The 72089-nt window shown below is 42.6% G+C and overlaps 1 protein-coding gene and 1 non-coding gene across 2 annotated transcripts in view; both read right to left on the bottom strand.

The window, feature by feature from the left end:
- Positions 1–3429, bottom strand: part of Sulf1 (sulfatase 1) — a 161189-nt gene extending 157760 nt beyond the window's left edge. The window contains exon 1 of the mRNA XM_032906745.1: positions 3239–3429. The gene's annotated coding sequence lies outside the window, so the exon portion shown is untranslated. The remainder of the gene's footprint in view (positions 1–3238) is intronic.
- A 52150-nt stretch (positions 3430–55579) lies between these two features.
- LOC116890301 lies at positions 55580–55726 on the bottom strand. Its single transcript, XR_004386536.1, has one exon. It is a non-coding gene; the product is annotated as a U4 spliceosomal RNA (small nuclear RNA).
- Between the last annotated feature and the right edge of the window lie 16363 nt (positions 55727–72089).

Raw genomic sequence — 72089 nt, 5'->3', positions numbered from 1 at the left:
ATATATTAAAGGAAGGACTCTTAGGATTTGATGACAGATTGGCTGTAGGGAGGAGGGAAATGTTGGGGTAGAGGGAAGAGGCTGAGAGGGAAGTTCACAGGCTTTCCCCTTCCTCCCCAACACTGTGAGCATGAATTGAAAATAGTTTTAAACAGGAATCATTTTCCGGCATTTTTTCCTGCAAGATACCTTCTTTCCACTTTTTTTCCCATGGATCTTACATAAAGGTGAGTTAATCGTATGGTCTCATACTTCATTTCAGACAAGAGCCTCTTTGTCCCAATGTCAATAATGACAAAAATAGGAATATTTAGAGCAGCTTATAAAGCTGAAATCCCCTTAAATTCATTCTGGCTATGCCTGGTTTCGCATGCAGAAAAAAAAAAAGACCAGATGTCCTGACTGGACCCATTAGGTGGCCTGATTCACATGGCGAAGGTTGGGGCTATCCAATACTATACAGGACTCAGCACAGGAAATTCTCCTTTGGACGGGAAAGAGCAGAACTTTCAAATCCCAAACCTTATTCTATGCACAGGGAGTTAGGAAAAGAGAAGTGTCACACTTACCACTTGGCTGAACCAATAGAAAGGCTACAACAATCTGTCTCATGGCCCATTAAGTTCTCCAGACGGAAACAGAATACAGACACTCATTTTAGTATCTCGATGGAGGTCCCCATCCAATCCACAAAGACCCTAATTAATGAATTCCAGCAAGCCCCTCCATCATAAAAAGTGAATTCTGTAACTTTCATGAATCAAGCTTTCCATCCATCTCTCAGAAATGTCAACTTAATTCAAATCTGGGTAGAAGGGCGCAGCTACACAACACGCAGAACCTCACCCCACTCAGGTTATTGCCCTAAGGGACCCCTGTGTGTCCTACAGCTGTGATAATACTAATAGGAATTCCTCGTGTTAGCATATAGTGCTGTCAGGAAGAGACCAAATGTCACACTGAGGGATGTAGAAGTCACCACAAATAAGTCAATGTTTGCCATCTGGACTGGGTAGATCCAGATTTTGACAAGAAATGGAGATTGCCCACAGGGCATTGTCCTTTAAGTTAGCACTTTCTGTTCAGTGAGTTATTTTACATTGCTTTGTTAGGGAGCCGGAGCCTAAGTTTGTGTCTTCCAGGTGTGAACTTCCTATGTTCCAGCACTGTGTCTTGTTAACGCCCTGCTGCCTTGGACAGGTGGTTCTTTGGGGTGGGAAAAGAGAAGTCTTCCATATTATCTACTTCCCGACCAGCCAGCTTGATGATCAGTCTCCAGGCAGAGGCTCATGGGGCCCCTGTGAGACTTTGGATTCATAAGCAGAACCTCGTCCTTGCCCTTGTTAGAATACCATTGTGGGACCTCTCCTTGGGTGAAAGCCAGCCCAACAGCCGGGCTCTACCTTGTCATGAAATAATGCTACACGGGTACCAAAATGGCCTGGTCAGTAAGCTCTGAACCTGCTCCATGCTGTAAGGAGCGCTGATGCTGATACGATGGGAAGTATTTGTCTCCCTTTCCCTATTCACATTTGAAACCTCAGTTCCATAGCAAAACTAATATGGAATGAATGGAATTCCAAACGGCTTCAGCTCATGAACTAGGTCCTATTACCCTTTGGTTATGTAATATTGGGGCTCAGATAGAGCTCAGAATCACTGTGGGGCAATGCTCTTCACTGAAGATGTTCAGACTTTGACTGCAGGACATCCGGACAACAAACACCTCAGTACTGTACTGGGATACTGGTTTTGTCTTAACTTTTGTTTTTAAGATGATTTTTTTAAAAAATCAACTCTATGATTACAAAAATATGAGACTGAAACCAAACGTTAGAGACCTTAAGTCAAATCACAGCGTCCCAGGCGTCTCTGCCTATCACATAGCTCCTACCTGCAGTGCTCTGTACAAAAATCTGTCACCTGCATGTGTAAGGACCAGGTTGCATTGCTCTACCCAATTTCCCAATCCCTATAGGACAAGAGTAGGTTTCTCAGGGAGCAAGTCAGTCTCTGAGTGCAGTGAAAATAGTAGCCCAGACTCACCCATCCTGCTCAAACACTTGAAAAAATAAAAATACCCTTTCAATCCCTCAGAAAATAAGGCACCAATTTGAAAGGCTCTTTTTTTTTTTTAATGACACAAGATGTAGCATGTAATGTCCCTTGTTATATTCCATTCAATTAAATCCTGGTGGGTGATTTTGGCAGAGCAGTTAGCCGCACATCAGATGACAACTCACTTACTGTTGCTGGGCACCCGGATGACCATTAATTTCCAATGACTAATTTGTAATTAAAATCTTTTTGTTTATTTGTTTATAGGCAGAGCTGAACATCTATTTACATTTAATTAACGTTGTTTAAAGCCTATAAACGCATCGACTTCAATGGTCCATCCCAGATAGGCTACTTCAGTTTTTCCTCACTTGTAAAACTCACACACAGATCTGCAAGTGAATTACATCCATCTGCTCCCTCTGCAGCTGCACTGGGCTACGTTAGAGAGCGACTTCCTCCTACCTCCCCTGTTTGCTTTGCTTCCAGTTCTGAGCATTTGGGTTTCAGAGCCGACCCAAAGGCTGCACCGACGGTAGCCAGTCTCAACCAGACTTAGTTTCCAAAAATGATTAAAAACCCATTTGGGCTCCAGCCCAAATCGACCCAATCTACCTTGCACAAATTCGGTTAACAAAGCGTTTCCGACTCTGTCGGCTGACCATAGACCCTTAGAATCTTTCCTTATTGAGAAGGGGAACGCAACAGCTTCAAAGTGAACTCTTTAATGGTGAGAGCTAAAATAAACGCTTTCTTGGCCTTGCCCATCCTTGATGAGCAATCCGCACCTACTTTTTTGCGACTATAACGGGGACCTCAAGGCACCCAGGCTCCCAAAGACAGTTTCTTCGTTACACCTTCCAAAACAACGTCCGAGAAGCATTTGCGCTACAAAGACAGCCGAGCCGGAGCTATGAGCACTGTTATCTGTCAGCCGTACAATAGCAGCATTGATGGAACGGCGAGGACCGGCTTTGACAAGTGTGCTGGGCTAGCATTACATTCCAAACTACGGCGAGAGAGAGGGAGAGAGCGAGAAAGAGAGAGAGGAGAGAGGAGGATAGGAGAGAGAGAGAGAGGAGAGAGAGAGAGAGAGAGAGAGAGAGAGAGAGAGAGAGAGAGAGAGAGAGAGAGAGAGAGAGAGAGAGAGAGAGAATTGATTTGGCGTCTTTTACTTTACCTGAAAACACAGCGTTTCTTGTGGCTGCTGCAAATGAATTCCTCCTCCTCTTCCCCAAAGCCAAGTACTTGGATTTTGCCTGCAACTCTCACTTGGAGAAGACCACACAGCTCCAGCAGGGCAGCCTTCCTTCTCTTAATCCCCACTCGAATGTGATGACACACGCTAACCCCAACCATCTGTTGAAACACGTCCTCAAGCACTCAGCACAGTGCTGTGTCAAGACAGGCTGCCCAATCCAATTGCTGGGACTGAGAGTCTCGCACCGATTGGAGGCGGAGGGCTGGGCAGGGACGGGGAGGTCGGAGAACTCCCCAGCCAAGTAACCTGAGATTTTCGGAGAGAAAGGACTGCTACAAAAAGAGGAGTGGGAGGTGCAGCGGGGAAGGTAGAGCGGATGAATTATTCTGGTGGCCAGTGTGCCTTACTTTTCACAAGTCTCTGAGCTCCTCGGTGGGTGGAGGGGGTTCTCGGTGGGATGCCCAGGAACACTAAAAATCTTTTACAGCCCATCTATTGAGGGCAATGTCCTCAGCCAGCCGCTCCCCCCACCACTCCACGGGAGATAAAAGATTCTTCTTGTCATGCTGATAAAGTGTTAAATGTGGGAGTAGTTTGCACTGAAATGTGACATCTACATTTTGAAATCTAAACTCCTACCTCCCTTTGATTGGGGGCGGCAGCCTCCAACATTCCTGGAAGGGCTTGGGGGGTGGTGTCGCAGCTTTGAGCCGAAACTTCTTTTTCTCCCTGGGCTCTTCACGTGTCTCTCCAGCTAAGCAGAGATGGTCAATGAAAACCATTTCGCTCTACTTCTCCAAAGCAGCTCACGCTTTCCCAGATAAAGCTGGCTTTTAATCACTTCCTACATCCACAGCCACCTCTGGACCACAGCTCCTGGAACTAGAAGGCTGCACTCTGCCAGCAATTGTTTTTATTGGTTTCTAGTTAATTGTGCTTATAACATCCACGTAGCCCGAACATCTCATTAACTATTTTGCCTTGAAATGTTTTCAATTTGGGGGTGTTTAATACATCCTTCTTGTGTACTTTTTTTTTCTCAAAAGGTAGTTTCTCTGAAAATTGTTCTTATAAAAGTAATTACATTGATAACCTGACTCAGAAAAGTGTTACATTTGTTACAGATAAGACGATTTTGAGAAATAAATTCCTTACTTAAAAAAAAATCTTATCCTTTCAAAAATTCCATCAGACATTCAAGGAATTTGGATAATCTTAAAGAGTAAAGAGGAATTTTAAATACCACCTACTGCCTAACTGTGACTGTTGGAGGCTAACATTTAAATATTACACCTTTTGAGGTTTGTGGTGAGAAAACCGATCACTTATGGGGGTGGGGGAGGGGATGGGAGGGAGGTTTAGAAGTCCAGATTACAAATAGGTAGCTGATATTTGGCGTATCCATGTCATAAAAAGATTTTTTTTTTCCAGTAACAAGCCACATTGGCTGATTGGCTCTCTCTGCTTCACCTGTTTCTGTGATGTTATATATCACTTTCTCCCGATGCAAGTTTCCAAAGCACAGAGAGGAGGTAAGGAGAGCTTGGTGGAGTGATATCTCCCCTACTGTGTCCTCAGGAAGAAGGAAGGGGAGCCGGGTGGGGAGGTGGGAGTTCTGACTTCATTTGCTTATTATCTTCCCAGAGTGATTATAAGGTGTCTGCTTTACAATGTATCACAAACTCACTAAACTACCCAGGACTCCCGGCACCCACATCCACATACATAAGCAACACAGACATTGTCAACAGTGCAATTGGCAGGACAGGCCCAAAGCTTCCCTGGGGCACCGTAAAATTTTAATAGTGCCAATTACTGTCGGGCAATTTTATTCCGTCTTGTTTTTGGAGGAGTGGGTGATAGTTAATCCAGCCAGACCTCAGGCTGGAAATCTGGACTGCCTCAACGGCATAGAAGCAAAGACCCGGGAGACATTATTAAGTCAGTTTGCAATCTCTTAAACTGTAAGTTGAGTTACAAAAGTAAAACTTAAGAAACCGTCAAGGTGTTAAATCAATGTGTTTCATCCATCCTGGGCTTGCAACCTCCCTCCCAGGAGACATTTCCCAAGGGGTCCTGTCTCTGACTTATGTTATTGTTTGAGACGCTTTTCAATGCGAACTTTTCATTCTACATTCCACTATAGAGCTTTTCATTAGATTTTGGCGATTACGTCTCTTTTCTTGATTTTTTTTTTCAGCTATTTATCCCATTTAATACTTGTTTTAAGTAAAAAGTTCAAGGCTGCTGTAGATGCTGGCCCATGCTTGTTCTGTGTCCCTTTGCAGTGGCGGGCTGTGATACCTTTCAGGTGGACAGTAAAACTAATCACAAGGATGCATTTTTTCTTGTTTTGAAATGTTTTTGTTAGGGGAAATCAGCTCAGCCCCAACCCTGAGTCTGGGCTGCAGGCTGAGGTCCCGGTTCCCTTCTCTCTGCAGCCTGCCTCCCTGCCCCGCGCAGTGCCTGTTTAGAAGAATTTTCCATTACTTCCCTCGCTTTCTCCTTGCCATCTGCAAACAGTTTATTTTTTTTTAAGGGGAAAAAAAAGTGAAATTGATTCTGCCTTGAAAGATCTAAACTTAAAATACATTGTGTTTTAAGATGATATCGAGCACTGTAAAGTCAGAAGGAAGAGGATGGGGGAGCTCCGTGCAGAATGAATTGCTTCATCCTGGAAACTGAGGCAGGACGCTCCTAAAATGGAAGATTAATAGGTAACGGTGATATTGAGGAACAGCCTCTCCTATTCTGTTCCCACAGTTAAAACGTCCCTTTACTTATTAGCTCCAATTAGTTTCCATGGTAACCGACCAGCCCTTGTAAACCCGGCACTCCAAGCTTCACTCATCTTTGTCTAGACCGGCTCTCCACCCTCTTCCTCCACAGATGGTAGTTTAGACGAGTCTGTATCTATAGCCATATCACACACACACACACACACACACACACACACACACACACACACACACACACACACACACACAACTGGCATGAGGACCCACACTCACGTTTTTGCTAACACAATGGTGGCCAAGGGAGAAGGGAAGTGGCTTTTAATCCCCCAGCTCCAGCGAGCGCATCTGCTGCTGCATTAATGTTGGCCTCTCTTGGTTATTGTTTCTTCCCCTTCTTGTTCCATTATCAGCTGTTTGCTGCTCATAATTTCCTTTCAGGGAAGCCAATACAGTAAAATAAAAACCTCATTAAACAGAAACACCTATCAGAAAGCCCTACGCCACCCCGTTTTGTTGAAAGAACCATTAAAGTGAACAAGAAAAACCACTTGTTTGTCCTGCTTGAGAAAAAGAGAACAAAGCCAGCATCAAAGTTTACCAATGGGAGGGGAGGGACGGGAGGGGGAGGGAGGGGAGGGGAAGGAGGAGAGGGAGGGGGAGAGGAAGGAGGAGAGGGAAGGGAGGGGAGGGAGAGATGGGAGGGGGGGCCTGCTATGAGGATTTGGGTCACACAGAGCATCCTGTGTCTTTTCCCCTGATGATGGCAACTTGGCCAAGAACACCAACCCAGTGATCAGGGAGGCTGAGAGAGACCCCGGGTGTGGAGGAAGGTGACATCGGCAGAGCAGCTCAGCTCTGAGAGAGTGCTACAGGTGAGCTATGCAGCTAAAAGACCCGGATGTGCGATGGACCTGGGCGGGTGGGTGTCAGACAAGGAGAAGGAAAAGACCTCCCAACAGTGCTTCCGATTGTGAGAACTCAGCAAGCCACAACATTCCTAGTTTATGCTTGCTTATCTTCTTTAGACGCAGCTCAGTTAAAAATGAACTTAACTTTGTATTAAGGGATATGGAGAGATGGCTCAGCAGTTAGGAGCACTTGCTGCTCTCACAGTACCCCTACAGTGGTTTTCAACCTCACAAAGCTCTAGTTTCAGGGGCTATGATTCCTCCTTCTGACCCCCACCAGCACCAGACACATATGTGGCACACTTACATAGACACAGGCAAATCATTCATGGACATAAAATTGTATGAATAAAATAATTAGTAGACTAAAAAATAATTTTTAAAAACATTATTTTATGATTTGTCTTTCTGTGTGTGTGTGTGTGTGTGTGTGTGTGTGTGAAAGAGAGAGAGAGGAAGAGAGAGAGAGAGAGAGAGAGAGAGAGAGAGAGAGAGAGAGAGAGAGAGAGAGAGAGAGAGAGAGAGAGAGAGTATTTGTGCTTGAGTGCCTAAGAGTATGAAAGTCAGAGGACAACTTTGCAGAGTACATTCTATACTTCCTTTTCCAGGAGTCAGACTCAGGTCATCAGCTTACGTAGCAAGTACCTTACTTGTTCTTGCCAGCTTCAAGCTCAATTTTAATTTAGTGTTTTTCTATGGATAATCATTTTTCTAGAGTTAGAGAAACAGTTTAGCAGCCTGGCTTTTGTATTGACCATGTTTAATATTGTGACGACCAGAATGGAAGCTTTATATTTCTCCCTGTCCCACCATTTTTTCTGACACTGGTTTTGACATAAAAAGAATAATTAGGAATGTGAAGTGGGGAGATGTCTTAGTGAGCAAAGTGCTTGGTATGCAAACATGGGAACCTGGTATGGTAGTTTGAATGACATGGCCCCCAAACGCTCATATCCTTGAATATTTGCTAGAACTGTTTGGGAAGGATTAGGAGGTGTGGCCTTGTCAAAGATTGGTGTGTCGCTAGGGGACATCTATGAGGTTTTAAAAGACTCATGCCACTCCTAGTGTTTCTCTCTGCCTCCCACTTGTGGGTCAAGATGAAAGCTCGCAGTTGTTCTTGCCTTGACTATGCTCTGCCGTCATTGCTTCTAACTCTCTGAAACCCTAAGCCACGAATTACACCCATCTTTTTAAAAGTTGCCTTGGTTATGGTGTTTTATCACAGTACTAGAAAAGTAACTAAAACACCTGGGTTTGATCTTCCAGAACCCATATAAAAACAGTTGGACCCTGTAGAAAACACTTGTAATCCCAGCACTGGGAAGGGACTGCAGGGGACTCTCTGGGGTTCCCTGGTCTGTCAGTCTAGCAAAATTAGTGAGCTTTGGTTGCAGCGAGAGTCCTATCTTTAAAAAAGAATGAGAGAAAGGAAGAAAGAGAGAAAGAAAAAGAAAGAGAAAGAAAGAAAGAAAGAAAGAAAGAAAGAAAGAAAGGAAGAAAGAGAGAAAGAGAAAAACATCTGCGGAAGATACCCAGTGTCAATGTCTGGCCTCCATACGTACATAAATACACACGAATAATCAGAAATAAAATGTTCCCAAATCTAATGTAATCTCTTCTCTTTCTCTTCTAGACCCTCCCGCTACTTCTGTATTTCTGGACATCAAATCCAGGCTTCAGCATTCTGGGAGCATGGTCTAACAGTGAGCTACACCCCAAATATGGCATCTGAGAGCCAGGACAAGATAAGTGTGATTGGAGGCTAGCCTGGAATACATACAAATATCAGGACAGTCTGGGAGATATATATCAATCCTGTTTCAAAATAAGAACCAAACAGAGCATGGGGTTGGCTTCTAAGAGCCCCTGTAATTTGAGTGTCAGAAGCAGAAACACAGTGCGTACCTGAGTTGCTCCTTACACTGAGGAAATCTTTGCTTTGCTGAAAGCACTCCTGAAAATGTGTGTGTTAAGCAAATGGCAGAGACACATAAAGTCTCATGCCACTAGAAACATGTATAACGACTAGCCCATTGTCATTGATATCATAATGTGTCCACAGACACACTTTAAGTCCTGCAACTAGAATAGCCTACGGTTCTAAATCACACAAGACTGCACAACCCTGGCACTTCCTGCATCCACTTCAGCTTAATTTTACTGCCCTTTCCACAGTATGAGGAGAGGACATGGTTGCTTACCATATGAATACATGTGCTGCGAGACCAGCATTGGACTCAGATTTGCAGCAGCTGTAAGGTTTACTCTTGCTAGATCATCCTCAAGCCAGGGGGAGCTGTCACATCAAACAGTGAGGTTTCTGTCTTTGTTTTCCAAGGCAGGATCTTTCTATGTAGCCTTGACTGGCTTGGAACTTGCTCTGTAGACCAAGCTGGTCTAGATCTCACAGATCCCTCTGTCTCTGCTGGGATTAAAGGCATATACTACCATGTCTGGATACAGAGAAGGGTTTTATCAATGAAGCAAAGCTTCTCCGCCAGCACAACCTTAAATAGACTGAAAAGTGAGTGTAGATAAACTTTAAATTATTGGACGAGGATGAGGTGGAGGTGGAGAACAACTCAGGGAAGAGTGACCCACATATGGGATAATTTAGTCCAAAATGGTGGATTTCATAGAATTATGACAATACAACCCTAAATGTCTTAGAAATCAATTCAAAATCCATTTCACAGAAAGTGGTTATCTTAGGGTTTTACTGTTTTGAACAGACACTATGACCAAGGCAAGTCTTATAAAGGACATTTAATTGGGGATGGCTTATCGGTTCAGAGGATCAGTCCATTACCATCAAGGTGGGAACATGGGAGCATTCAGGCAGGCATGGTGCAGAAGGAGTTGAGAGGTCTACATCTTCATCTGAAGGCTGCTAGCAGAATACTGCCTTATGGGCAGCTAGGATGAGAGTATTTAAGCCCAATTCCACTGTGACACACCCGCTACCAAAAGGCCACACCTCTTAGTAGCGCTACTCCCTGGGCCAAGCATATACAAACCGTCACAGTGGTGTTGGGGCCCTGGGCTTCAGTTCCCATTAAAGCAGAGTATTAAATGTGTGACAGGAAAGAAATGGGACTTTAGCAATAGGATTCCGAGGTTTGATTGCATTGACTTGCAGGTATAGTTGTGGGTAAATGGAACGGAACATACCCTAAGTCTGGAAAGTCGAGTTGTCATCTTAATATATTTATTTCCTAATCAATGCCAGTAATGTGGATGAAAGCAGACAAATGGGCCATGGGTTTGACCTAGTATCAGAGGCCAACCATTGTGAGCTGCCACATTCCATCTCAGCAGAGTGGGACAGGGAGAAACCTGGGTGCAGCCGTGGGCATTGGTCGATGTCTAGAATACGTAGTAGGAGCTTTTTGGAAGGGAAGGGACAGTAGACAAAAACACACCCCAGAACGGCGTAAAGGCAGTCTCTGAGCCTAGATAGAACACTAATGATCTTCAAGAATTAATCTATTAACTCACACATTTTTCTCTAAAAAGCAAGGCACAAAATTCAAAACTGCAAATATTCCCTTGCAATAATTATGTTTTACTGTGGCTGTATTACATTACTGAAGGAGTCAATGTGAATTCAAATGCACAGAGTATTTTCAGTTATGTGGTATTTCTTCTGTAAGCTATCAGCGTGTCGGAGTGATTCAGATGTATGGGTTATGTAGGTGAGGACAAGAGAGCTTTGTTTCACGATTACTGGACAAAGTGGTATTTTCTTATGGCCAGCCATGCTTTACCATAAAAAGTGGGGCAGAGCCCAAGAGACCTCATCTTGCCTTACTTTCATGTGCACTTTTCATATATGGGTTTAGAGGTTTGGGGCTATATCAGGGAGATAGATGTTACACAGAAGGTTTTGAAGCAATAGGCATCTGATCCTGGGCTACACCGTTTCCTTCTCTGGGTCACACGGCAACTCGAATGTAGGGCAAGAATATGCCCCAGTTTCTTGCTTAATGGCTGAGAAATTTAAGAAGGTTTGCAGCTTTTCATCCAGGGACACATACACAAAAATGAAGAGTTCACAGCTTGCCTGAAAGATTTAAAATATGGAGCTGAGCTTCATATGAGGAGAAAAATAGACAACGATGGTCCAGCCAATAACCATTCAAGCAATACAGTCGAGGGGACAGAGAACCGGACACACAGGGCAAGAAGAGTAAAACAGGACATGCCTGCGATCCTACCACAGGAGGGTCTGGAATTTGAGAACTGACTATGGAATGCCCTTTTCATAGGCCTCCGAACCAATTGACGTCCAGGTCGTATCAGTGTGCAGAAGAGACACTAATTTGTCCTCTGCATCTCTTTTTTTCAGACAAAGCACACGTGTGTTACGTGGTAAGTCATTGTGTGTGTGTGGGGGGGAGACAGGGGAGGGAGGGAGGCAGAGGGAAGAGAGGGGGGTGTAGGGAGAGGGAGAGAGGGAGGAAGAGAGAGGGGTGGGGAAGGAGGGGAGAATGGAGGGAGGGTAGGAAAGAGAGAGAGAGTTTTGAGGGAGTTTGAGGCAGTATCTCCTGTAACCTGCAAGTCTCTATGTACCAGAGGATAGCCTTGAACTCATCCTCTACATCCCAAGTGCTGGCATGACTGGAAGGTGCTACCACTGGGGCAACTAATTAAGTCACATAAGAATTTTCAGTACCTGCCTTATAGAACATGTAGACTCTATTTCTAGCGCCACAGCAGGGCCCCTTCTGCCTGAGATTAGATAGCATTCATTGGAAATCACTTACCTGCTGAGAACACAGCCCGTGGACAGTGGACTTGGTAGTTCGGTCTACCTGATCTTCTCACCCCAAGAGTGGAAGTTTGGGAGTTGGGATGTAGGATTCAGTTGGTGGAGTGTTTGCCGTTGTCTAGAACAGAGCCTGTTTTTTAAAACCTGAAACTTAAAAAATACATAGAAAAGGAAAATAATGTGTCTCGCACTCACCAGTATTGGAAAGTGAACATTCCAGAAGTTTGTGAGAAGCGGATGGAAAACCGCTGTCCACACAAACTTGCTAATTATGATGGTCTTCACGATGAACACAGAGCTTACAGACGCAAAAAATTGCCCTTGACTATGAATATTTAGTGGTTCTAAATTTTCTTTATTGTTGTTATTTTATTTTATTTTTTAGTTGTTCTTTTCAACAAGTGACAATGTTTGGCTGTTTTGTGAATCCATAGGCTAAATAAAAATTTAGATTTCTCTTAGATTCTTTTGAAAAGATATTCAACAAATCACTGCTGTTGACTTACTCATAAGAAAGTTATCCTTAGTCATTCACAATAGGCCATGAAAAAAGAACCCTCTGTAAAATAATAAAAAACGGATTCTTTCCTCTTGATAGTTATACAATGCCTTGGCTTATTCTTTTGACAGCCACAGCTTTTTCTCCCCATCGGCTAAGTTCTCTGGTGAATCTGCAGAAAGGACAGTCACAATATTTTTGCATTTAAAGGCAAATTTGTCAAGTATTTTCCGACAAATCTCTCTTTAAAAAAGAATGAGGACACCCCTAAGCTGTTAACCCTTTCTTATGCTAAGCACTGCTTTCTGGTTCAACTTAACAAAAGCTTTGCCTTCAAGTGAATATGTCAGAAGCTACCATGGAAGCAGCTCCTTCTCCTTGCTTTGCACCAAGACGGATCTCTAATTAGTGGTTTAATTACTTCCATATCATCCACTACAATACTGAAGCCAGAGGTCCTAAGACAACATTCTTCAAGGATCATTACCTCCCATCTTATTTATTTTGAAAACAAAATTAGTTACCGCAATCTTCCTTCCAAAAGACTAGGTAACTTGTTAAAAATTTCATTTAACGTTCTCCTGTTTAGGAAGGCCCTGCAAAGGCTGACATATTTTAATGAATGATAAAGATAACATTATTTGATTTCAACCATTTTCCCCACCTGGTCAATCACCAAAAAGGATAGCTTGTTTTTCCAAGTTCTTACTATCCTCAGCATTGTAATAGGTAATAATCTTGTACTTACTATCCTCAGCTTTATAATAGGTAATACTTTTGTTCTTACATCCTCAGCATTGTAATAGGTAATACTTTTGGAAGTACAGGTTTTGTTGTATTTACTCAGCTTAGTATTTTAAGCATCACAAAAAACCGTGAGGAGGAAGGTCCTAATTTTAGCTCTGGTTTATAGACAAGAAATATTAAGAGCTGTGGAAAAATTCAAACATCTAGAAAGATGGAGGGTCTAGACTTAAATTCCTACCTCCAGGATTTATATCACTAATGAGTTTCTCCTTTTCCCAGAGCTTTGCATTCTATTCCTGAGGATTTTAAGGGCCTAGGGTCATTCACCCCAAGTCTCCTTCACAGTCCTCTGGCCTCCCTGCCCTCATGATATATAGAGAAGTTTTCTGTAATTGTAGAAGTGATTTCTGCTTTTTGCACTGAGATGAGACTACAGTGAGACCCTCAAGGAATGGTCTGTAATACACAGAACTCTGTGAGTTTGAGGTCAACCTGGTAACCTAGAGAGTCACAAGCCAGTCACATTTGCACAGTGAGATCCTGTTTAAAAACAAAACAGGGGTTGGGGATTTAGCTAAGTGGAAGACCGCTTGCCTAGCAAGCAAAAGGCCCTGGGTTCGGCCCCCAACCCCAAAAAAAAAAAAAAAAAAAAAAAAAAAAAAACCAAAGCGGAAAAACCAAGCAATCAAATAAACAAGCAAGAGCAACAACAGCAATAACAAAACTCCAAAAACAAACAGGGTGGGGGGAGAGACAGAGACAGAGAAAGAGAGAGGAGGAGGGTGAGGGGGAGGGAGAGGGAGGGATCGAAAAGGGGAGGAGGGGGGAGGAGGGGGAGGAGGGGAGGAGGGGGGAGGAGGAGAAAGAAATGGTCCCTGTGATCTGTGTTTTGCATTCAGGACTAAGATCGAGTTCCCTCATCAGCTAACAGAAGCATTGAATGACAGCATGTCTGCCTATTACCGACAGTTGCCTAGGGAGTGACCTCAGCGCCTTTCCTTTTTCTCGGCCTCTATATCTTCTGTGGGGCCTAATAGCTACATGTATTTGATTTTTAAAAATAAGGCAAATATCCCCGTGGCAGTCCTTAAATAGCATTCCTAATCAGTCATTTCCAACTTCCTTAATTGGCCCCCGGGGAGTTTAAGTTGACATGCCTTATTTTCTCAGAACAATGCCAAGCATACTTTCCTGATGCTTCATTTGAACCAGGATTGAGTTCTAATATCTAAGACATGTCTGATAACATTATAAACCACCGAGAACCCAATTATTGGATTAGGAATTAGATTTAAAGGATGCCAAGGGGGAAATAGAAAGTGTTTCAGCATTAAAAAAACGTTATGGGTTTTTAATTTTCCCCCTGAAATATTTTTTGAATGGTTTTCCAAAATAAGTTAAAGAAAGTTTGATGTGTGCTGTGCCACCACTTTTATTGCCTGATTGTCTGCATTTCTTAGGAAATGGGTTGCGTTTATTTATTGGTAACTAAGCTCTCCTAAGGAAAATATTTGGGTAATCATATAAAAAATCTCAAGAGAAAATATACATGGGAAATTATTTTCGAAGTATCCACTGAATCTAAGAAAGTCTGCAATTGACCATGAAGTTATGAAGATTTTTCTGAAGAGTTAAATTGGTTAAAATTGACTCTGCTTAAATCCAGAACTGGGCCTGGGGGATGTGGGGAGAAGAAACTTAAAATCAACTAATGTCAATGATCTGAATCCAGGGGAACTTTGTTGGAGAGGATGGGTCTCCAATGGGTCAGCTAGTAGTAAGTTCCCCAGATCGCAAGCCAACAAGTCACAAGCAAGTGTTTGCATTTTGTTCTGGAAAGCAAACTCTGTTAAAGCGCAAATTCCTGCATCGTTCCTTGAGATGCTACCATTATCTGCAAACATCGGAAACCAAGCCCATGTAAGAAGCCATAGCTGCCAGACGGCAATGGAAAGAAACAAGCAGGAAAATGCAAAAGGCTCCATTTAGGCTGTTTGAACCTCACTAGAAATGAATTCAGGATCATAACAAAGTCAAAATAGAAGTGGAGGTTTGGGGGTGCAGCTCATGTTTGGGGTGCAGCTCATGTTTGGGGTGCAGCTCATGTTAGGGGGTGCAGTTTATGTTTGGGCTGCAGCTCAGGTTTGGGGTGCAGCTCATGTTTGGGATGCAGCTCATGCAGCTCAGGTTTGGGGGGTGCAGCTCAGGTTTGGGGTGCAGCTCAGGTTTGGGGTGCAGCTCAGTTTTGGAGGTGCAGCTCAGGTTTGGGGTACAGCTCAGGTTTCGGGGTGCAGCTCAGGTTTGGGGGTGCAGCTCAGGTTTGGGGGTGCAGCTCAGGTTTGGGGGTACAGCTCAGGTTTGTGCAGTGGGAAGAACACATGCCCAGCTCCGACAAGACCCAGGTTTCAGCCATTACTGCCAAGTGAGTGATAACTCATAAAATAAAATAAAATAAAATAAAATAAAATAAAATAAAATAAAATAAAACAGGCAGTCCAGACGCCAGGGACAGGAAGAGTGATCAATTTAGGAACATTCAGTGTCCAAAGCACACCTGACTCTTGTCCTGGGTGTGGGTATAGGCATGGGTGTGGGCAAACAGACTTGTAGGGAAGAGGAAATGGGGGAAGGGAAACAAAGCCCAGGCTAGAGAGGTTTAGGAAACAGGGTGAGGTGACTTATGCTCTCAGTGGTGGTGGTGCAGGCCTTTAATCCCAGTACGTGGGAGGCAGAGGCAGGTGGTTCTGTGTGTTCTAGTCCAGCCTGGTCTGTAGAGTGAGTTCCAGGACCCATTGGGGGAAAAGGTGAGAAAAGTGGACAGGAGCCACAGGAGAGCCTAGGGGACAAGCAGACACTTTGGTACGCTAATAGACAACAAGGTCATTTGTCCTGAGTTTCTTTGTTACCCTGACAGACCTGTCACTCACACTAAAATTATAAAGTCTATCAAAACTTTTTATTTTTGGCACATACCACAACCATGGTCTGCAAACAGCAAATATTTAAGAAGAATGAGAAATACCAGTTTTCAATTCTTTTGGAGGATTTTGGGTCAGTTAATGGAATCAAATTTGAAGGTACATTCATATTCAGTAGCCACTGGAATGGTTTCCAGGATACCCATAGACACTAAACTCGAACATGCCAATCAAATGCTACAACATTTGCAGATGACCTATACATATTGACCAACACATTACTTTATTTCAGGACTTCCTGTACACCCAGTGTCTTGGTTACCTGTCTATGGCTGTGATGAAACACCAGAACCAAGGCAACTAACAGAAGCAAGGGTTTATTTGGGATACGTGGCTCCTGAGAGATGTGTCCAACATTGTTACAGTGAGGTAACACGGCATCAGGCAGACATGGTGGCTTGATGACAAGCTGAGAGCCACACGCAGCAGGCAGAGCAAGCACTCTGGGAATGGCATGAGCCTTCTGAAACCTCAAAGCCGCCCTCAACTTTCTCTAGCAAGGTCACATCTACCAACTGGGGGCCAAGTATCCAAACATCTGATCTTGTGGGGAGTTTTCGTTCACACCACCATATCTAGAACAACCTAACTGATGTGTGTGCTACATTGTTTAGAGAGTGACATTTAACAAAATCTACCGACTTGCCTCTGGGATATTTCTGTTTTGTAGTTAATTGAATATACAGGTAGAGAATCTATCCACAAAGGATCAGTGTTCTACAAAAATCCAAATATAGGTCTTTTTGTGGTTGGAGAAGTCTGGGTCTGATGCAGATCAGACGGCTTACAGTCATGGAAAAGGACCTGTGGGGGAGGTCAGGGTGAGAAGATAGGCAATTGATTCATCAGGCCTCTAGACATAGGCAGGATGGGAGATAGGGAGGTACCATTAACTAGAAATGATTTAGAGTTCAATTGGACTGGGAGAGGCCAGATACCATCATGATGCAGGGCTCAATCATGATTATTGGAGAAGCAAGCAAGCAAGCGAAGGACCCTATTTCTATCTGAAGTATAAGAGCTATTAAGAAGCTTGGCCTGGTAGAAAGTAGGTAGGTTATGGGGTTCCTGTGAAGGGCCCTAGGGGCTTTTGCCAGCCTTACACACTGCCTCAGGTCAAGATTAGGCCAAGTACCAGCTTTCAGCCTAGGGTCAAGGCTAGGCCAAGTTCCGTTCTCCACCCACAGTTCTCAGAGAAGCAGGGACATTCTTGAAAAAATTGCAGAATGTACTGACTGATAGTCACCTGACCCTCTGGTCCCAGATAGAGTTCGACTGCATGTCATATGCTTGATAGCCAATAAGTTTAAACTGTAACCTTGCTGATGTAACCTGTACCCCTAAAAAGTATAAAAACTGCTTGTTATAGCCATTGGGGTCGCCGTATAGTCACTCGCAATGCCATGAGCGGCTGATGAAGGTCCACGCAGACGCACCAGAACAATAAACCTCTTTCATTTGCATTGAACTCCATTCCTGTGTCTCACTTGGGGGGTTTTCTGGTAGTTAAGACTCACTTCGAGCCTTACACAAGCAAACAAACACCACAGATTGGAGCAGAGGTGCAGGCCTTGTGAAAATCGTCAAGACAGGCTCTTTTTTTCTGTTCTGCTTTAAAACAGGTTCCTAGAAGTGGCCATAAGCACTCAAAGGCTCGGGAATTCTGTCTGATGGGCCTCACAATAGGGCAGCGAGAGCCATTCTCTACTATTGTAACTAGGCCTCAGCCTGTGCTCACCCAGGTTCAGCCACCTGTCCTCAGCTGGCCCAGTCAATGATACTAACAGTGAAAAGTTAGAGCAAGGACATTTCTTTCAGTGTGTTCATGTTGTGAAGAGGGATAAAGAGATCCGTTGTGCCCCTCCCCTAGTCCACTTTTGTTTTGATTTGAGGGTAAGCTTTAAGTGGCAGGCAATACTCAGCAACCTGCAAGAGTGTGTCCTGCTCATCATGGCTCATCCAAGAGTCTCCTAGGTCATCGACAAGCTGAAGATCTTCCTGCAGGAGAAAAGTTTTTCTTCTGGCTGACACCCATCCCCCAACCCTCATGCTGACAACCCATCCCCCACTCTCCTCCTGTTGACATCCCATCCCCCAACCCTCATGGTGACACCCCATCCCCCACCCTCCTCTGGTTGACATCCCATCCCCCATCTTCCTCTGGCTGAGCCCCCCAACCCCCACCCTCCTCTTCTTGACAACCCATCCCCCACCCTCTTCTGGCTGACATCCCCATCCCCCATCCCTCAGCTTCAGACCTTTCTTCTCCAGTAGGTGATTCTTAAGGAAGATCTAATTTCTTGGGGGTCATTGTTTTAATAGTTTGAGAGCCAAAGAGAGGGACACATACGCCTCTTTATAGTTTTTTTCCCCCCGCTGGGAAGTGAGTGTGACTGGGGTTCATAATATCAAATTCCCAAATAATCAATAAAAATATTATGAAAAAAAAAAGAATGTATCCTTTTCTCCTGGGAAGGCCAGTTACTGCACATGGATTCCAGGTGCCCTCCGATGCCCAGCATTCAGATAATGGCACACATGCTGTCTACAGAGCTTTCATTTGGTCCCCTACATCTCTGCTCAAGTGTCACCCATGAGAACGCTGCTCTCTGCTCATGTAGAGATAATCATGTTTCCTTTAGCTATGCTCCTACTTTCTTCAAACCTCAGTTATTTAACTGGTAAGAGCCCAATGGTCAAGGTCTGGGACACACACTACCGAGGCCACATCAGGTACTACTGGTTTAGGTTGAGTAGTTTGTATGTCAACGGCCACCTTGGCTTCCACATGTGGGGAGTTGGAGGATCACAAAGTCAGAAGCCTGAGGACTGTTCTTGAGCCCCTGAGAGTGGCAGGATTCGAGGCACTGAGGATGATTCTGCTCCTTCAATGGGTTTCAAATGTTACTCTCCTGAAAGCATCACACCTAGAGAGATGGCTGTGAGACCTGTGGGGAAACAGAGTGCTTTCCTCTGGGAAACAGGTCACCTTAGTGTTATTTCTGCTCTTAGTGGTTAACTGATCCTGAGTCAGTAACTTGGCACAGCACCATTCACTTCACACCCTGGCTGTTTCTCACAGCTCTCGAAGCCCCCACCCCCACCCAACCTCCACTTACAATCAAAGCTTATCTTCCAGATCACCAGAAATCAGCCTGGAAGCCTCCGGTTTGAGGGGAATCCATTCTTTAGTTTGATGTCTCACAGAGTAGAGTAAGGAGGTTTCAGGCACCCAGGAGGCTGAAGCAGGGGGATTGCAAGCTCAGGATCACCCTAGGCTACGTAGAGTGATGGGATATATAGAGATGTTTGGTGCTGCAGCTGTGAATTATACTGAGTTTCCTGTTGTGATGTTGAGATGTCGGCGGATTATATTTATGTTTGGTCACTGAAAGAATAAAAAATGCAGCTAAGAAGTCAGAAGTTTAAAAAAGCCCTAAATACCTCAAATTCCAGACCCTGCCCTCTACCTGTACTAGCTGACCATAAAGTTAGATTAAAATCTTAGAGAATAATCTTGAGAAGCAGGAAGCTTCTCCCAGGAACTGATGGACCATAAAGTAAACAATCTTGAGAAACAGGAAGCTCCTCCTTGTGATTTTTCACTGGTATTCTTGACATTTTCCAATGATGCCCTCCCTACCCGCTGGGGTTGAGGTTTCTTCCTTTAAATTCCCCTTGCCTTAGTTACTGGGGGGTCGAACTCTACTGCCCCTGCATGGGATATGCATGGGATTGATAGGAACCCCAGTGCACTGGTTCCTATCAATAAACCTCATATTTATTACAGCAAGGACGGTCTCACGTGAGTTCTTGGGGGGTCGCATCATCCCGAGACTTGAGTGAGGGTCTCCCCGCTCCGGGGGTCTTTCAGTCACCTGTGAGGGTAATTATGATTATATACAAATTTACCCCTGACTTTATCATATCGTTTTTTGTTGTTGTTGTTGTTGTTGTTTTGTTTTCTCTTTGAGACAGGACTTCGCTGTGCCGTTTTGGCTGTCTTGGATCAAGACCAATGTAGACCAAGCTGTTTCCAACTCACCGACAGTTGCCTGCCTTTGCCTCCTAAGTGCCAAGACTAAAGATGTCCACCACCATCACCGGACTTATCTTCAATGCTTTAATTTAAATTTTTATTTATGTATATGAGTATCTAACTGTCTGTGTGTAGGTGCACCATATGCCTTATGTCTGCTCACAAAAGCCAGAAGACGACAGATTTCCTGGAACTGAAATTACATTTGTGGATTCTGGGAGTCGAACCCAGGTTCTCCGGAAGAGCAGCCAGTGCTCTTAGCTGCTCAACCATCTCTACGGCCCTGTTTCCCACTCTTGACAATCAAGGGAACTGCAGGGGCAGCAGGCAGAGGATTCTGGGGGTCTCACATCCTCTCTATTCAGGGCAACAGAGTTGATGACCTCCCTCCCAAATCCTTTCTGAATAGATGTGAGCTACGGCTTCAGGTAAGGTGGGGCGAGCACATTGTACAAGCTGGTCTAGAGAGAGCAGCTGTCACAAGCACTGAGTGTTTCAGGTCCTGAAAACCTGAATCTAGTGGTTAGCACTGAGGATGGAAAGGTGTGGATGGGCACAAAGACCATCTAGATTGGCTAAGGATGGGGAATGAGGAGATACGCTCGGCGCTTTAGCACAATCAGGTGAAATAAGCCTTTATATAACCAACAGTTTAAGAAAATATAAAGCATCCAACAGTTTTTAAAAAGCAAAAAGCAAAAGGCAAAAGAATGTAAAGAGGTCCTTTAGTGGGCTCAGGACCAAAGACAGATGCACCCATTGTTAACAGCTCTCAAGGGGTAGCTTGCATTTCTTTATGTTTGTTCTGTACGATTAAGGAAGTCGTTCTCAATGATACTTTATTTGTTTAGAATGCTTTCCGACTAAAACCTGAAATTGCCAATGTGATCAAGGGCCTGGAGGTGTCTGGGTGTGTATCTTGAGCACATCACAGCAGAACCCCAGCCCTAAGACAGTGAGTAGGAACCCGGTTGAGCTAATTTCCTGGCCTCTCTGATGGTGCCAGGCCGCTGCTGGTTGTCAATTTCACACATACAATTTCTCTCTATTCAGAGCTGACAGCTTGGATTTCCCCTTCCATTGTGAGGGCTGTTCTGGTTTCTGGCTTCCCTGTGCTTGCATTTGGTAACCTTTGCCCTCTTATTTGGTACAAGCCAAAATGCCATCTTTGGAAAACTAATGTACCAGAGAAAAATGGTAGCATGAAGCCACGTCACCTACTGTTCTTTTTCTTTCTGTCCATGAAGGTTATTATTAGAACTCATTTTAGAGAATTTCAAACCCATTCAGAGTATCATGGCTTTAAATTTCTCTAATGGAAGCAAAGCTTTTGATGTTTGGGTTTTAGAAGCCTGCCTGGCTTCTTTAGAGTTCAAATTTTTATACACTCACACAATTGATCAAAGACCCTGTTTTGAGACAGAGGGAAAAGGCAATTTACTTTACCTACGGTTATTTTGTGATCTCCATATTATTATTACAGTTTTTATTCCTGAACCCACTTTCTGTTTGAAGATCTACTTCCCCATGCGCATACCCTGGCCTCGTCTTCTTTTTGATCAGCAAGAGAAGCCGTCTGGAAACAATTGAGAGTGACGTCACAAATCCAGCATTATGATTTTCGATGTAGTCTGAAAGAACAAATGAAGGAGCGAGGAAGGTCGATTAACCCTTAAGCACAAATATCACATTCCCGAGGGGCACTGGAATAAGTAGCGGGTTACCTTGGTAAACGCTCTGCCTTGGTAAAGGAGCACGTTTACTCTCATCTCTACTAGTTATAGCAAAAAGAGCAAACGGCCCTCCAGGGGTAAGGCTGACTACTCATGCCAACGCTCAAAAGGCTTTGAAGCATTGGCTCTGGCAGAATGTCCCGAAGCTAAACACAGGAGACTGAAAAGTCTTAAACTGGGGCTAAAGGTCATAGGCAAGGACAATAGACCTGGAATTTGGAAGAATTCATACTCCGCTGAAGAATTCCCAGACCACTCATGAAAATAGCAGTTTGCCTAACTCACAGAAGGCACTAAACCGGAAGTAAGCCCTCCACTGAAGCGCGAGCAAGTGATTGGAGGAGGGCAATCTCAGCTGCGAGGGCAAAAGCCTAGAATCGCCATGGGGATGACCCTGAAATTAAAGCTAATTCGGGGAGTGATTTCTTCTTGCTTCTAGAAACAGTTTGCTCTGAAAACTCTCTCATTCTGGAGTAAAATGTATGTTTGTTTTTGGCTTGAACAGTCCAGTCTCCTGCCTCTGAATTTCAGCCAGAGGCTAAGGGAGGGGCACAGTCCCAGGAGCTCCTCAGCTCTGGCAGAGCTGTAAGGACTTTCCTGTGGAGAAATCACAGAGTAGCAACTGCACACTTTTTTCCCTGCTCTTTAAACCAGCAGTCCTCCATTTTCTGGGCTCGTTCCCAGATGCAATCTACTATAATTGTATATAGTTCTTAAGCAAAGGTGATTCATTTTAAAATTCCTGGAATGCTCCTTAATTTTAATATTTTTGCAAAATACCAATAAATCCAGTCGTTCCTTTAAATTATTATTACGTGTTGTGATTTTAGCCTGTAAAATATGGTCAATATACTACTAGTTCATGAACTTCGTTTGGCCACCCAGCTGTGCCCAGAGAAGCCTCCCTCTGCAGAACTAATTTAATTGGTCACCATTGAATTCAAGTGTGCTATTGACATCACTCTTATCTGATACAAAGTAAATAGTTTCAGCCCTTGATTTTCTGTTGTCTCTCTTTATTTAACTATAATATACACTAAATGAGATGATAAAGACTTTTTTTCTAGTAAAAGGAAAACAAGAGTGATTCTGGGGAAGGGACAATGTCTCAGTGAGGCCAGCCCTTGCTGCTGCTCAAGCATGAGGGCATGGGTTAGGATTCTTGGCATGCAATAAAACAAAGGAAGGAGAGAGAGAGACAGAGAGAGGCAGGAGAGAGATAGATAGATAGATAGATAGATAGAGAGAGAGAGAGAGAGAGAGACAGAGAGACAGAGAGACAGAGAGACAGAGAGACAGAGAGACAGGGGGAGGTACAACATGTAATCTCATCACTGGGAAGACAGAGAAGAGAGTCCCCAGGGCTTGCTGGTCAGCCAGGCTAGCCCGTGACTAGCTGTGATTGCTGTGTTTCAGGCTCAGGGAGAAGCTCTTTCAAAATGTAAGGTGGAGAGCATTTGAGGAAGACACGAGACGTTGATCTTAGTTCTATGCACACAAAAGGGGTCATATGGATGGAGAAATAGCTTTTAGAGGGAGCGCACAAGTAACCAGTTTCTACTGCCCTCAATTTGATAAGGGGATTTTGGAAAAAAAATGTAGGGAAGACAGACACATGTCACATGCCCCTATTCCAGAAACACAAAATTCAGTCTTGCGAGCTTGGTCCAGCCTTCCACATTCTTAACATGGCGCACCTTAACCACTAACATTTGCCAGTAATTTACTTTAGACTTTAGAATGCGCTCCTCTATCTGGGTTTAAAAGGAAATAATTTGTCACTTGGTTTGATACATATGGAGAAAGACATATACTATTTTATTTAGAAATGGATTGATTTCAAATTTTTATTGAGTGTCATTACAGAAGATGTTCCTAGTTTACAATCATTGCACTGGGAGATTGTTAAAGACTCAGACTCTGTTGAAACAGCAGTTGGGGTGTGGGAGGACAGGGGAAATGGGCAAAGTGGGTGTTTCCAGCTTCCATCAGCGAACACTTGAGAAGCACTGGGTACACTCACACGTTTCTGGCTTCACTGTTCATTATGTATAAAATGATGTAATTCTTAAAAAAAACCTTGTTTCCGAATTTGTAAAGTGAGATTATTTTAAAAAGTAAATACGATACTTAGGTAACAAATTCCACTTAGCACATGGAGAAGGAGAGGAGGTTTGGATAAACAGGAGGAGCTATTTGTGCTCATGGGGAAATAAAATCTTAGCTCATCCCAAACTTAAACAAATAAACAAGAGGAGAAGCAGGTAGAGGATCTGTAAACCCCCACTCTCCGTCCTCTCCTTCAAACCCATTTCTCCAGTCTCCTCCTCAGCTCTGGAGCAGAGCACCTGCCATAGCTCCCACTCCTTCCTTCCCATTCCCAGGGAGCTAAGCAGATCCTGGTGGGACATCCTTCTGTCTTCTGTGCTACAGATTCCTTCTAATTTATCACCATCCCTACACCCAACACCAAGGAAATCATTCCATCCAGAGCACCCAGAAGCCACACCCAGCAGGATCTAAGAAGGACTCCCTACCAGATGACCCACAGCTACCATATTCTTCTAAGAACCCCCAAAGGCAACAGAAACCAAAGAACGAAACAACCACCTAACAAAGACAATACCAGATTCTAGTGCCTAGAATTACAATCATCACAAACCCAGATGCCTAGCCGTCAGTGTAAAAACACAATCAAAGAAGCCAGGGCAACACGTCTCCATTTTAAAGCTCTGCAATTCTATCACAGCGGGCCCTGAGAAAGGTGATGCCACTGAAGCACACGTTAGGGGTCCTTAAAGAGGAATTAAATAAATCCATTAAAGAAATCTGTAAAAACGCAAATGGGAACGAAATGAGAAAAACAGTTTAAGATATGAAAGTAGAGATAAAATCAATAAAGAAAACACCATCATCTTAGATGGAGAGATTCTCAGAGCAATTTCATTAATCTCAGGAACAACACAAGGTTGTCCATTCTCCCCATACCTATTTAATATAGTATTTGAAATCCTTTCTAGAACAATAAGACAACTGAAGAGACCAAGGGGATCCAAATAGGAAATGAAGAAATCAAAGTAGCCTTATTTGTAGATGATAAGGTAGTATACATAAGGGACCCTAAAAATTCCACGTGGAAAGTCTTACAACTGATAAATCCTTCCGACAGCATAGCTGAAGCCAAAATTAACTCACAAAAATCAGCTGCTCTATGTACAAACGACAAATGGACTGAGAAAGAAATCAGGAAAACAATACTTTAAGGATACCTCATATATTATATATCTTGATATTAATATATATTATATATAATATATGATACATTATGTATCTTGAGGTAACTCCAACAAAGCAAGTGAAAGACTTGTGTGACAAAACTTTACGAAACTGGAAAAGGAAGTTGAAGAAGACATCAGAGGATGGAAAGATCTCCCATGCTCATGAGCCAACAGGATTAGTATAGTAAAAAAGATCATCCTGCCAAAACTGTTCTACAGATTCAAAGCAATTCCCTTAAAATTCCAACACAATTCTTCACAGACGTGGAAAAGGGTTTTCAGAGTTATACAGAATCACAAAAGATCGTAGGATAGGAAAGACAACACAAAATAATAAGAGATCAGATGCATATCATGCCATCCGCGACACTGCTGCTCTCCCTATGGTGGTTGCGATCCTCTTCAACTCCTTCAGTCCTTCCCCTAACTCTTCCATTGGGATCCCCAACCTCAAACCAGTGGTTGGCTGTGAGTATTTGCATCTTTGTCAGTTAGCTGTCAGTAGAGCCTCAGGGAAATAGATTATTCTTAAAAGAAAAAACTTAATAGCTGAGAAGTAAATGTTCAACACCCTTAGACATCAGGGGCGATTGTGAATCAAAGCTGCTTTGGGATTTCATCTTGTACCTTTCTGAATGGCTAGGATCAGTAACACAAACAGCAGCTCGTGCCGGCCAGGATGTGGAATAAGGGGACACCATCAGTGCTGAGGTGTTTTGCTTTTATGTTATGGCTTCTGGCTTTGAGTTTACATGGGTCCACATGTCTGTGAACATGTGTGTCCATATAAGTTTCTTGTGTTTTTCTGTATTTTATTTACCTGTATGGTTGTTTTGTGCTATTCTAACTTGTTTTTTTTTTCTCTTATCTTATTGTATGTTATTTTACTTCATTGCCATTCCTCTGATGTCTGTGCTTGTCTTTTAAAGATTTATTGTATGTGAGTACCCTGTCACTGTCTTCTGACACACCAGAAGTGTATCAGTCCCATTATAAATGCTTTTGAGACACCATATAGTTGCTGGGAATTGAACTCAGGGCCTCTGGAAGAGTAATGAGTGCTTTTAACCACTGAGCCATATCTCTAGCCCATGTGTTTGTTTTTTAATGAGAGACAAAAAGGGTCTGGGTCTGGATGGGAGGGGAATGATGAGAAAGTGGGAGGAGAAGGGAAGGGGGCCACAATATTTTGTATGAAAAAACCACATTTTTAATAAAAGAAAAAAAGGATTATTAACATTTTTTTCTAAATATATGCATCTGAATATGGTATTCAATGCTGATTAGTTAAAGGGATGTATATTTTAAATTAAAAGTTTTGGTTCTGGGGTTGGGGATTTAGCTCAGTGGTAGAGCGCTTGCCTAGCAAGCGCAAGGCCCTGGGTTCAGTCCCCAGCTCGGAAAAAAAAAAAAGAAAAAGAAAAAAAAAGTTTTGGTTCTGGGGCTGGAGAGATGGCTCAGTGGTTAAGAGCACTGGCTGCTCTTCCAGAGATCCTGAGTTCAAATCCCAGCAACCACATGGTGGCTCACAACCATCCGTAATGAGATCTGAGGCCCTCTATTGGTGTGTCTGAAGACAGCTACAGTGTACTCATATATAATAAATAAATTAATTAAAAAAAAGTTTTGTTTCTAAGTTCCTAATTTTAACAATTTATTAAGCAATTTTTTCCTTTGGGCTCTCAGTTGATCAAACACTATGACCAAAAACAATTTAGGGGACAAAAGGGTTTATTTTGCTGATACATTTCATTCCACCATTAAGGGAAGTCAGGACAGGAACTCAAGTAGGAACTTGAAGGCAGAAGCCAGGGAGGAATGCGGCTTGCTTACCCAAAACATATGCTATATAGTCCAAGGCACCTGCACAGGGAGTAGAAAGGTCTCACTCACTATGTACCCCGGCTGGCTTGGAACACAGCGTGTAGACCAACTGGCTTCAACGGTCTCAGACTCACAGAGACCCTCCTGACTATGTCTCCTGAGTACTAGGATTAAAGGCATGTACCACAACACCCTCGATTATCTCTAGTATTTTGTAACAGTAATGGAAATGCGGATCATAAAATATCCAAAAGATAAAAACAACTCAAATGTCCATTAACAGGGATAAAAAATAGCATACCCATACAATGAAATTTTAATTAGCTATAAAGGGAAGGGAAAACTGACACATACTATAACATCTCTGAGAGTGGGTAGACAGACACAAATGGGCGAATATGGTAGGATTCCATTTATACAAAATATCCAGAATGGGCTACTCCTTGGAGACAGGAAGTAGATTAGGAGTTGCAATGAGCTGGCTGAGACTGACTGTTAATGGACATGGCTTTCTCTTGGGGTTGATGAAGACGCTCTAGAACTGATTGAGATGATGTTTGCACAGCTCTGTGAATATACTAGACCCTTTTATGGTGCACATTTCAAATGGGAATGTCCGTGGTTTGTGGACTGTATCTCAGTACAGCAGTTACTTTACAAATCTATTTTGAAAGACACAGAGAACAGAATTGTGACTCATTCAGCTTCTAGGTGAGTCTCCAAAGAATGTGTCATATAAAACAAACACATCTAAAAATGTCTGTAAGTCAACAGTGACTCAGGGAATATATTTCTGGAATGTTCTATGAAGGACAAAAGAAATTATTTAGGAGGGAATAAAATGAAAGTTTGGTAACAGGGGGCAAATTAAATTTTCCCCTGTAACAGTCAGGAAGCATAGCTAAACAGGTGTTTATGAGATATTATTTATAACAGGTATTATTAGGGCTGAAAGAACATCCATTTCAAGAATTCTCTATCTTTGTTCCACACACACATAGCACACACGTGTCAGAGACTGACACTAAGGACAGGGGTCTTTATATTTGGGGAGCCACTTTAATAGAGACTGAAAGTTTCAGGAGTGAAAAATAAGGAGCAATACACAGGTGTGGATGGGTCCGGGATCTACACAGGCGTGGATGGGTCTGGGATCTACACAGGCGCGGATGGGTCTGGGATCTACACAGGCGCGGATGGGTCTGGGATCTACACAGGCGCGGATGGGTCTGGGATCTACACAGGCGCGGATGGGTCTGGGATCTACACAGGCGTGGATGGGTCTGGGATCTACACAGCGTGGATGGGTCTGGGATCTACACAGGCGCGGATAGGGCCGGGATCTACACAGGAGTGGATGGGGCTGGGATCCTGTGCAGAGGATTCAGATGCCGTGAACTTTAATGTCTGTTCAACTGTTTTAGGCATGTTCTTTTCATAGTTTCTGCTAGAATGTTAGTACGCTCAGAGCTGAGGCTCCACAGAGGTGCTTACTATAAACTTGTGCCGGGGCAGCAGAGAGAAAGTGGGCACAAAACGAAAATGGACCCTTGACAGAGATACAAAAGTGAGCTGTTTGCTTTTGTCTATTCTGGCAAAGTACAAAAAAGTGTTGTATGTGTTTGGTTCTTCTTTCTCCTTGCACGTGCATGCACCAAATGCATACAGAGCTCACAGAGACCAGAAAAAGAGCTCACAGAGACCAGAAGGCGGCCTTGGAGAACTTAGAACTAGAGTTACAGGTTGTTGTGAGCCACTTAATGGATGCTAGGAATTGAACACAGGTCTTTTGGAAGAGCCAGTGATCAAGTCCCAGAGCCATCTCTCAAGTCCCTAAATACATTGTTATTAAAATATAATTATGTCTCTCTCCCCATTCGTTTTCCTCCCTCCAGTTTTCTCCTACATTCTCTCCTCCCAATCCTCCCCTGCCCTCCTAACCTGACTCTCAAACTCCTGTCATTTTCTTTATTATTGTCACACACACACATGTTCAGAAATATATAAATTTTATCCTACAGATTCCATTTTTGTTGTTTATGTGTTTATTTTTTCTTTTTCCTTATTGCTTTTTGGAGGGGGGAGTACAGCAAATTTATTGATAGCATTCAAGAGTGTAGGGTCCCTAGACCCCTCCTGTTATTATGGGGGTCTGGGATGGAAATTGTGAGGGAGATGCTCAGTGTTAGGGGCCGAGTTGGGATGGGGATTCCTCAGCAACTGAGGGCCTCTCTCTTGCTCTCAGTATCCTTGCTCGGCTGCAGTGGGTGAGCCAGGGTTTTACTCCTTGGAGGCCATATAGGCCATGAGTTCCACAACCCTTTTGTGGTAACCATATTCATTGTCATACCAGGACATGAGCTTTACAAAGTTGTCATTGAGAGCAATGCCAGCCCGAGCATCAAAGGTGGAAGAGTGGGAGTTGCTGTTGAAGTCGCAGGAGACAACCTGGTCCTCAGTGTAGCCCAGGATGCCCTTTAGTGGGCCCTCAGATGCCTGCTTCACCACTTTCTTGATGTCATTGTTCTTGGCATGTTTCTCCAGCAGCATGTCTGATTCACAATGGATACATTGGGGGTAGGAACATAGAAGGGCGTACCAGTGAGCTTCCCGTTCAGCTCTGGGGTGACCTTGGCCACAGTCTTGGCAACACCAGTGGATGAAGGGATGATGTTTTGGGCACCCCTATGGCCATCATGCCACAGCTTTCCAGGGGGTCATCCACAGTCTTCTGAGTGTCAGTCATGGCATGGACTGTGGTCATGAGACCTTCTACGATGCCAAAGTTGTCATGGATGACCTTGGCCAGAAGGGCTAAGCAGTTGGTGGTACAGGAAGCACTGCTGACAATCTTGAGTGAGCTGTCATACTTCTTGTGGTTCACACCCATCACAATCATGGGGGGCATCAGCAGAAGGGGCAGAGATGATGACCCTTTTGGCCCTACCCTTCAAGTAGGCCCCGGCCTTCTCCATGGTGCTGAAGACACCAGTAGATTCCATGACACACTCAAGACCAGCATCACGCCATTTAATATTCAAGGAATGAGATCCCCCTAACATTAAATGGGGTGTCTATGCTTTTTCAAAGCTGACAACCTTGTATTGCTAACAAAGCAGGGGCTTTGCATGCGTGTATGCTTTGGTGTGCATTGGGAGAGATTATTTCTTTCTCTGGAAGCATTCATTATCAAGGAGTGGGATCCTGTGAGATTTTCCTTTTCTCTATTAGCATGTCTATTGATATTGTCCTTCTTTAGAACTTGTTATCCTGTCTCTTACAATCTTTCTGCCCCTCTTTTGCAATAATGTCCAAAGTCAGAGATGCAGGAGCCATGAAGTAGATGTATCCACTAGGAGTGGAGTCCCCACGATTTGACCTTCGCATGGTATCCAGCTACGGTTTTCTGTGATTTTCTCCATTTGCTGAAAAGAGAAGCCTCTTTGCTGAGGATTAAAATTATGTTTATCTGTAGGTATAAGCAAAAGATTTAGACTATAGTTAGAAATTATGCTGGTCTAGCAAAGAGAAGATAGTAGATTCTCTTCTGAGATCTGACCTCATCAGCACAGAATCCTTAGTTGGCTCGGTTTCTAGTAAAGGAAAGATTCCTTCCTGTTGAGTGCGCCTCAAGTCTAACTAGACAGGGGTTATTACTACCAATGCGTGAGCGCCAGTTACTGTGCCTTTAGGGGGATCCTATTTTGCTGGTCATGGTGGTTCATGAGCATCACAACTGGGTAGGACTATTAATTGCTTCCCTCCCTTGGCAGCTTGCTTAGTACTTTCTAATACTAAGATAGATTGCAAGAAGGAGACGTTCAGATAAGATCCAGCTCACATTGTCCTAAAACAATTTTAATCATTTTTAAGTACACGAGTAAATTATACTAAGCCACTCACAATGTTGTGCAGTTCCTTTACTTTCAAAAAACTTTCATCATCCCCAAAGGATTCCTCACACCCAGCAAGTACCCAATGACCTGTATTTCTCAACCTCAGCCCTGGCAAGCTGTACTCAGCCTCTGTCTCCAGGAACCTCAGACACAGCAGCATTGTTTACATGGTCTACCAAGGGTGGGGTCAACCTGCATGTCAATAAAATGTCATATACCTATGAAAGGGTATATTACTCAGTTGCAAAGACAATGAGGTCCTAATACATACTACAACACAATGGAACCACTAAGCTGTGAGCTATTGCATTTCTACCACTAAAAAGAGAGATAAGATGTCTGTCATACAAGGGCCCTCTGGCCGACACTGGGAAGTTTCTTTTCTACTCTTGGCCATGCATGAGGCCAGTTCCTCCTGCTGCCTATGTTATTTTAAAACATTGAATTTGAATGTTTTTTTTCCAAGTATTACCTAAAAGCAGGCATCAATTTAGTAATTATAGGGCTACTGGGAGAAAAAGAGTCATGGGGGTGGTACTGTCAATTAAGCCTTCCGACTTTCAAGTTTAGAAGTAATCTTCTCTTGCTACCTGTCACAGTAGCAGAGGAAACTTTAGCAGAAGAATTGCTTCAGTGTGATTGGCCTGTGGCCATTCCTTTGAAGCATTTACCAGCTTGTTGTTTTATTGAGGTTGATTTTGTACTTCTGATTGTTCTATCTCTACTTCCAGAGTGCTGGGGTTATAGCATTACACCATCATACCCAGTTTATATAATCCTATATACCAAACTCAAGCCTAGAGCATACTGTTAACTAAGCAACACCTCCATTTTTTTTGGAATCTTTTTATACTGAAGCTCTTTATGCTGCTAATTAGTTTTGCTTTCTGGATCTCTCAGACTATCACATATATATATCCATAACTGTACATCATCCAGATATCCATGTTTTTTCTCATAAATATATGTACATAATTGTATATAGTTCATATATACTTATAACTATATACAGTTCTTGTATACATATACCTATATATATATTCCATATATACCTGTATTTATCTATTCTAGTATATGTTTTCCACCTCATTCAACTTTCCCTTATGTTTTCGAGTTGTTCTGTTTGTCTGTTTGGTCTTGTGGCATCACTGGTCTTGAAATCTCACATGTTTGAGTTGTCTATGGTATATTGAATGGTGAGTGGTGCAAGTGTAGAGTCTGGAGAGATTTGGCAACCATTGTCACCTTTAGTGTCCTGGCCAGGTTCTTTTATGTGTGTGAGTAGTTGTGATATAAAATCCCCATCCTCTTGTGCTACTTAGAATCTAGGAGATGACGTCCAGATCCCTGTTGTGATTTGGGGGCAGAAGTGGGTAGAAGATAGAAAATCTGGGCTTCTAGGTTCCTCTCCAACCATCTGGGCCTGCTGCTCTTCAGCCCCTTGTCTGGGGCCTTCTGAAGAACCCAGTTCTGGTCTCCAGCTGCAATGGAGTGGAGCCATCAGTTGTGGGGTGTGGGAGAACATGTGACTCAGCTTCTTTCTGGGATTTCAACTGTTTCTACTTATGTTGCATTTATCTCCATCCATCCTACTTCCAAAAGTCTCCCATCTCACCACACCAGAGGCTTTAGGAGAATCTTCTTGGGCAATGTCGCTTCTCTTTCTACCTTCCCCTCCACTGGCTCAGGCATCATTGTGTTCCCTGATATGGCTGCAGCTCTCTCACTGTCTATTCTCCAGGTTTAAACCTCTGCTATTCTTGTTTCCTTTCCCGTCCTTGTACATTTTTTCTGGTTTGTATGTTAAAGAAGATTTCTTATTCTTATTGAAGGATAGTTTTGGGAAGGACCAAAGAAGACTCAGATATTTCATTCCCATCTTTTTTATTGCATGCTTTTTGGATATTCTACAAAATACCGAAATTTGGATGCTCTTTCAGAGGTGCCGAGTTCAATTCCAGCAACCACATGGTGGCTCACAGCCATCTGTAATGAGAGCTGATGCCCTCTTCTGGTGTGTCTGAAGACAGTGACAGTATTCAGATACATAAAATAATAAAATAAATCTTAAAAAACCAAACAAATAAACAAAGTCCAAACTAAACTAACCAAAAAACAAAACAAAACAACAACAAAACCCAAACCAACCAAACAAACAAACAAAAAAACCAAAACCAAAAGCAACCTACCGTGATCAAAAACTAATTTGGCTTATACTCCCAGATCATAGTCCAACACTGGAGGAAGTCAGGACAGGAACTCAAGCAGAGTTTGAACCTGGAGGCAGGAGCTGATGCAGAACAGAGCCCATGGAAGGGTACTGCTCACTGATCTCCTTCACATAGTTTTTCAGCCTGATTTATTTTAGAAATCAAGACTACCAACGCAGGGATGGTATTACATGAACTGGGTCCTACCCTATTGATTACTAATTGAGAAAATGCCTTACAGGTAGATTTTATGGAGGCATTTCCTCAACTGAGGGTCCTTTCTCTGTGATAATTCTAGTTTGTGTGAAGTTGACATAAAACAGACAGTACATATATTCAAATAAGCTTTCAATCACAATAGATGGAGAACAAATGACATTTCATGATAAAAACCAAATACAAGGGATATTTATTTATAGGGCTACCCTTATAAAAGATGCTAGAAGCAAAAAGAAAAACATAACTTAAGAGATTAACCATATGCAAAAAAACACAAGAATAAATATTATTAGACCAGCAAAGCAAAAGAAGAAACAAAAAACCCATACTGACATAACAAAATAACAAGAATGCATGAATTCTGTTCAATAATTCTTTCAACATTAGTGGTCTTAATTACTCAATAAAAAGACACAGACTAACAGAATGACTTTAAAAGCTGGATCTTTCTTGTGCTCCATCCAGAAGCATACCTTGTCATCAAAGATAGATAGCACCTCAGGGAAAAGATTGAAAAAGATATTCTAAGCAAATGAACAGTAGGAAGCAAGGCAGTATAGTCATTTTAATATCTCACAAAATAAATTTCGAACCAAACCCAATCAGAAGAGATAGGAAAGGGCACTACATATTTATCATAGAAAATATCTGCCAAGAGGATATTGCAATTCTTAACATCTTTGTCCCAAATACAAGGGCAATCAATTTCTTAAAAGGAACACCACTGCAGCTTAAATCACACATTAGTCCTCATACAGTGACTGTGGAAGACTTTAATAACTCACTCTCACCAATGAACAAGTCATCAAGATAAAACCAAACAGAAATACTGAAGCTAACTGATATTACAAACAAAATGAACCTAACAGATATTTACAGAACATTTCACCCAAGTACAAAAGAGTATACCTTCCTTTTATCACCTCATAGAACTTTCTCCAAAACTGACCACATACTGGTCACAACAGTAAGCTTGGACACAAAGTAAGCTCAATGGATAAAAAAAATAGAAGAACAAACTAACAAACAAATAAAGGAAAAACAAACCCTTGGACACAAAGTAAGCTCAATGGATAAAAAAAAATAGAAGAACAAACAAACAAATAAAGGAAAAACAAACCCTGCATCCTATCAGACCATTAGGAATTAAAGTTGGATTTCAACAACAGAAATAACAGAAAGCCTACGACTCATGGAAACTAAACAACTCACTACTGAACAAAAAATAGGCCAAGACAGAAATTAGTAAGAAATCAGACTTTCTAGAATTTAATGAAAATGAATACATGATATTACCAAAATTATGGGACACAATGAATGCTCTCTTAAGAGGCAGTTCATAGTATTAAGTGCCTACATTAAAAAATCCTACCAGACTTTTAAAGAAGAGTTAATGCCAATACTCTTTGAATTATTTCACAAAATACAAACTGAAGGAACATTGCTCAATTGATTATACAGTCACCCCAATATCCAAAGCATATAAAGACCCAATGAAGAAAGAGAATTACAGACCTATTTCTCTTAGGAAAATTGATGTAAAAATTCTTGTTAAAATACCTGCAAATTGGTACAAGAATGGCCTTGAAAGGCAGATGGGCTTGCTTGGTTCTTCATTCCTCTGCTTGTGGTGTTGGTAGATAGCTCAGCAGCTTCTCCTGAGGAGTTCCCTGAACTCAGTCATCTCTAGGAAGCTTTCTCAAGGTTGGTGGGTTTCTCTCACTTCTAGGATGCTGCAGTACAAGGCTGGTGGTTTGATAGGAACACCTAGTCTAGCCCACATGGTACACAATGCCAGAGTCTGTCCATTAACCTTTAACATCCAGGATGGACCTGACTTTCAAGACAGAGTTGTCAACAGTGAGATACCATTGTGGACTTCCATGCAGTGGTGTGGCCCCTGCAAGACCCTAAGATCGTGAATAGAGAAGATGGTGGCCCAATAGCATAGAAAGGTGGTAATGGCCAAATTGTACATTGACATCCACACAGACCTTGACATTGAGTACGAGGTGTTAGCTGTGCCTACTGTGCTGGCCATCAAGAATGGGGACACAGTAAACAAGTTCTAGGGCATCAAAGACAAAGCTCGGATAAAAGCCCTCCTAAAGAGGCTGATTGACTGACAAGCAGAGAAGAGGCCTGGCTGCCCTTCATGTTGGTAGCCTGTTTCAGGAGAAGCCTAGTAGAACCTTTTGCCCTCAGTTGTCATCCTTCCTGCCCTGTTCCTGCATTTTGTCCCTGTGGGTCTGAGCTTTGGCCACAGACCTCCAAACGTAGAAGCCACCAGTGCTCTGAGCCAGCTCTCAGCCAGGGTGGCCAGCAGAGGAGCAATGTTGCCACTGGTATTGGGGGGCATTCTGTGCACCTCCTACTCTGTGCTCCTTTCAGGGCCTGTCACTTTCCCCCTAGATGCTGAAAAAGCCTGGGCCAGCCTGTAGCCTGCCTTGCAGGCGGTTGCCCAGTCCCCATCTCTGTGGTCCTCTGATCTGAACTTGCAGCCCCACAAATTTGTCTTGCACACATTTCCTCTACTACCTCTGATTGAAAAGAAGACCAGAAGCATAACAAAAGAGAGTAATGTATAAGTCTCTCATTTTTTGTAGGCCTGTAATAAAGAACTTTAGGTTACTCTTATATCTCTTGCCGTGAAGAACAGAGCCCACTCCACACTCTACACTTGTCACTTCTTTCCTTCTCCCCTCCCTGGGTTAACTGGGTCTTGGTTCTGGTTCCCTGAGCAGCAGAAGGAGGTACTGTGAGCAAGTCATACCAATAAAACCAGAATTATACTGCAAAACAAACAAGCAAACAAAAAACTTGCAAATTGAATCTAGGAACACATAAAAATGATCATATTCCATGATCAAATAGGCTTCATTCCAGAGATGCAGGGATAGTTCAGTTTATGAAAATTGGTAAGTATAATCTACCACATAAACAAAGAAAAAAATACAATATCATCTCATTAGATGCAGAAAAGACAACACCCCTTCATGATAAAACTTCAGGAGAAGCTAGGAATATAAGGACATACCTCAATATAATAAAGACAATTAATAGAAAGGCTATAGCCAAAATCTTCTTAAATGCATCTTGAAACATTTCTACTAAAATCAGAAATAATACAAGGTGGTCTACTCTCTATTCCATAGATTACTTGAAGTGTCAGCTTGAGCAATAAGACAACTGAAGGAGAATAAGGGGATATAAATTGGAAAGGAAGAAATTAAGGTATTTTTATTTGCAGATGATATGATTGTATGTATTAAATGACCCTAAAAACTTCACCAGGAAACTTGAACAGCTAATAAACACTTTCAGCAAACTGGCAGGGTATAAAAATTAATCCACAAAAATCAGTAGCCTTCCTATATAGAAATGGCAAACAGAGTGTGAAAGAAATCAGGGAAAATTTCAGAATAGCTTCAAATAATATCTAATATTGTGGGGATTACACTAATAGAGCAAATGAAAATCTTGTATGATCAAAAACTTTTAAGACAATGAAGAAAAAGCTGCAGAAGATCTCAGAAGATGGGACAATCCCCCAGGCTCATGGATCTGTAGGATTAATATAGTAAAAATGGCGATGCTATCAAAAGAAATCTATTTCAAAGGAATTACCATTAAGGTTCCAATACAATTCTCAGAACTTGAAAGGGAAATTTTTGACTTCATATGGAACTAATTAAAGAACTGACTGATGAAGAGATTCACTGTCCCAGATTTTTATGTATATTACACAACAATAGTAATAATAAAAATAGCATTGTATTGACTCAAAAACTGACAGAGCAGTTGGGTGGTGGTAGTGCATGTTTTTAATCCTAGCACTCGGGAGGCAGAGGCAATTGGATCACCGAGTTCAAGATCAGCCTGAGTTTCACTGTGAGTTCTAGGACAGCCAGGGCTACAAAGAGAACCTCTTTGAAAACCAAACAAAACCAAAACCAAAAGAAACAAAAAACCTGACAGATTGATCAGTGAACCCTAATGGAAGACTGAGACATAATTCCACCCACCTACAGACCCCTGATTTTGTATACAGAAGGTATAAATATACTGTAGAAAAAATATGGCATCCTCAAAAAATGGTACTGGTCAAACTGGATGTTTGTACGTAAAAGAATGTATCCAGACCCAGCATTTTACTGTATAAAGGAAACACAACTCAGCTACAAAGACAGAAACTACCTCAGAGTAAAAGGCTGGAAAACAATTTTGCAAGCAATGGTCCCAAGAAATAAGCTGGAGTAGCCATTCCAATATCAAATAAAATCAACTTTCAACCAAAAGTTATCAAAAAAGTTAAGGAAGCACACTGCATATTCACCAAAGGGAAAACCCACCATGATGTCCTCTCAATTTTAAATACCTATGCTCCAAATGCAAGGGCACTACATTCATAAAAGAAACCTTACTAAAGCTCAAAGTATACCTTGTACCTCACACAATAGTAGTGGGAGATTGAAACACCCACTCTCATCAGTCGACAGATCATAGAAACAGAAACGAAACAGAGACAGAGAGAAACTAGCAGAAGTTATGAACCAAGTGGATTTAACAAATAGTTATAGAACATTTCCTGCTAAAACAAAAGAATATACCTTTTTCTGAGCACTTCCTGGAACTTCTCCAAAATTTACCATATAATCTTTCACAAAACAGACCTCAACAGATACAAGAAAATTGAAATAATGCCATGCATCCTATGAGATTCAGATCACCATGGACTAAGGCTGGTCTTCAATAACAACAAAAACAACAGAAAGTCCACATACACATGGAAGCTGAACAATGCTGTACTCAATGATAACTTGGTCAAGGAAGAAATAAAGAAAGAAATCAAGACTTTTTAGAATTTAATGAAAATTAAGGCACAATATACCCATACTCATGGGACACAATGAAAGCAGTGCTAAGAGGAAAACACATATCTCTGAGTGGCTTCAAAAAGAAATTGGAGAAAGCATACATTAGCAGCTTGACAGCACACCTAAAAGCACTAGAACAAAAAGAAGCAAATACACTCAAGAGAAACACATGACAGGAAATAAACAAACTCCCAGCTGAATTCAATCCAGTAGGAACAAAAAGAACTATACAAAGAATTGACAAAACCAGGAGCTGGTTCTTTGAGAAATTCAACAAGATAGATAAACTCTTAGCCAGACTAACCGGGGGCACAGAGAGTATATCCAAATTAACAAAATCAGAAATGAAAAGGGAGACATAACAACAGAATCTGAGGAAATTAAAAAATTTATCAGATCTTACTACAGAAGCCTATATTCAACAAAACTAGAAAATCTGGAGGAAATGAACAATTTTCTAGACCAATACCTGGTATCAAAGTTAAATCAGGATCCCATTAAACCATCTAAACAGTCCCACAACTCCTAAAGAAATAGAAGCAATTATTAAAATTTCCAAATCAAAAATAGCCCAGGACCAGATGTGTTTAGTGGAGAATCCTATCATATCAGTCCTTCATAGATGACCTAATACCAATACTGTCCAAACTATTTCACAAAATAGAAACAGAGGGAATACTACACAATTCCTTCTATGAAGCCACAATTATGCTTATGACTAAACCACACAACGACACAACAAAGAAAGAGAACTTCAGACCAATTTCCCTTATGAATATCAATGCAAAATTACTCAATAAAATTCTTGCAAACCAAATCCAAGAACACATAAAAAAGATCACCCATCATGATCAAGTAGGTTTCATCCCAGAGATACAGAGATGGTTCAACACAAGGAAATCTATCAACAATTATCCACTATATAAACAAACTCAAAGAAAAAAAAAACATGATCATCTCATTAGACGCTGAGAAAGCATTTGACAAAATTCAACCCCCATTTCAGTTACAAGCCTTGGAAAGATCAGGAATTCAAGGCCCATAACTAAACATAGTAAGAGCAATATACAGCAAACCAGTAGCCAACATCAAACTAAATGGAGAGAAACTTAAAGCAATTCCACTAAAATCAGGGTGCTGTCCACTCTCTGCCTACTTATTCCATATAGTACTTGAAGTCCTAGCCAGGGCAATCAGACAACAAAAGGAGGTCAAACGGATATAAATTGGAGAGGAAGAAGTGAAAATATCACTATTTTGCATTACTTAAGGGACCACAAAAGTTCCGCTAGAGAACTACTAAGCCTGATAACTTCAGCAAAGTGGTTGGGTATAAAATTAACTCAAACAAATCAGTAGCCTTCCTCTACTCAAAGGATAAACAGCCTGAGAAAGAAATTAGGGAAACTAACCCTTCAAAATAGTCACAAATAATAAAAAATACGTTGGTTTGACTCTAACCAAGAAAGCAAAAATCTGTAAAATAAGAACTTCAAGTCTCTGAAGAAAGAAATTGAAGATCTCAGAAGATGAAATGATCTCCCATTCTCATGGATTGGCAGGATTAATATTGTAAAATTGCCATTTTGCCAAAAGCAATATCCAGATTCAATACAATCCCCATCAAAATTCCAACTCAATTCTTCATAGAGTTAGAAAGAGCAATTTACAAATTCATTTGGAATAACAAAATAACCCAGTATAGCAAAAATAATCCTCAACAATAAAAGAACTTCTGGGGGAAAATCACCATCCCTGACCTCAATTTGTACTACATAACAATAGTGATAAAATCTGTATGGTACAGAGACAGGCAGGTAGATCAATGGAATAGAATTAAAGACCCAGAAATGAACCCATATACCTATGATCACTTGATCTTTGACAAAGGAGCTAAAACCATCCAGTGGAAAAAAAAGATAATATTTTCTTTATTTCTTTCTTTCTTTCTTTCTTTCTTTCTTTCTTTCTTTCTTTCTTTTTTTTTTAACTTGAGTATTTCTTATATACATTTCGAAACATTTTCAACAAATGGTGCTGCTTCAACTGTCAGTCAGCATGTAGAAGAATGCAAATCGATTCATTCTTATTGCCCTGTACAAAGCTCAAGTCCAAGTGGATCAAAGACCACCACATAAAACCAGACATACTCAAACTAATAGAAAAAAAAAGTGGGAGAGAACCTTGAAACATGGGCATTGGGGAAAATTTTCTGAACAGAAAACACCAATGGCATATGCTCTAGGATCAAGAATCAAAAATTGGCACCTCATAAAATTGCAAAGCTTCTGTAAGGCAAAGACACTGTCATTAGGACAAAATGACAACCAACAGATTGGGGAAAGATGTTTACCAATCCTACATCTGATAGAGGGCTAATATCCAATATGTACAAGAACTCCAGAAGGTAGACTCCAGAGAATCAAATAACTCTATTAAAAAAATGGGGTACAAAGCTAAACAAAGAATTCTCAACTAAGGAGTATCTAATGGCTGAGAAGCACCAAAAGAAATGTTCAACATCCTTAGATCATCAGGAAATGCAAATCAGAACAACCCTGGGATTCCACCTCACACCAGTCAGGATGGCTAAGATAAAAAGTCCAGGTGACAACAGATGCTGGTGAGGATGTAGAGAAAGAGGAACCCTCTTCCATTGTTGGTGGGATTGCAATCTGGTATAACCACTCTGGAAATAAGTCTGGAGGTTCCTCAGAAAATTGGACATAGTACTACCTGAGGACCCAGCTATACTACTCCTAGGCATATACCCAAAAGATGCTCCAACATATAACAAGGACACATGCTCCCTTATATTCATAGCAACCTCATTTATAATAGCTAGAAGCTGGAAAGAACCCAGTTGCCCTACAACAAAGGAATGGATACAGAAAATATGGTACAATTACACAATGGAGTACTAGTCAACTATTAAAAACAATGACTACATGAAATTCTTAGGCAAATGAATGGAACTAGAAACTATCATCCTGAGTGAGGTAACCCAATCACAGAAAAACATATATGGTATGCACTCATTGGTAAGTGGATATTAGCCGAAAAGCTGAGAATACTCAAGATACAATCCACAGACCACATGAAGCTCAAGAGGTTGGAAGACCAAAGAGTGGATGCTTCAGTCCTTCTTACAAGGGATAACAAAATATTCACAGGAGAAAATACAGAGACAAAGTATAGAGCAGAGGCTGAGGGAAAGGTCATCCAGAGACAGCCCCACCTGGGGATCTATTCCATATACTGTCACCAAACCAAGACAATATTGTGGATGCCAAGAAGTGCCTGCTGACAGGAGCCTAATTTAGCTGTCTCCTGAGAGGCTCTCCCAGAGCATGACAAATATAGAGGTAGAAACTTGCTGCCAACCATTGAACTGAGAACCGGGTCCCCATTGGGGGAGTTAGAAAAAGGATTGAAGGAGATGAAGGAGTTTGCAACCCCCTAAGAACAACGATACCAACCAACTAGAGCTCCCAGGGACTAAACCACCATCCAAAGAGTACACATGGACAGACCCATGGCTCCAGTTGCATGTGTAGCAGAGGATGGCCTTGTTGGGCACCAATGGGAGGAGAAGCCCTTGGTCCTGCCAAGCCTAGATAACCCAGTGTATGGAAATGTCAGGGCTGGGAGGCAGGAAGGGGTTGGTGTTTGGGTGGGGGAACACTCTCATAGAAGAGGGGGGATGGCAGATGGGATTGGGGGTTTATGGACATGATTATGGGAAAGGGGATCACATTTGAAATGTAAATAAAAATATCCAATTAAAAAAAAGAATGGGAAACGATTTTTTTTTTTTACCAACTATGCATGTGGTAGAGGGCTAATCCCAAAAATATGGATAACTCAAAAAACTGTATATAATGTAAACAAATAACCCAAACAAAAATGGGGTACAGGGCTAAACAATCATCTTCAAAAAGGAAACTCAAATGGTTAAAGAGATGTTCAACATCCTTGCAACCAGAGAGTGCAAAGCAAAACTATGTTGGGATGCCATCTTATACCTGTCAAGACAGTTAAATCAATAAAACGTGACAGTTCACGCTGGTCAGAGTATGGGGAAAGTTCAACTCTCCTCCATTGCTGGTGGGAATCCAAGCTTGTTCAATACTGTAGAAATCAGTGCAACAGTTCCTTAGGGAGATGGGAATTGATCTACCTTAAGATCCAGTTGTACCCCTCCTGGGGCATAGACTTAAATACTGCTTCAGGCTATCCCGGAGACCTTTGCTCAACTATGTTCAATGCTGATCTATTCATAATAGCCACAATCTGGAAGCATCCTAAAAGTTCACAAATGGAGGTGTAAAGGTGGTACACGAACACAGTGGACTATACTTAGGTGTTAAAGAATGACATTGTAATATTTTCAAGTAAATGGATGCAACTAGAGGAGAAGTGAACCTGCGTGAGATATCCCCGACACAGACAAATGTGGTTTGTATTTACTCACAGGTGGTTATCAGCTGTTAAGTCATTGATAACCGAGCTACAATTTACAGTATCATAGAGGTTAGATAGATATAAAGTAATGGCCTAGAAATAAATAGAGATCTTGTCAGCAAAGGAGAAGCAAATTGATAATTATGGATGGATGGAGTTGCTGGAACAGGTGGCTCAAGTGAGGAGGAAAGGGAAATGGGGCCAAGGAATATCAAGAGAGACACCTTAAACTCAGCACCATTTAAGGTGTAGTGCAGAAACTTAATACAGAAGCTTCATAATACATTCATGAAGGCAATCAAATGAAACTGCCAAATAATGGAGTCAGAGTCCCAACTGGCCATGTCTTGTGACCAAATGAACCTTCCAGTTCTGTGATTAGGTTTCATCTAATTGAATAGGTCTCCAAAGAGGTCTCATGGGAATTCCCAATCAAGCTGTGGCCATGAGTATAGGTTGCTCTCCACAGACATCAAGTTCACATCAACAGACCTACATGACTCACTGAACATGGAGGAGTTGAACTGGGCCTTCATAGAGCCCTTTCCCCTACTTTCTAGAGTCTTTGACTTATGAAGGTAGTATGCAGGCCACCAAAAGAGAAGTGTGAACAGCCATTACCCCTCGTATCTTCAGTGCTGTTCTGTCTGCAAGATATGGTAGGGCAATGGTGACAGAAAGCTTGTGGGAGTAACCAACCTATATCTGTTTTTAGTTAAGATCTACTCCATGAGATGGAACCCATTCCTGACACTGCTTGGGTGACTAAAATCTCAAGACTAGTAATCCAGGGACCTAGAGCAAAACCAAATAGCACCGTTCTAAGAAAAAAAAATGTAGCAATAAAATGACCTTCTGCTATATTCATAGGTTGGCACCTTCCTCAGCCAGTTGGGAACAATGCAGACACTCAAAACCAGGGATGGGAGGACTCCAAAAAAACAAGGTCCACTAAACCAACATAAGCACAGCTCATATAAACTCACAGAGACTGGGGCAGCACACGCAGGGCCTGCACAGTGATGCATCAGATCCACTGCTTACAGATTAAGGTGTTCAGGTTAGCGTTTTTTATGGGGCTTCTGAGTGTACAAACAAGTGAGCCTCTGGTTCTACGCCTTCTCTTGAATTCTTTCTCCTGTTCGTCTGTTTTGTTCAATTCTTTAGTTTTTCTCATATTATAGTGTCTTACACTGTATTATATTAATTATTATCCCCTAGAAACCTGTTGTCTAATGACAGAAAGAGAGTAGGTCTGGATGAGAAGGAGGTGGGGAGGAACTTGGAGGGCTAGAGGGAGGGGACCCTGTGATCAGGATATCATATGGGAGGGAAAAAGTCTATTTTCAATAAAGCGAGTAAAGGAGAATTCTATCATTGGAGGAAAAGCACAAGAATAAGAAAGAGGGAAGACCATGTTGCAGTTAACAGTACTACTTAGCACTCAACGTTTATTACATTCCAGATGGTTCTCCAAGCTTTTTGCACTTGTTTATGTATTCTCAAAAGCTCTGTGAAGTAAGTGCTACAATGATTCCATTTTATAGGTGAGCAAAGTGAGACATTGGTTAGTAAAGTGTCTTTCCTTCATTCATACAGGTAAGAATGAATACTACTGTAAGAATGGCACTTATACCATGCCTAAGAAGAGAAGGACAAAGGAGGGTAGAGGTAAAGCTCTTCTGTTTACATTGTATATCCCAACTTATGCTTAAGGAGTTAATACATTTTTTAATTTTGATACAGGTTTTCCTGTGCAGCGCAGAGGAAGCTCAAACTTGCAGTCTTTGCTGGGACTGCAGGCCTGTACCACACTACCACGCCCAGGTCTGACTTTGTCTTCTCTATATACTTAATAAACGGTGTTCAGCATCTAAGCAGCTTCAATTTGCATATACTGTGTGAAGTCGTAGGGGGTGCTTCTGATGCCTTGATCGGGAATCTGCATGTGAACGCTGAAGGTTCTGTTCTCCAATTAGTTCTTGGTCAATCAATAAAGATACCAGCGGCAATGGCTGGGCAGAATTGGCACTTCTTGTTCCCGCAGGCAGGCTAGGAGGAAATGGATTTGTTGTGCTTAGCAGGAAGATAGAGCCACCCGACACGTGAGATCTCAGGTAGCGGGCCATTGGCTGCTTCCCTGATTGGGCTTGAGGTAGCAGGCGGGAGATTGGAAACATAGCTAAACTAGGGCAGATTTTGCAGTATTGAGCAAGGAGAGGGTAACAGGGCAACTAAGTTAAGGGCAGATTCTGAGGTGTTTAGCAAGGAGTAAAGAGAAGGGCACACTAGCCGAGGAAGGCTCAGAAGGGAGGTTAAAAATGAGCTAATGTGTGTGTGTCTTTCATCCGTGGTTCCAAGGGAACCTGGGCAGGGCTTCTAGCACCATCCACCCAGAGCTTAAAGCCGGGTAGTAGAAACTACATGCGACACCAGGGCTTTATCTCTGAGTTTCATTTCTAGTTCTTATACTCGCCTTGCTTTTTATTACTGTTCATGGTATCGTTTGTAGAAGAAAGAGCTAACATTTAGGAAAGTTATATGTCTGGTTTCTCAGATGAGATCCAGTTTTTATTAATTACCCTGGTTTTATTGGCCAGGGTTGGATTTTACTCTTGACCCTACATCAATTATGCTCAGGGAGAATGAGAGACCCATAGCTGGTGTAGAAGAGAGGTTGGTTGTTATGCAAGGAAACAGTATCTGTCCCAAGAACGAATGAGAAGTCTTCAGAGAATGTAGACTTACGTTTAGAGCTATTCTTTTCAGCAGTTAATAGAATTAAAACTAAACTATTTCAGAGAAGTCTGGGATAAAATTCTCTGAAGATCTCCTGTTACATTTCAAAGTCTGTTAACATTTTATATAATTATAGAACAAAATTCAATGTTAAAGAATTCCTAAAGATCAAACACTCAGGCTCAAGTGGAACAAATGACTGATTGTTGAAATGACTAAAACAGTGTGGAAATAATAATTTCGGTGGTGGTGATTGCTTTGTTTTGTTCTTTTTTTTTTTTTTTTTTTTTTGACAAGACTCCATCTCATTTGACTCAAACTTGTTATGTAGCCAAGGATGGCTTCAAACTCCTATCATCCTCCTGCCTCTGCCTCTGAAGTATTCTGTATCCATTGCTGCACTCAGCCTACACGACGTCTTTTAAAGCTCAGAAACTTAGTCCATTGAGTTAATCCATGACAAACGTCCTTGTGATACGCCTGACAGGATCCACAGTGGGAGAAGAGAACTGGCTCTTGAAGTTGTCCTCTCATCTTCATATGAACATTCTGGCACACATACACGCTCTATTGCCCTCTCTATTGATATCTTCAACTACCTATATGTATATATGTAAGCACACACACATATGTGTATACATATATACATACATATAAATATAGGTTATACACACACATATAAGTATATTTAAATAAATAACAACTTAAATATATTTAAAACAAACGAACATGGAAACCCTTACTTTTATGAAGAGTAGGAGTCACTTAAAAGACAGAGGACAAGGACCCGGAGTGCAGTTCACTAGTCGTTAGCCTGCCCTCTGCAGGATCCTGGTTTAAGTCCTGTACCACACACACACACAGACACACACAGACACACACACACACACACACACACACACACACACACACACACACACACACCCAGAACAAGTATGACCTTGGTGTTATATTCTGGCAGTTATCATTGGTGATTGTCTTTGTCTCCACTCCACCCCCCTGCACACACGGTGGGGTGGAGTGTGGGAAACTGACTAATATTAAGAACAGAGACTCGATGTGCAATGGTGTAATAAAAGACTAATGAGGTTAAGCTTCTTTGTCTTCAATTTAAGTTATACTCCACATACTGTATTATCTTCATGTCATTGACCGCACTCACTGGGGAAATCTGCTTAAAAAGAAAGGTTTATTTTTGCTCCTGATTTCAGAGAGTTTCAGTTTACTGTGCCAAGGCAAGTGTACAGAGGCAGTCCTTTCAGTGCCAGGAGCTGTGTGTGAAAGAGAACTGTTCAGATCAAGGCAGACTGGAAGCAGAGAGCTTGGACGAAGCCTGGGTTGGCCTGCAATCTTTAATATACAACATTAGTGTATATTAATGTCTGCCAGTTGATCAGTTACTGCAAAGTTTCACGGCTTCACAAAATATCAACCAGCAGAGGGGCAGACATTCAGGATATGTGGCTGCGCGTTCCCACCAGAACTTGATGGTAAGAGCCTATTGCTGAAGACGCTACACACATTGGTCACAGGACGTGAAGGAATCATTGGTATTGACCAGGAAGCTTCCTCTCTGTTGGCTTTCATAATGCTAGAAGGCAGGCTGCTGGGGCAAGAGTCATCAACAGCCTCACACAGCCATGAACCTTGTGAATTATAGTAACAACTGGCATGCCAAGATATACCAATGGGTGTGGGAGCCATACTGGATTTGGGCCTGGTTGCTTTATCACTGTTTGGCCTTAGTCTTAGATTGTAGGATCAAAAGCCTCTCTGGAATGTTTTCAGCGGGAACAAGACCCTTCTGGGTCTCCAGCTGAGCCCTGCCCTTGCATGTGGAAGCTTTTTGTCCCCAACTGGGAACAGTTTGGCCAGGTACTTCTCACCTGAGTCAGAATTAGGCTGGCCTTCCTGGTTATTTCCCTAATTTATTCAGGCCACATAGTCTTGTTACTGAAGTCTCAGCCAGGGTTCCCCACTGTGCTTTGCAGATACCTGCTAAGTGGTGTTCTTTGGATATATAGTTTGGTCAATAAAGAAACCAGGAGCTCTCTTCCTCTTCTGGCTTGACTCGAATAACCTGTGTATGTGTGTTCTTTCATCCCACAGGCTTTCGCCCGATTCTCGATACCGTGTCGGTGCTAGCGCCGAAAAATGGGTACAATAGTGGCATGGTTGTTATGGAGGTAACTAAATGTAGAGGGAGGGGCTGATACTGAAATCTGGTTCCCTAATTGTTTCTTGATTATGTCAATTAAGATGTCAGAAGCCAATTGTTGGGTGAAGGTAAAGAGGTGGGAATTCCGGGTCCAGGAAGAAGAGGAGGGAAGAGTTAAAGGGCTTTTCAGTCACGCTTTGGAGAGAGCAGCATGAACCATGCAAGATCTGGGATCTACTAGAGCTGGTGGAGGCCTCTACCTCCAGCAGAATTCTAATATAGGCTGGCTGATGAGTTTAGGGCTATACATTCTTCACCCAGCCATTGAATTATCTGGTCAGTTTTAAAATAATGAAGTCTTTAGTGTTTTCCTTCCTTGGGGTTAAAGAGGGCAGGAGAAGAGAGTGGGGCACAGGGGCGGTTAGCCTGTAGGACTCAAACAACAGCTCCCAGCATTTTCGGGAAGGATGGTTGTTGGCAGCCTAACACTAACTGGCATTCTCGGGAAAGCATCAGAGCTGGCAGTTTGGTGGAGATGAGTGAGACCGAAGTGTCTTGGTGAAGCTAGTCATAGGGCTTGGGTGAACCGCTCATCAGCCACAGCTTGGACCGCAGCACCAAGCAAGGAGCAAGCGTGCATTTAAAATTATATGCAACAACTAACTGTTTTCGTATTGCACTTAAGACCTATTCTACAGATATTAGTACTGTAAATATGTCTATGAACCCATGATTGAGAGGCCGACAGGACCAGAGCAAAGCAATGTCTTCTGAATATCAACGGACTGTTACACTCAAACTCAAAGCAGCTGCTGTGATCTGAGTAAAGCAAGTCCACATTCCAGCATGAAGAGGCTTGTAAGACCCACCTCCCAAAGAGGTGTTACTGAGAGTTGACAACTTGTGGGGAAGAGAGAGTTAGCTTGTGTCTTTTAAGGCGGTGGTTCTCAACCTGTAGGTTGAGGCTACAAATCAGACACATACATTATGATTTATAACAATAGCAAAACTAGAGTTATAAGTAGCCATGGTTGGGGTCAACATGACATGACGAACTGTATTAAAGGTTTCAGCACTAGGAAGGTTGAGAAGCACTGCTTTAAGAGATTGACCTCTGGTAGATCAGGTAGTAGTTGGTTACGGATCCACAAGTATATGGGCAGCAACAAATTCAAAATACATCACATACATGTATAAAATCATCAAAGAACTAATAAAAGTATTGTATTAAAATGAGTCTATGCAGCCATAAGACATTTGAAATATATCTTTTTGAAAATTTGTTTAAAAAGGTATTTCCTAGCCTCTAAGGCCTGCGGATAATGGCAAAGGTGGTAACAATGTGAATTATCACTCTTTGCAATGTTTTGAATCTTCCTTCCTTCTTTCCTTCCTTCCTTCTTTCCTTCCTTCTTCCCTCCCTCCCTTGCTCTCTCCTCTTCCCTTCCCTCTCTCTCTCTGTCTGTCTGTCTGTCTGTCTCTCTCTCTCTCTCTGTCTCTCTCTCTCCCTTCCCCCAGTCAGCTCTGGGGGTTCTCCTGCTCCCTAAACCTGAGATTATAGGCTGTGGGTTCTGAGAACTGATTCAGGTCCTAATGCTTATATAGCAAGCACTATGCTCGCTGAGCTTGTCCCCTCCACTCCCCACATACTATCCTTCAGTGGCTACTTCTCGGCTGATTCTGGGCATATTGTGATTATTTACTGGGCAACCTCCTACACTTTTGTACATATTTGAAAGCTTTGGCAATGGAAAGTTAAAAAAATCCCTAATTGAAATTTATAAATATCCATGACATTTTCAAATTAAAAAGAGCAATTGACAAAACAAAGAAACAAAATGAAACAACTTAATGACTTTCTTTTCCCCTAAAAGCAACTGCTTCAAATCTCCTTATAGAAACCCCTGTAGCATTTTGTTTTGTTTTGTTTTGTTTTGTTTTGTTTTGTTTTGTTTTGTTTTAGATAGGATTTATTATATAGTTCTGGCTGGATTGGAAATCACTGAGTAATCCAGGCTGGTCTTGGACTTACAGAGATCACCCTGCCTCTGCCTCTGCCTCTACTTGGAGTATCTGGGTTAAAGGTGTGCACCATCATACCAGGTTTGTTTGGTTTTTTTTTCTTTTCTTTTCTTTTTTTTTTTCCCCCCCGAGCTGGGGACCAAACCCAGCGCCTTGCACTTGCTAGGCAAGCGCTCTACCACTGAGCTAAATCCCCAACCCCTTGTTTGGGGTTTTTAAGCTTAAATGTGTTTATATTTTAAAAGATTTATTTGTTTATTATATATAAGAACACTGTAGCTGTCTTCAGACACACCAGAGGAGGGCATCAGATCTCATTACAGACGGTTGCGAACCACCATGTGGTTGCTGGAATTTGAACTCTTGGCCTCTGGGAGAGAAGACAGAGCTCCTAACCACTGAGCCATCTCTCCAGCACTTAAATGTGTTTATTAAAGTATTATTATACATTTGCATACAAAAATCTATCTACAAGCTCAATTTAAAAGAAAATATTTATTTATATTTTTATGTCTGTCTGAGACCTTGCTTCTCTCATATGTAGCTTTGGCTGACCTGGAAGTCACTATGAAGGTCAGGTTGGCCTCAAACTCCTGCCTCTGCCTCAGAGGTACTGGGATTAAAGGTGTGAATTACAATACCTGCCAGCAAGCTCAATTCAAAGAGTGAATTAAAAAGAACAACAGCCATATTTATCGTGAATCTCTGGAACAGAAGAAGACAGAGAAAAACAAAGCGGAAAGTTTCAAGTAAAAGTATTGAGTTTCACAATGAACACACCATGTCACAGATTCTGACAGTTCCTCTTTGAGAAGTTACTCTAACAAATGAAAATGTTACTGTTTTCTCCAGTTCAATGGAAATCTGTTGAAAACGTCTTCCCTTAACTGAGGCTGCTTTCATCACCAAACAGCCTAAAAACAATGGTAGCTACAGCCGTGGTAGGGGCAAGCGGGAAACACTGGACCAGCCCAGCAGCCCTAAGTGGCCTCTCCCTCATTTTGGGTCACACACACCTCCTTCTTTCACAAGGGCTCTAGAACTTAATGCTTCAGCACACAGTGTTGCAGAAAGAGTTCATTTCCTGTTGATTTCAGGGTCTGTCAGTCCCCTGCTGTGTGAAGTCTCCATTTAAAAGAGGGAGGGGGCAGATGAGAGAAGAATCCCCATCAGACCAGGATGGAAACTTCAAAGGGGTTCAATTGAATTCTGAAGTCTTTCTTCCTTACTTCAGGGGTATTTATGTCAATGTCTTAATGACAGAAGCAAAGCACTTTATTCACCCGCACATGTGTGCACAGACCAGGAAATCCGTGTGAAGTAGGAAAGACAAGCTCTACCTCAGACCAGTACCGGCCATAGTCAGTGTCTCTCCTGGCGAGGACCACTTTGCAGAAGGCAGGCTAAACGCTGTTACTGCTGAGGCTGGAAGGAAAAAGCCCTTTGAAGAAACATTCATTTACTGTTTATTCCCACTGTGAATCTTGAATTCACTGGATTCGTTTATTGGGAATAATTCTACCCAAACTCAATTAAATCCTATTTTTGTAATGTTGGAATGACCTTGCACTGTAATTGCAAGTACATTTCTGAACCCTAGAGTGGTTTCCAGCTGGGAACACTGCTGTTCTGTTTCAGTGTTGACAGTCATTAATTATTTCTATAGATAAATGAGTAAATCAGGAAGTTAGCCCTGTTTGCGTTTTGATAAACATGAAAGCAAGCGACTAGCTGAGAGACATTAGTTTGATTTTTTTTCAAATGTTCTACAGGCAGCAGGATATCATGCGGCAGAAGTTGGGCTGAAGAGATGGCTCGGGGATAAAAGGCACAAGGAACTGGGCTCAGTCCTTAGGGCCCGAAGTCGGGTATGTCCTGTGGGCTTCCAGTCCCAGCCCTGGAGAGGCAGAGTCAGGCGGAAGCCTGGGCTCACTAGCCAGGAGTCCTGAGCTAGCTGGTGAACTCCAGGCCAGTGAGAAACCCTGCTGCGAGTCACAAGGCAGACAAACCCAGGAATAGCATCGGAGGTTTACCCACATGTGCACAAATGCACCTGCACACACGGAAAGACATGTTTCACAGTCACAAATGTCCCTTACCAGTCATGTCTTACACCTCCACAAGTATCCCTTTTCCTGGTGAAACAGTATTTTTAGTCACTTGAAACCATAGCACATAAACACTTGCAGACTGCTACATCGCTGAACTTGTAATGACACCGTTATTGATGTAAGCTCCTCGACTTTAATGGGCATTTGTTGAAGGCCTGTGCTGTTCTGTCTACCACAGTGATACAGAACCTAATGTAGAAACTGCATATAATGGACTCTTACAAATGAAGCGTATTAGAGGAAAGGATAACTCAGACATGAAGAAAAGTTGCAGGTTGAGAATCCCTTTGGAGAGCCAAGTCGATGCTATGCATGTATGATAAATAGCGTGTCTCCAAAGTATGTGAAAATTTAACAATAAAACAGTAAGAAATGAGCAGACGATGTGAGCAGACCCCTCACTACAGAAGCCGTGCAACACAGATGCAAATTTGCTCTGCTGCAAGCCATCAGGGAAATGCAAATTAAAGCAGTAATGTGACATAACTGTATGCAATGCTGATGCTAATTGTTAGCAATTCAAGTTCCTACATAACACTTTCAGAGAGTGCATCCCTTGTTTTTTGTTTGCTCGGTTTGGTTTTTTGTTTTTCTTGTAGGCTTGGTTTGGTTTGGGTTTTTTCCAATGTGCTTTGCACACCCCTATTTAGTTGAGATTCACTGTAACTCTCGTGATGCGGTTGACTTGTTTTCTTCATTCTCTTGGTAGACAGACATACATGCTTAGTCACACACATGTGCACATAATTCAATCCCACTTTCTTTCTGTGTTTGTAAGAGGAGAGCATGAAGTGGCTTGCTTGTAATTACAGCAAACAGAATGTCAAGATGGGACAACACAGTGACAGGGCAGTGGACATAAGCAGCGACTTAACGGATTTTCTCCACGTCACATCCAGTGTTCTCCTTGTAGACAGATTCTTAGCAAGAGGATCCCAGCTTCTCATCTGAACTCACCCACTGGTCGAAAGGAGACTCAGAGTAGAATAATAACCATTCTCATTTCTGTTGACTAAATGCATTTCAGATCAGAGAATCTCAAAGGGTTAGAGGATTCCAGCTTGGACCTGCCTGCAGTGGGAGCCATTTCAGGGTGCGAGTGTGTGGTGGAGAAATGGGAGAGCAGAATGGTTTGAGGATTGTAAAGAAACAGCCTGATGTGAGTAGCCGTTCCTGCCACCAGAGGCCATGGTGAAGTCCTAGCCTATGCTGCCACTGAGGGCCATGTCTAGGGACTGTGTGGAGTCTATGGCTCATTTCACCACCAAAGGCCACGTGGACGTCTCTGGTCTGGGCTGCTGCCAGGGACCACGTTAGTGTCCAACAGTTGTGCTGAGCTGGCCCTGACCCTCACTGGTTTCAGCACTTGGGAGAATGGGCCCTGTGATTACCTAGACAGCACAGTAGGACTGACTCTCGTGATGCTCTTGAGGGTGAGCGGGCACTGACAAGGTGAATGCAGGAAAGCTGGGCCTGCCCCTTGCTGGCTGTGGCACTGGATGAGTTACCCGGGGCAGTGATGTAGAGCTCACCGGCTCTGATGGTGTGGATGTGGGAGAGTTGGCAAGCTGACCACCTCAACTACCACCTAGGCTCAGATCCAGGCCTTTGAGTTGGCCCAGCCCAACATCCAGCCATCTGTGAACTAACTGCTGGAGTGCTTAGGTCCTGCAGACAAAAGCTGCAGGATCTTCATGACATAGGACAGCAACAGAACATCTCAGAGGATTCCTAGTGAGGATCCCATGTTGATAGCAGAAGCCAGAGACCCTGAACTAGACCAATGGCTATTGCAGTGAGCATTTGCAAGTAAAATGTGCAATTTGCAAGTAAAAAGTAAGCTGTAAGAACAAAAAGGTATATTGTGTGACACACTGTGACACAGCTTCCATGATAAGACTTTCAATTGTTTGATTTTTATTCTTTATTTTTATTGTTTTATTTCCTTTTGGTGGGGAGGTTGCAAGGGTGCAGGGTGAATACAAAGGGATGGGAGATGATGTGAAGTCCACGAAACATCAATAAAAAGTTTTTAAAAAGTGAAAAGGAAAAAAGAGAGAAATTTCCAGTTTGCCTAGGAATCTTGCAGTAGTAAGTGTCTAATAAATAATTGAAATTGATGCTAATTTTCTTCCATTTGGAAAGAAATACCTTGCTTAAGGGAGTCTAAACGCGGGGTCATATTGCGTTCAGCTCAAGAAGTGGCAGAGGTTTGCTGGTCAGCAATCATGAAAAAGACTCTAACTCTTGGCCTTGACACCCTCGTGGACCCACAAGTAGCTCTGTTAGTTCTTTGGACCAAGGATGGTTTCCTGGAAGTCATGAGACTGGCTTTCTGCTGGAAGCAAGGTCAAAAAATTGGCCTCTTTTTTCTTCGTGCTCAAAGAGAGGAAGAGAAAAGCTTCTCTAACTGAGGATTAGGAGTCTCTGGTTAGCCTGTTGCCCTTAGTTGACATGCCTTCTTTTTCCAGAACAGTTTCCATGGCCATTCCACACACTGAGTACCTCAGGTTCTTAGGGATCTGCCTTGGGATTTGATATTGGGTTGACTTGGTTTTGTTCAGTTGGTAGGGGAATGGGAGAAAAATAAATGGAAGTGAGAATGGTTAGGTAGCAGCTGGGACTGGTAACCAGTAGTGTTACTGGGTTGTAATAGTAAGTCAGCAAACATCAATTGTTTTTTGCTGTTCACCAAATCCTGAGAGTTCCATTGTTCAGCAAATAATATTTTTTTATTGGTCTGGTCTTTTATCAGACTACTCTTTAAGAATCAATATCGATCACCATTTTTGATGCAAAATATATTATATGGTTTCTGAAAACAATATAATTGTCCATTCATTAATTTGTCATGTTTTGACATTTATTAAGTACCAAGAACTTAATATACATAAAGCAATAGCTTAAACTACTTAAAAATGTGCCACTTGAACACATGTAATGTTTCCTAATGCTACTTTATTGAGACTTGATGCATGTAATGTCATAGGATGCATTTATACCACTCTTTTTGTTATTATTATTCATAAGTCAGTATCATTTATTAACTAAATAGGCTTTCAAATATGGTTGCATTTTTAACAAGTTAAAAATCAGAAAGAAAAGGTAGTATCATTTAAAATATATTAGAATTTACAAATAAATCATTATTTGTGTGACAAATTCATGCATGTTAGGCAACTGAACTATGTACCCAGTCTCAAGTTCTTATTGAAAAGATCAGTTATCAGGAATGAAGTTGTTTAGATTTTACTTATTAAGTGCTAGGTTTACTAATCCCCTCTCTTTACATCCTGCCTGGGCCCATGGGAAACCTGTCTCCAGCACTCTCTACACAAGTGCTTACTTCAGAGCTGTGAGTAAGAGTGAGTAGTGATCATCACCCACCCTGTGCTAGCTGGTTAAGCAGAAAAGCAGAAGTAACAATAGCACAGAAGACAAGTGAGGGGCACGGCATCAGGAGCTCTTAGGCAGAGGCTGGGAAAACCCTGTGGTTTTAGGAAAGCATCCAGGTTAGTGCAGTACCATGTGGATTGTGGAGAACAGAATTACAATATCAGGGTCTAGCCAAGAAAGCAGAGATTTGGGGCATGGTTGTCATAAGGCAATATTCAGACCCACAGCCCTCATGACTGTCCTTCAGTCCCACGAGGATCCATCCCTCTTGTGACTTAAGACAACTAACAACTAATTGCTGAATTACCGGGAGTGACAGGATTCTTAGGACTCTAGCCATTCAGTATTGTAGCACTCTCTGTGTCCTGCTCCACAAAGGCTCACCCATTTGGACAATTGGTCCCTAGCTGATGGCACTGGTTAAGAACACTGGAACCTTTAGGAGGTAGAGCTGCTCTGGAGGAAGGAATCAGGAAGGGCTGGCCTGAGACTTTGCAGCCTGGTGCTGCTTCCTGTCTGCCCTCTGCTTCCTGATTGTAGGTGCAGAGTTTCTGGCTACCTCCTACTCCTGCCCTGTGTCCTCCTTCCATGATGGAGGCAAAAGAAACTCTTCCTTCCCTAAGGTGACTCTTGTCAGGTATTGACTCACTAGGACAAGAAAAGTAATTAATACACTGTTGCTAATATGAGCCTTGAGAGTATTGAAGCCCTAAAGAGGATTAATGCCAGAAAAAAAGACTTCCCTCTATGTAATGAAAGGAAATGACAAAGCATGAGCTTTAGGAAAAGTTTTCAATTAGCAATAATCGCGCCTCGGATAAACCTCATTGGCTACGATACTGCCACTGCGCAAAGCTAAGCATGAGCTTTAAAAAATAATAAAATGCACCAAAGGCTGATATCAGAGGCTAGATGAAATTTACACTATGGAGTATTTTCAAAGACACACACACACACACACATGCACACACACACACACACACACACACACACACACACACACACACACCCTACACCCCATACAGAGAGAAAGAGAGAGAGAGAGAGAGAGAGAGAGAGAGAGAGAGAGAGAGAGAGAGAGAGGAGAGAGGGAGGAGAGAGAGAGAGAGAGAGAGAGAGAGAGAGAGAGAGAGAGGAGAAGAGAGGAAGGGAGGGGAGGGGGAAGGGGAGAGAGAAAGGTAAACTCCTGTGTGCTTTTACCAATTAGCTTACCCAAACGCCAACATTCTGTAGTATTTGGCTGTAGATGGTTGTGAGTTGCCTGATGTGGGTACTGGGAACTAAACTCAGGTCCCTTGAAACAAGAGCAAGCACAGATATCTCGATCTAGAGTCCTAATGCAAGAAATATCTATATGTATATGTATGGGGTTTGATGCATGGAATCTGAGGTACCCATGAGGATAGCTTTAGGACCACATTTGGGGCAGTGGAATGCTAGAATACATGAGACAGAACTGAACAGCTGACTGCTACATTCACGTCTACCTCAAAATCATCTCAAATCCAGCACAGTAGAGTTGAGTATATGATCTAAACTTCCACTGGTATCTCAATCTTTCTTTCTTTTTAACCCTCTCCTTAAAGACATTTATTGATTTTTACTTTTTTATTTATGAGTGTTTTGTGTATGTGCTGGGTAGATTTATGTCAACTTGACACAAACTCAAGACTTTTGGGAAGACGAAACCTCAATTGATAAAGCGCCCTCTGTATTAGTCAGGTCTCTGAGGAGCAACAGAACCAGCAGAATAAATTCATATGTGTGCATGTGAGTGTGCATGTGCATATGTGTGTTTGTTATAAAATATATTTTGTATATTTATTATATATTTATATAAAACATATTTCTGACTACACACACACACACACACACACACACACACAAGAATGACATACAGGCTATGGTCTAGCTAGTCCAACAATGGCTGTCTACCAACAAAAAGTTCATGACTGCAATAATTGTTCACTCTGTGAGGCTGGATGTCTCAGTTTGTCTTCAGTGCAATCCTACAGAAGTAGGCTCTAATGCCACTGAGTGAGTGAACTTGCCAATGAGAGGAAGTAGACAGCAAGAGCAGGCTTCCTTCTATGTCCTTCCCATAGGCAGCTAGCAGAAGATATGGCCTCGAGTAAAGATAGATTGTCACACTTCAAAAGGACTGGACTAAAAGTGAGTCTTCCTGTTTCATACAATTTAACGAAGAAAAACCATCCCTTACAGTCATATCTAGCCACTCAACTTAATTCTAGATGTAGTGAAATTAACAACCAAGACCAGCTCTCATACTCTCCACAGATTGGCCTGTAGGCAAAGCTGTGGTACTTCTAGATTGTTGGCTATTATGGCTAATATGGCAGTGTCACACACACTGTGGTCAGTGTCACCTGTGGGCTCACCAGTCCTGAGTACTATAAGAAAGCAAGAGAGATGTGGACCGGGCCATTAAGCAGTGTTTCTTGGTGGCTTCTGCTTCAGTTCCTATCTCTTGGTCCTTGCCCTGAATTCCATCCCAGACTTCCTTTGATGATGGAGTGCCATGTGTATGTGAACATCAAATAAATTCTTCCCTTCCCGTGCTGATTTTGCCTGTGGTGTTTGACTACTGCAACAGAAACCTTAACTCAGACAGCCTATGTTTATGTAGGTCACAACCTATATACTGGTACCCGGAGGGATCAGAAGTGGGTGTCAGATCCTCTGAAACTGGATTGATGTCACCCACCCCTGATCCTGGGAACCAGCCTGAGTCCTTTCAAGGGCAGTAGGTGCTTGTAACTGCTGAGCTATCTCTCTAAAACCCCTGTCCTCTGACTGCTGTCTCTTTAAATATCACCACTCCACCCAACTGTAGAGAGCTTTGTGTTAGATTCACAGTGATCCCTGATGTGGGTAGTGTCCTATTGTAGATGCGTGACCCACAGTGGGTTTAACTGCCTGGAGACATTATTATGTTGAAACAGAGGTATAGTTCTCCGAACTTTTTGGCTAAGATTAAAACGTAGAGTAAGAGGTATCAAGCTTAGAACGTATGCTCACTGATCATAGAAACTGGCTCAGACAGAGAGTGGTGCTCTTTGTCATGAAAAACTTCACAAGCTAAATCATATGGTTCATTAAACTCTTCAAAAGCAGATAGTAAGATGCTATAAGATTCAGGAGGCTCCTGGGATGGGCTCAAACAGGGCAGATTTCCCATTTTTTCTCTCTGATTCATAAACCCTTTCGATTGATGATATGGCTATTTATATTTAAAAAAAATCCAACCAGATAGAAATTTATCTAATGCCAATGCACCCACTTTCTGAACCCAAGAGTTGCATTTAATATGCCTGCTGAAAGTTGGGACTTGCCAAGTGGCTTGGAGAATGGCATCAGACTTCCTTGAAAGTTTTTGAGCCAAGCATAATCTGTGCTGGAACAAGAACATGGCGGGTTGCTAAAATGGTTAGCTAAGACTGTAGCTTTCGGGTTCCAGTCAACATGATCTGGGGTTTGACCCTTGCTCTTTTTCATCACTTTCTATCTAAGCACTGTTTGTGTTTGCTCCAGCACAGATTCCATGTGTTTTACTATATTCAGTGTGCCTTAGACGTTACTTTGTGTTTAAGGATTCTTGCGGTATTGTGCCTGGATCTCTGGAGCCGCTTGCCTACTCATTATGCACCATTAGTCCATCTAGAGAGCTTTCTCCGTGTTTGGGAGTTGCTTTCGTAAATACTAGGTGTGCTTAACCACCTCGTGGCTTTCACTCATCCTGCATATTTAGCTGGCTTTCTATAGCAGAATTACATATTCCTCTATGATATGCCAAATATGGATTGCATTAGCATTTGGATATTATGTGGAGGTTGAAGGAGCTTAAATATATACATACCTCAGTATATCTTAATGTACATATATAAACACATGTGCACAACATATGTGTATGGAAATTGATCTCAGGGTTTCTACTAAACACAATCTACCACTGAGCATCAGCTCTAGATTCAAATCCACATTTCTTTAATGCCAGTGTCAAGAGTATGCCCAGGTATCTGAAAGTCTCAGCCCACTTTCAGCTTGCTATTTTTCCAATCCTTTATTTATTTTAATTCGCTTTACATCCCGATTGCAGCTCCATCTCCCTCCTCTCCTCCCAGTCCCACCCTTACAAATCCCTGTCTTCATCACTCCCTCCACACTCCTCAGAGAAGAAGAAGCTCCCCCTGGGTACCTCCCCACCCTGGGACATCTGGTCCCAGCAGGACTAGGCATATCCTTTCCCACTGAGGTTCAACCAGGCAGTCCAGGTAGGGTGATGGGGTCCAATGGAAGGCATCAGAGTCAGAGACATCCCTCACTCTAATTGTTAGGGACCCATATGAAGACCAAGCTGCATGTTGCTAGAAATGTGTGGGGAGCCTGGGTCTAATCCCTGCATTCCGCTTGCTGTCTTAAATCCACTCATGGCAGTTTCTACTAAATAATTGACTTCAGCTAATTTTAGCTGGCATTCATTTTGAGATTTTATTTTTTTTCACTAGAATTTGTACCTGACTTTGTTTCTATAGGTATAACACACATCCATTCAGCTCTCTCTATGTCGCTCTGTCTACATTGACTGACTTCAGTTATCCAAACCTACACGCGTTCATTCTTACCAGAGGCTCGAGAATTGCTTGTGTGTTGTCAGTCTGAACTAGCCTTGGGGATCGACATTAACTTTTGAAAATAAAGCTGTTTGTAAAGTAGAGGAGCTTCTGTATTTTCAGATGAAAAACAATTGAACTATGAGATGCTTTAACAAAATGGCCCTTTCCAAAATACATAGGCTGAAATCTACTTTAGCCTGAAAGGGAATGTTATGAAATTTTATCTAGCAAAATCATAAATTTATAGGATATTTAGAATAAATTTGATAAGAGGATAATGGCATTTAAAATTTCAGAAGTAAAACATGTCTCTTCCCTCCAAAAAATAAGCCTGGATATGGTCCATTCTCAAAAATCAGAGTTCCCTTAAAGAGCTGCTTAGCTAGAACAATGACAGGTTAAAAATGAAGAATTTAAGATTAAGTGACTGGAGAGATGGTTCAGAGACATGAACACTTGTGGAAGTTTTCAGACCTGATTTGAGTGCCCAGAATCTGTGTCAAACTGGGCATAGTGGTGCCCTCTTATAACTTCCCATGGTGAGATGGAGCACAGAGGCTGGAGAATCCTGTTGCTGTCCTGGTACATTTATTGGTGAAACAGCAAAACGAGGAACAAGGTAAGGATTGACCTCTGATGGATGTCCTCGGATGGGCCTGTGTATGCTTGCCTCACACAGATTAAAAACAAAAGCAGAGAAGGAGGAAGCTGTGGTATGTAATGGAGACTAACTAAATCTTTAAGTCCCAGGATTACCTAGAATGTACAACACCGTCCTCAACTCTTTCTTGCTAGATCAGAAAATTATAAGAGAAGAAGTGAAAAGTAGATTAAGTTTTTGGACATTTTCTTGATTAAAAATTGATATGGCTGCCCCATGGTGCGGGGCACAGGGTGCTATAAAAAGCAAGCTGAGGAAGCTCAGCAAATCATGAGGAGAAAGCCAGAAAGCAGCGCTCCTCTGACGCCTGCATCAGCTCCTGCCTCCATGACTCTGACCTGCGTCCCTGCCCTGACGTCTCTCAGTGATAATGGAAGTGTAACCAAATAAACCCTTTCCTCCCCTAGCTACTGGCTGTTTTTGAGATAGAGTTTCAATATCTTGTTTGACTGCCCTAGAACTCACTATATAGACTAGGCTGACCTTGAACGCACGAGATACACCAGTCTCTCACATGCTGGGGTTAAAGCTGTGTGCCACTGCACCTGACGTTTGGCTATGGCCTTTATTACAGCAATAGGAAGTTGTTATGTGACAAAACCTTTTCTGGGAGGTGAAACCATACGTCTACTCACTTCAGAGAGGAAACCCACAACAGACTAAAGTATAGGTAAGAGATGGGTATGGCACAGGACCTCCAAGACCAAGTTCTCAGCGCAAAGAAGATTTATTTGGTCCAGGGGGACAGAAGGTGGGAAATAAGAGACTAAGACAGGAGATACAGGGTGAGAGAGAAGGGGAAGGGAACAAGGGAGATAAGGCAGTGGTATTCGTCCCAGAGTGGGACAAAGGACTGTTTCTGGATTTTAGAAAGGAGACACACAGGGAAATGGTGGTTTATAAAGGTAAAAGGGGAAACCCTGGGTAAGGATGAGGTGTTTAATTGTAATTGGGTGTGTTAATTAGGTGGGCTTTTGATTGTTGACTTCAGTACTCTGATAGCTGGGCCTTGATAGTCAGCCTCAGGAGGAGGAAGTGGCCAAATAAGGGAATATAATAGCCCTTGGTGGCTAGCTAATGGGTTGTTTTTTTTTTTTTTTTTTTTTTTAACAAGGCTGAGGGAATACGGGAGAAGGGCAAAGCCTGTCAGAGCCACGTTTGCTGGGCTTGGGCTGGCTAGAGTCCTTCAGATACCAGTAAAGTCCAACTTGGTGAACCAGTGAGTTTTGTTGTGGTTTCTTACAGGAATATGGGTGAAGGATTACTTACAGGAGCAGAACTGATTCAAAGACAGCTGCGTCGCTAAAGACCACCCTAGCACTGGTGACAACTCACAACAGCTAGAAGCCCGGAGCACACCGCACATCCTAAAGGCAGCTCATCCAGTTGGAAAGCATCCTTTTGAAGTGACTCAATGGGTCTAAAACCTCTCCAGGCAGCTTAGCGGTTTCTGCGTTTTCCAGACAGCTGGTCTGGTCTCAAGAGTTTTCTTTGAAGCTTATCTGGTCTGAGAGGGACTCTTAGCTTTTATTGCTTGCTCTGGCAGGGCCTAGTGAATCTGGTCCGCTTCAGGGACATCCTGAAGCTATTTTGAGTAGTTTATCTTCTTCCTGTTTAAAGAGCTTCCCTCCAGGGTGGAGCATTTCCATCTCTGAGGAAACTGTGGCCCGACATAAGTGAAGCAGGACAAACAGACATATAAATGTGTGGTGGAATGAAGGAAAATCCTGACAGGAATATTAAGAAGCGTAAGTTGAATTTTCACTCAAAAAAGTTCATTTTTATAGCCTGCTGTGCTGCAAGGGCTTAAAGCAAGAATGGCCAAGGAGAAACGAGCACTTTCAGCAAAGGTATCTTAGTCTCTAACGCCCTTCCAGGTGGAGGCACCTCCCACCCCCTGCTTCCCCCAGGCTCCAAGAACAAAACAGTCGCTGATTCCAGGTCCCAGATGATGCTATTGTGGAGCTCAAGGAAAAGCACGGGTATGTTGAAGGGACACAGAATGGGCTTTCAGGAGCAGGCACTGACCCAAGCTGTACCCGTTCAAACATCAAAATGAGTCAGTCAGTTAAAGGGTATCTGTCTCTCAATGCTAATATGCCGATACCGAAATCCAAGGGAAAAGAAAGGATACAAAAATGTTCAGGAAAATCCCAGCTAATTCAATGTGGACCAGAAGGAGAAAATTGCTGTTTATAGCCACAAGTGTATCACTCGGTTCAAACCATGGTAAGCAGTTGAGCCTAAAAGTCTGTATTAATTATAGAGAAGTGAGTAGGCCTCTAAATGGAAGAACTGACAGAAGCTACATTAACCACGGAATCAGATACGGCAGTGTTGTAGTTTGGAATAGAGAATGGAACAGATCCTCCTGACACTGCAGGGCAGCATCACGCAGGACCACCAAGACAGCATGGTTTCAAATGCTCGACCTGCATTTCCCCAGGAGCAAGAGATCAGACAAAGCGTAGGACAACCTCTGAGACAAGTGTTCCAGACCCTGGACATTGCTGAGGCCAAGGCAGGAACAGCGAGTTGAAAGGCTCCAGCTTGAGTCTTCACACAGACAGGATGAAAGGTTCACAGGGTCACGGTTTCTGCAGCTCTCTCTGAAATGTCCATCAATTCCCTCTCTGCATTCAGTTCTCAGAATGTCCTACAAGGCTTAAAATTGCTGGGTTGGCATGGAGGTTAGACCGAGTTCTATTATCTGATTCTTTACAGCTTTTTTTTTTTTTTTTTAGGTCAAAAGATCTGTCAATAGAAATTGTTGGGCAGGGGTAAATAAATAGAAATATTTTGGGTAGAAACAGGCAATGTATAGCTGCTGGTTTAAACAAACTTAAAAGCCTGAATTTTGAGCAGATAACTTACTGCACTAAAATTGTTTCAACGGAACACCAGGCTGCTGTTAGCCACATCACTGAAGCTGTGACCTCTGAGTTTGTACTACTGTGAGGGGACACGCCTGGGACCGGATTTAGTCTCCTCTCATGTGCCTAGGAGCACTGGGAAAACTGAAAGTACAGCTGATTGCTGAGTTGTTGATCATTATTTTTGAAAAGCAGAATTTTGAAGGTAGGGGTAGAGAGAACTAGAATGCTGGAAAATTCTGGAATTTGTCCATAACCTTTCCTTTCATTAATGTGTAGATGAAAATGCACACTAGTGCAGAGAATTGAGCTTCTGTTTTGATCAGCTTTCAGAATTTAAAACATACATTTAGGAATTGGCCCAAACATTACTGAGTATGTACAGTAGTGAATAACAAGCCATTGTGAAGTATTTGTATAGGAAGAAGCATTTACCAGAGGCTAAAATCTCAACGTGGATGAAGATATACCTTGCTTTAGGAACAGTGGGAACTAGAGACCCAAATGCTGAGTCTTTTATGCCTTTCTAGCCTTTTTTCCTCTCCCCTCCCCTCCCTCCTCTGCTCTCCTCTCCTTTCTCCTTCCCCCCTCCCCTCTCCTCTTCTCCCTCCCCTTCTCTCCCCTCCCTTTCCTCCCCCTCCCTCCCCCTCCTCCTCCCTCCCCTCCCCTCCTCTCCTCCCTCCCTTCTTTTCCCCTCCCCTTCCCCCACCTCTCTCTCCTCCCTCCCTTCCCCACCCTTCCCCCACCTCTCTCTCTCTCTCTCTCTCTCTCTCTCTCTCTCTCTCTCTCCCCCTGTCAGTTTTATGCTCTGATGGTCCTCTACGGAGCAGGGAAAAAGCTCACTAAAAACCAGGGTGTGCTGGATCTCATCACTGTGTGGCATCTACTACTAGAAAGAAAACCCCTCAGTGTTGGATTCAATTCAAAATGACCAGAGGAAGGAATCCGATTGGCTGCTTTGGGAGTCAGGTCTCTTTCTGGACCAATCAGCTGTGAGTATATGTTGGTTTGACTGCCTTACATCTATACTCCTTGTGGTCCCAGAAGTTGTAGTTGTTGAACAATTGGAGAATAGGGTGCTGGTCCGTAAGTGCCATAGGTAGGTGTCTGTCAAGTCAGAGTTTCAGGCTTTATACTTACTTTAAGTTTAACCACAGAAAAGATAAAACAAAACCAAATTCTCTAAGAATGTAAAACCAAGTGCGTCTTTGAGTGTTTTGTGGAAAAACAAAAGTCTTGCAGCTCTGAGGAACTAATTGTGTTTCCGGAGAAAAATGTAGAAAATAGGGACATTGAGTTACTGAGTAGTGTAAAACCCGAGTGAAATAATTTTTTAAAACAAGTCAGCTGAATCATAGATTCTTCTTGGGTGGAGTGAGAAACTCCTATGCTTTAATTTTACATGTGAGTTTGAGAATTTAGAGCAAAAATATGTGGTGACATCATTATGACTAAGAGAACTGCAAGTCAGACAGAGGAAGAAGTTTGGAGAGATTACACAGAATTGCCAGCTAACACTGTCCCTTTAAAGGCCAGCAATCTCATGTCCACAGTCACAGTGTTTGTTCTTAAACTGGATACATGTAACTGAATATCTTTAACTCTCTTGTGCTTAGAAGTTTGTCAAAAAGATTGGGAATCCTTTCCAAATTCTAGACATTCTTGCTAGTTAACTCATCCACAGCACAAAAGGAAAAAATTATTTCCCTTCTAAAGCTTCCCATAAACTTCTGAGTGCTCTCCAACTCTCTTGTCAGTTGGATGACAAGAAGCAGCAAGAATCATGTCTCACAATGTGAGGACTGACATATATTGCTTTAAGGAACATACCTGGGTGACTTTCCAGTTACTGGGGTATCACATTACAGGTAGCAAAAGGAGCCAAAATTGCTCAGTCTGAGTGGAGGATGTTAAGAATAGATAGTGATATATATATATATATATATATATATATATATATATATATATATTTTTTTTTTTTTCCCCCTCTAGTTACAGCTAAGTACCAGGAACATGGGTGTTTTAGGCTGATGTTAAGATAACCATTGGTGCTTGAGGTTTTTGTTTTTTGCGAGATGTTCTGTGTGGTCTGGAGGATAATAATTATGCTATTTAGTTGTGTATGAGTGAGTTTAGTAAGCATATAAAAAGGAAAAAGGCCAGGGAGCAGATAATACCTACATACGTACATACATACATACATACATACATACATACATACATACATACATAGAAAGTAGTAGAAGGCAATCAGAAGGCAACACCATCCAGTAGAGACACTATGGAGTAGAGACAGCTATGGTAGCTTGATTGAGAGATCAAACATTGAGAATAGCATCAAATCAGGGGCTGACAGCATCCTACAGACAGGGACTGGGAATGCTAGGACGGTGCTGGAGTTCCCGCCCGAACTGTCTATCAATGGGTGGGCTTCACACTTCTTGTTCTCACCACACGGTTTTATTCCATAGATTAACAGTAACACTCTCTGTTGGAAATAGTAGACCTTTTAGCTACACTCAAGGACAGGGTGTGTTTCTGTCCCCTTCATCCCCCTTTCCTGCTTATAGAGGCACGAGGCCCTCCTGGCAGGAGTTCCTTAGAAGACGCTTAACAAATATGCACTGGTCTGAAATGGGCACGATGGTGGTTCTATCCCATTTCCACAGTCAGCCCCATGTTTTGTGTGTGTGTGTGTGTGTGTGTGTGTGTGTGTGTGTGTGTGTGTGTGAGAGAGAGAGAGAGAGAGAGAGAGAGAGAGAGAGAGGTCTTGATATGAGAGAGCCTAGGGCTTCATACATGTTAAGTACTTACTAGGGATACTCTCAGCTATATCCCAGATCCCTAAAGTGAAATGACTCACTGTTATTCTGTTAGATGTGGTTCACAATGAAAGTTTAAGGTGGCATAGAGGAACATGTGCCAATAAAACAAAGAAGGCTACAATACCTTCCCCCCATAAACTGGACAAAAGGAGTGAGAATAGATGATGAAAACAAGTGATGTGTGAAAGGCTTAGCATTGGACGTGGGGATGTGCCCTTCCAAGGTTCCTATGCTAAAAGCTGGATCCCTTGTATAGCAGTGTGGGGCTGATGAAGCCTTTAACAGGGAAAGCTGTGTGCAAAGTCCGGGGCATCCCTCAGAAGGTTTCAATGGTGCTCTCACAAAGTGTATTAGGTTTCTTGAGAGGAGGTATTATAATCTGAATGAGATAGTGTGCTGTTTGGGGGACATAGTGGAACCTTTAGGAGGTGAAGCCAAGGGGGCAGGAAGAATCACTGGAGGCAGGATTATGAGTGTATAGCTCTCCCTGCTTCCTGATTGCTCTTTCCACTTTCTGTAAGCAGATAGAAATGTCAGCAGCCAGCTTCCTCCTCTGGCTTCCTCATGCATGCCTCCCTCACCAATATGACCATCCCTCTGGACAGTCCCCCTGGACCATTCCTCAGGACCATCTCCCTTGGACCACCCCCCTGGACCATCCCCCTGGACCATCCCTCTGGACCATCTCCCTGGACCACCCCTCAAGACCATCTCCCTTGGACCATCCCTCAGGACCATCTCCCTAGGATCATCCCCCTGGACCATACCCCATGGATCATCCCCCTGGACCATACCCCTGGACCATCCGTCAGGACCATCTCCCTTGGACCGTCCCCTTGGACCATTCCTCAGGACCATCTCCTTTGGACCATCCCCCTGGGACCATCCCTCTGGACCATCCCTCTGGACCATCCCCCATGGACCATCCACCTGGACCATAAGCCAAAAACGAACTCTTGTGTAAGTTGCCTCTGATCACATTGTCATATCACAGCAGCAGAGAACAAATGATACACCAAGTTACCAAAAAGCAAGCGCACCTCAAATGTTTGCTCACTTCAGCAATTTTCTCTCTGTTCTGTCATGTTATATCCTAGCTAGAGGGGCCTCATCCTGTGCACGAGTCTGTCAGAAGACCCCCACTCAATAAGGCCACAGAGACCGGAATCGCTGCAATCCGCAAGAGGTTTATTGTTCCAACGTGCGTTGGGGACCCCCAGCACGCAGGCAAGTGGAGACCCTGAACTCACAAAGCACACACTTTTTATAAACATTTTGGCGGGGAATTCAGCAGTCGCCTGAGTTGAACGACTGCGATTGGTTACCCTGAGCAACTTTTAAAATTATTGGTCAACTCAAATGGGAAGGTTGTTTCCTACATTTGGCCCTGTGCTGCCCATCTTGTGGAATCTGTGGTATTTCCTCGCATTGTCTTTTTTTTTGGAGTCACTTCTCTCTCTGTCCTCACCCTAGGCAGGGTGGTTCCCTGTTTAGGCCATTTCCTTATCTGTCCTTACCCCAGGCAGTCATGGGCAGAATGGAAGGTTTCAGTCCAGTTCTTGGCCTGCTATTTCTGACAGGGTTTTTACACCTGTTCGTGAACCTGCAGAAATGAGGGTTGAATAAATGTCTTTATTTACGTCTTTACTGATAAAGGGATTTTGTTACAGTCCTAGTACAGCATGCACAGGAAATCTGCTGTGATTAAATAAGTCATGGTTCCCAACAATTAAATGTGGTATTCTATAAGTGGCAGCAGAAGAATAGAGATTAAGGTGTCTATTACCTACGTGCGACCCTCCGCAGCCCTGTGCAAAGGAAGCAGGAATTTAGGACACAGATGTATGGAAAGCATATATTCTTGTAGAAATTAGAATTTGAAAACATGGTCTCGTTTGCTCAAAATGATCAGGATAGAAATTTAAAATGAAACGTTGACCCTGGTGCGGTGGCACACACCTTGCGTGAGTTTGAGGTCAGCCAGGGCTGCAAAATGAGACCTTTCCACAAACAGACAGACAGACAGACAGACAGAAAGACAGACAGACAAACAGAAAGGAACAAATGGTGCAGGGATGGAGGAGCTGGAGAGATAGCTCAGCGGTGGAGAACGCGTACTGTTCTGGAAGCGGACCAAGTTTGGTGCCCGGAACTCACAGTCACGTGTAACTCTAGCTCCGTGGACTCTGACACTGCCTGCCCTGCTGCCTGAACTTCTGTGCACATCGCTGCTGCCCCCCTTTGCTTAAGGTGAAGAAACTGAAGTAAAGAAAATACAGAGAGCAAATGTTGAAATTGGGAAAATCGTTTATTTCTGTGTTGGTAACAAATATTGTCTTTGAAAAAATGCACTGGCTTTAATTTTAAGAAGAAAAATGTGCCTTGGGCAAATTTTTAAATCATTCTTGACCTCAGATGGGTGAAAACTGTAGAACCATAACTAATTCATGTGAAGTAGATAGTCACAACATAGGTATTTGATTTGGCAATAGATGTTTCATGACTTACACACAAATCCTGGCGTGGTCCCTAACAAACGGGCATGATTTGAATCATCCCCAAAGCTGGTTTTAGCTGAGAAAGGGCCATTGGAGAGCCAGGATGGTTTCCCTGTCTCTGGGGTAGGAGCAATTGCTGCTATTGCTGATGTCGGCTACCGGGTGTTTGTTTAGTGATCACAGAACTCTGCTTAAATAAAGTAAACTATGTTCCCTTCGGAAAGTCAAGGAGACCTTCTTCTGACAGAGAGGAATAGTTCCACAATGCAAAAAAGAAAGCAACTTCGAAAGAGCATTCATGGAAGTCCAGTCCGAAGCAGAGAGCTAGGTGATGTCTCATATGATGGCCAACAGTCCGTGGGGTTTCTGTCTCTCCCCAGTTCACCCTCAACATTATATTTAAGTAAAACATGCTTTCCAAATCCATGACACAGCCAGACTTTTACAAATATTGATTCTTCTAAGCCTTGCTTGGCTTCTCCTAACTTAGAAACGTTTCGAAAGGAAGCACGGAATCCAGAAAATTCTATAATATCAGTTTCTTGTTTATTGTTTTAAAAGAGAAACTTTATAAGTAACCTGTAACGTTTGTTTAAACAGAATTCATATTTAAATGGAATATACATGTGATAATTTTACAAGCAAGCCAATTTCTCCACAGAATAATTAATATTTATAAGGGAACAAAGATTTAGAAGATATGCTTGGCTCTTTGCATGATTTTTGTAGGCCCACTAAATTTCTTTCTTTCTCTCTCTTTCTTTCTTTCTTCCTTCCTTCCTTCCTTCCTTCTCTTGGAGAAGGAGAACAAAGAGATGGAAATACTTTTTTCTCATGCTTCTACATTTCCAGAAATGCTCAATCTCTTCTTAAGATGTTACTGGTGTTGATGGTAGTCATCTGTGGAACCTTAGGACCTGGCATTTTCGGATACCAATGAAAACTTGGCATTAGTGGTGAATTCTGAGAAGCTAAGTGAAATGATTTGTGATCAGTTGAAGCCAGACGCTGTGCCTGGTTTAAGATTAGTTCGCTCATTCATGCCTAAGCATCTAAGTCCTGTTTTTCCTTTGCAGCACTGAGTTTTGGAAGACAGTCGCTCCCAGAGACCAGCATCTCTGTGCCTTGCAGGGTCTCCATCTGTGACTTCTTTGTCTAGACAGCCTTCGGTAACTATTGCATAGCAGTGAAACCATTGTGTTAAAACACCTTAGACTTCACCTCTGCTAAGGGAATCAACGTGCTCTCCTGCTTTTAACTAGTATCTTGTCATATCACGAGCTCCTGTAAAAATAGTTATCTCATTGTCTTATATGAAACGTGTGCCATGTTAGTGATTGCGAGCATGGTGGTGCACTTAGGGAGGCACACAGAAAAAAGCACAGCTTTGTGAGTCTGTCAGGGAGCATAAGGGGAGCAGCGGAAAAGAACTTAGGAGCTCACTCACGCAACACTCGGTCAAAACATAAAGCACCAAGCGCAAGCATGCACTGCTCAGGGGGCATTGCCTAAAATCTTGGCGCTTCACTTTTCCACTGTAAAAATTTCCCCTTATTTGTGGCAAAGAAGCACAACCAAACAAACTACACAATTTTGAAACAAAGATTTGCTTGAGAGAAAGATTAAATAATCAGGCTCTGTCCCCAGGCTAGCATTTTCAGCAGTAAAGAGAAAAGAACGGGGAAGCACCCATTGACTGCAACAAGGAAACGGAGGTCTAATTACAAGTTCGTAATCTCTGTGACCATTCCCTTTTCGACGGTCTCCTCTTGAGGAGGCTTCTGCACCTGGCACTTCAGTGCAGTGGCAGCTGAGAGACAGGACATAGAGGCCAGGCTACAATGGGCTGCGTCTGGGCCCTCGGAGCAGGTCTCCACTTCAATGACTGCAGATGTTTGGGAAGAATGCTTACTGCTAGGTGATCTCCTTTAATTCTAATCCCAGTGCCCTTGTAACAAGCAGCCTGGGCTTGAGAGCAGAGAGGCCAGGCCTGAATGAAGGCCCTTCAGAAAGCCTTGATAGGCCTGGCCTTAGATGTTCTAAGTGGATTGTGAGCATAATTCACAATAAAGGACGAAGCAATCGAGGGTACTTTTTTTGCTGGGGGTGGGGGTGGGGTCGTCACATTATGATACTCTGCCTCTGTTTTTTCTGTAAACCGAATAGCTTGTCTGGTGGCATTTTCTGAGTTTTAAACATACGCACATAAACGGCTTGGGTTATAACTGGTTTTTATTAAACTATTTAAAGGGAACGCTAAAACGGGGTTTAAACTCAGGTGCATCCAATAAAGCTATGTTTGGGTTGGCGGAGAGGCAGGGGCATGTGTTTTCTGCTTGAGCTAGTGCCGGAAGTTAACCACCTGTATTATCTATGGTTAAATCCAACGCTGCTTCAACAGAAGCCCCAGTTAGAGTTTCTATTAACGACCGTCAGGGTGTGTGCTTGGCTGATGAATTAAGCTGATGCCAAGAGGCAAGTGATATATCCATTAGAGTCATCGGGCTGAATAGCAATTTATGCCTTTTGATTAGCCATGACTTTGAGAAGACGGACGAGGAGTTCGGGGAGGGCTCCTCAGGGCAGCATCTGCCCACTGACGTTAATAGACTCAGCGTGCGCGCCACCCTGGTCGATGCTCAGCGTGCGCGTCACCCTGGTCGATGCTGTCCAGCTGAGGGACAGAGGTGACGGACATGCTATTTCAGAGCTGGGCTATTGTTGTCACTGTTTGATTCTAAGGGGAAGGGAATGTTTTCCTCATCTCTCATGGAATGGTTTCAGTGAAGCTGGAACCCTTTTACATTTGCCTTACGATGTCATCTGCCTTCCTCTGGCAAACATTTGATCTCCTTCCTGGAATTTACTGGCACTATTTAGATTGGCCCAAGGAGTTGCCCAAGAGGCAAACTGAGCTGTGTCAGGGGTCAGAATCCAAAGAATGGGATCACAGAGCCCTCCACACACGTGCTCAGCCCCTTGGGTCTCCAGCAGTAAATGCCCTGAGCTGTTTTTTAGGCATACTATGGGTACGTTTAAAAATATTTAGTGTGTGGTATGTGGTCTATATGTGTGTTCACACGTGTGTGTGTGTGTGTGTGTGTATGCATGCATGTAACGTATTCATGTATGTGTCGTCCTTAGCTGCTCTCCACCTTACGTTTTAAAGACAGGGTCACTAACTGAACTTCCAGTGCATTGACTTCAATAGGTAGGCTAGCTAGTGACCTCCAGGGGTTTGCATGTTTTTCTTTTTTGCCACAGCGCTAGGGTGCCACCGTGCATGGCTTTTTACAGGATTCTGGGATCAGAACTCAGGTCCTTATGCTGAATGCTAGGCAGGCCCTGAGCCATCTCCTCAGCTCCTTGGATACCTTTTTGTGTTTTTTTTTTAAAGATGTTACTTGATTTCTGTCTAGGGTATACATATCCATTTTCTGGAGAGATTAGTTATCCAAGTCAATGCTTTAACTAAAGATAGTATCTAGATGTACCGAATATTAGTTCCATTTAAGATGCTCCTTCTGTGTGTGTGTGTGTGTGTGTGTGTGTGTGTGTGTGTGTGTGTGTGTGCGCGCGCGCACATGTGCAAGTGTGTATGTGCTACATAAAATTTTAAAATGCATGCTGTTCCTTGCCTGGTGCTGGCAATGGTGGCTTCCACAGCTGCTCCAAACCTCTAACGACCTCCCAGCGGCCATGCCCTTTCTCCTGCCTACCTGAGTCGCC

This window comes from Rattus rattus, chromosome 1 (genome assembly GCF_011064425.1).
Source record: "Rattus rattus isolate New Zealand chromosome 1, Rrattus_CSIRO_v1, whole genome shotgun sequence".
NCBI lineage: Eukaryota > Metazoa > Chordata > Mammalia > Rodentia > Muridae > Rattus > Rattus rattus.
This window is presented reverse-complemented; position numbering and strand designations above follow the sequence as displayed.